General features: G+C 36.8%; 1 protein-coding gene and 2 long non-coding RNA genes across 3 annotated transcripts; all 3 read right to left on the reverse strand.

Moving 5' to 3' along the window:
• Nucleotides 1-5,559: 5,559 nt before the first annotated feature.
• On the reverse strand, nucleotides 5,560-13,741 carry LOC127102449 (uncharacterized). The gene is made up of 6 exons (XM_051039820.1): nucleotides 13,643-13,741; nucleotides 13,187-13,369; nucleotides 8,093-8,602; nucleotides 7,480-7,606; nucleotides 6,537-7,115; nucleotides 5,560-5,699 (listed from the first exon to the last, which is right to left on the reverse strand). Exons 1-6 carry the CDS (start codon nucleotides 13,739-13,741, stop codon nucleotides 5,560-5,562), a joined length of 1,638 nt encoding a protein of 545 aa, XP_050895777.1.
• A 7,265-nt stretch (nucleotides 13,742-21,006) lies between these two features.
• Nucleotides 21,007-27,636, reverse strand: LOC127107371 (uncharacterized). Its single transcript, XR_007795707.1, has 2 exons — nucleotides 26,844-27,636; nucleotides 21,007-26,753 (listed from the first exon to the last, which is right to left on the reverse strand). It is a non-coding gene; the product is annotated as an uncharacterized LOC127107371 (long non-coding RNA).
• A 799-nt stretch (nucleotides 27,637-28,435) lies between these two features.
• Nucleotides 28,436-32,220, reverse strand: LOC127108338 (uncharacterized). The gene is made up of 3 exons (XR_007796004.1): nucleotides 31,929-32,220; nucleotides 30,387-31,841; nucleotides 28,436-28,773 (listed from the first exon to the last, which is right to left on the reverse strand). It is a non-coding gene; the product is annotated as an uncharacterized LOC127108338 (long non-coding RNA).
• Nucleotides 32,221-72,089: the final 39,869 nt, after the last annotated feature.

The raw sequence follows: 72,089 nt of genomic DNA on the forward strand, positions 1-72,089 counted from the left end.
TTGTAACACTTGTTCTTAAGGATCTTTAGTTTGTTCTTCGTGAATTACAAAATCATCTTGAGTGGGAGGAAATTCAACAATTTTTTGTGGAGGTTATGTACTTTCTTGATCCAAAGCAACTATATGAATCGGTTCTTGAATTGCTATCGATTCTTCCTCCCATATTCAATATCCTTGAAGAATGTGGTTGTTCCCGTGTCAAAATTTTAACTTGATTTGGGATCGTAAAATTCGTAGCCCCTAGATCTTTCAGAATAACCAATAAAGTAGTTGTTCACTATTCGGGAGTCTAGTTTCTTTTCATTTTGCCTATAAGGCCTTGCCTTAAGTAGACATCCCCATGCGTGAAAATGTTTCAAACTAGGTTTTTGCCTAGTCCTAAGCTCATAAGATGTTTTGGAAGTTGCCTTGGTTGGCATTCATTTAGAATGTAAGTTGTAGTCTTTAGTGTCTCTCCCCATAGTGACTCTAGCAAGATAGAATGACAAATCAAACTTCTTACCATGTCCTTAAGAATTTGGTTTCGTCTTTCATCTACACCATTCATGCAAGGTGACCCTGTCATGGTTATTGTGGGACGATTCCACATTCCTCTAGGTATTTGGCAAAAGGCCATGGATGTTGTTCACCCGAACCATCATATATGTCGTAATATTCACTATCACGATCATATTTTACACTCTTAATGATTCGTACACATCCATGAATCGGACTTTTTATCTATAAGAAATATGTATGGATATCTAGAATAATCATCTATGAATGATATAAAATATTGTTGACCATTCCAAGAAGGTGCGGGAAATGGTCCGCAAATTTCTATATGTATCAATTCTAAGACATTTGTAGTTCTATATGCACTAAATTTCTTTGTTTTGGTTTGTTTACCTTTAGCACATTCAACAAAACCTTCAAAGTTTATGAAATCAACAGAATCCAAAACTCCATCTGACACTAGTCGCTCAACTTTATTTCTAAAGATGCAACTTAGGCGTTTGTGCCATAATGCTCTTGAATTATTATTATTAATTTTATGCTTAGTACCAAGTGATTCCACATTTAAGGATTCGCCATAGATAGCTACTATATCCAGCAAATATATATTAGCATGGCCCATAAGTGAATCAGTTCCAATAATATCTGAAATAATATCTGAATTGAAGGACAACTTAAATTTATTATTTTCAAATAACATAAATAACCTTATTTGTCCAAATAAGAAACCAATATTAAATTTTGCCTACATGATGGTACCACAAAAGTGTCTCTCAAATCCAAATAAAATCCATTACACAATGATAATCTAAAATGTCATATAGCTTTCACCTCCATCGACTTTTCATCTCTAACATAGATGTGTCTTTCAAAATTATTTGGCTTCTAGTAATTTAGGCAACCTGGCATTGAAACACTAATGTCAGTAGTTACACCAGAGTCTAAACATCAAATGTTTCTAGGTACTGAAGCTAAAAAAACCTTAGAACATACCAAAGTATGAAATGTACCTTTCATTGCACGCCAAGCGTGATATTTATGACATTTCTTCTTCATATGTCCAGACATTTCACAACAACAAAAAAATAGTTATGAACTTGTTTTTGTTTCTTTTATGTTGGAACATTTGCAATTTCATTCTTGGGCTCATTAGTTTTCTTTCTTTTGCCCTTGTCTTTAGAGGTACCAACAAAATGAGCACCTTTTGTTTTATCTTCCTTCAACCTTTCCTCTTCTTTCACCCACAATGAAATGAGCTCATTAAGAGATCATTTCTACTTTTGACAGTTATAAGATATCTTAAACTGGACGAAGTGTGAAGGAAGAGAAAGTAATACTAAATGAAGGAGTAAGTCTTCTGATAGCTCAATCTTTAGCGCCTTAAGTTTTGAAACAATGTTTGACATGCCCATAAAGTATTCCCTTATATTTACTGCCTTGAAACTTCATGGAAATCAATTTCTGAAGAAGAGTACTTGTATCCGCCTTATCACTTTTTGAAAAGCACTTTTCAATCTCAACAAGGAAATCTCTGGCATTTGCTATATCTTCCAAGATAGTATCCCTAAAGACCTTGGGAATATCGCGCTTAATGATCATGAGACTCGTGTGATTGGAGCGATATCACTTCTCATAATCTTTCCTTTGTTTAGAGGTATTAGATTCCATAGGAGAATATGGTTGCTCCATCCTTAATGCAATGTCAAGATCCATTCAGTCAAGAACAATTTCCATTTTCTCCTTCAACTCCTTAAAATTTCCCCATTAAGGACCAGAACCGAATTTAGATTAGCTGATATCGAAGCAATTGTAGCTGAAAGTAAAATAAAATAAACACTATAAATATACTCACATAAAAATAAAAAATGAATCATCAATAATTTCAAATAATGGCATAACACATCCAAAGATATCTAATGCACCATCAATATCGAGTCTTTGGACATTAATACTAATTGCTAGTGGTACTCTTGTTGTAATGGTCAAACATTGATAATAAAACATATAAAATAATAAACCCCTCTTTGGATTGATCTATCATTCACATGTGAAACCTTAAAATTATCATATGTTTGCCATCAAGGTATGTGTAAAATTTGGCCAAACATCAATTGTCATTTGGGTCAATTGATACTCGCATGGATAAACACACACATAAAAGAAAAACATTTAATATTTATTATAAGTAATCTCCATAAAGAGGTTACTTTGGTGACTTTTCATTTTAATTGAATCATTGAAACTGTTAAACTATTGTATAAAATACAAACCGTAGCCAAAACTCGAACAAAATTGTACCAAAGTTAATGGGTGAAAAAACTAAGGGGAACGACCATGCAAACCAGTATCACATGTCCGTGTTCCAAACCGCGTCTGCTTTGTTATTCAAAGCACAATAACAAAACAAAATAAAAGTACAATTTTGAATTTCACAAACAATCAAAAGGCCGAAAAAGAAAATTTTCCAAAAAACAACATTGAAACAATCCAGATGACGGTTTGGGCGTCACATGCCATGACGATCGTCGCCCTTTAAGGATCGGCAGGGCATGTCCGTTCTCCAACGATGACGATTGTCATTTGGAAAAGGGTACCCATCAGCCATCGGTCATCGACAGAGATGGGGTACCCATCAACCATCATTGACGGTCATCAGCAGGCTTTAGAGCGTGACGGTCGTCATCCGCTCCCAGATCGTGATTTTTGCATAAAACAACGATAGATCTGAAAAAATTCAAAAATGCTAGTTTTTATTCAGCATCCAACACGAATTTCATGAAGACATTATCAAAAAATACCAAAAACATGATTTACAGCATATAAACATTATTTTTTACACAAATTGGAAGATCAAAGTAAATCCCAATTTTATATTTCAAAAATCCCAAAGTCAAATTAAATCAGACATGCGAGGCTCTGATACCATTATTGTGTATGTTCATCATATTAAATATCCTTACCCGTATAGAAACCGAATACAATATGAGAATGATATCGAACGTTGATCCGCTGTCGCGCGCGGGTCAAAACGAGTGTTTTTCAAAAACGTAGTACGGCGACAATTTTAACTCGGATATCGTTCTCACAAGGATTCTTGATTATTATTATCCAAACGTAAATCGAATTAAGGGGGGTTGTTTGGTTTGGTGTTCGATTAAGAAAAAGTGCTTATTAAAAGCAATTCTTGAAATAAGCTATTATGAAATAAGTGATTATGAAATAATTCAATCTACCGATTCAATTCCTACTATCGTCGATTAATATAATTTTAATATCCTAAGCGGATTGTCTATTCCTATTTGGATACAAACTCAATGACAAGCGCGGTGAAGTTTGTGAGATGTATGATCCTATTGTCCGAATTAAGCAAACGGGATAAGTTTTCATGGATTAAGCAAACATGATTGGTCAGACACAAAAACGAATTAAGCAAACGTGACGTGCCTATGTTAGGATCATACAATCAACCAAATTGAATCAATATATTTCATGCAATCGAATTAAGCATACAAGAACATAAAATATCATTGAAAGGAATTAAACTAAAATTAACATTATAATAATCTCAAGTTTTGGAACCTGAATTACGGCAGATCGAATCAGAGGGATTAGTTCTTCATGGAATTCGTACAAGCTTTCAAATTTTCATGAATAGTGATGCCGTGTACTGTTTTCGGCTGCTTATGTTATAGGAAAAGTAGAATAAACCTAATTTGGTCAAAACATAACCCAGACCCAAACTAAATAACCCAACACAAAATATAAATTTAGTGTTGAAGGCTTCAACGAATTTTTCAACCATGCTACAGTCCGAATTAGCTTTTAACTTCTTCATGAAAGTCGTAGCTCTTTCTCTTAGCTTTCCAACGACTGGTAGCACGCCTGGATCCGATACTCCTATCTCCAGTTATGAATTTATTCGTACAGACTGCTAATGTTGGAAATAAACTGCGAAAAACAAATAAGTGTAAAAATAAGATAAATTATAAAAACACATTAAAAGGGAAAATAACCAAACTAAAACATGGAAATGCATAAGTATAAATATAGAAGAATGTGCATCAAAATGCACTGATCAAATTCCCCCACACTTGAACTTTTACACTCCGAGCAACATTTAAAATAAAACAAAGAAAACACAAACACATCATTAGTTACTCATCCTAGGCTACAAGTCTTCTTCGGTTAAGTTTGCATCGATAGGTACTAATCTTGCACACTAAGGATATCATAGGAACACTAATCCACAATTTTGCAGTCATAAACCTCCTGAATACACAAATCAACTCGAATCATATTATTATGTTAAAGCCTAACTTACTCATCCTTCTTTTTGCTCTTTTTCATTCAGGCGCAATCACATTAAGTCTGTTATCTCCACACACCCATAGTAAGGCGACCGGTTAGTGACTCTGATCCTTTTTGCACGGAATTTTAGTACTTACGTGGCATAACCCTTTGCTTACTCAGTTGTAGTTGCGGGGGATCGGACCGTAATCCGCCCTACCAAGTTCAGCACCAGAAACCGCTGAACCAACTGACAACAAGTCTTATTTTCAATTTTTTTTAAGGTTCTACATTCGTTGGGTTAAGTGACCGGGTGAGGGTCACCAAACTTAGAAGGTGCATTCCCTTTTCTTTCTCTTTTTTTTCTTTTCCGAAACACTCACTTATATTCATCGGCTTCCCTACGTAGAGTGTGTGTGAGATGGTGCTGACTGCTGAAATAAACTACTCAAGAGCTGTCAGAGAATGAGAATTTAAGGCTAAAACATAATAAGAATCCGAATCAATTTCCATATGCAGGAGACTTACGGTGTTAAGACGATACCGATCTTGTGAATTTTTCCCAAGTCTCCGCAAACTAATCTCAAATTAGTCAGTTTATAGCCTAAAACTTTCAAGAAGATGCATTTTTTTATTTTTTTATGACTGAAAACAAACAAAACACTAACAAAAACAAGGAAAACAAACGATTTCCCTCCCCCACACTTAAAATAAGCATTGCCCTTAATGAAAAGACATTACTAATAAAGTAGAGAGAAGGAAAGAAAGACTCCCTGATCAAGTTGCAGGGTAGTTAGGTGCTTCCAAAGAAAGCTCCTCTATGCTGACATCTTCAGTCATTGAACTTTCATGGAATAGCTTCAAGCGTTGTCCATTGACTTTGAAAGTCTTGTTAGTACCTGCACTTTTTATTTCTACTGCACCATAAGGGAAAACATTAGTAATAACAAAAGGGCCAATCCATTTGGATCGAAGTTTCCCAGCCATAAGCTTAAGGTGGGAGTTAAACAGTAAAACCTGTTGGCCCACAGAAAATTCCTTCCTAGAAATCATTTTATCATGGAAGTGCTTAGTTTTCTCTTTATAAATCCTAGAGCTTTCATAAGCCTCTAGTCTAAGCTCTTTCAGCTGTTGTAATTGGAGTTTTCTTTCAATACATGCTTGTTGCATCTCCAAATTACAACTTTTCACCGCCCAATAAGCACAGTGTTCTATCTCAACAGGAAGATGACATGCCTTACCAAAAACAAGTCGATAAGGAGACATCCCAATGGGTGTCTTGAAAGCTGTTCTTTGGGCCCAAAGTGCGTCTTCTAGACAACGGCTCCAGTCCTTCCTGTTTGGCTGCACCATTTTCTCTAAAACCTGTTTGATCTCCCTGTTTGAGATCTCAGCTTGCCCATTAGTTTGTGGGTGATATGCAGTAGAGACTCTATGCACAACTCCATACTTTCGGAGCAAGGCTTCCATGGTGCGGTTACAGAAATGGGTGCCTTGGTCACTTATGATAGCTCGTGGTATTCCAAACCTGCAAAAGATATTAGACCTGACAAAATCTGCAACAACTCTAGAATCATTAGTCCTAGTGGGGATAGCTTCCACCCACTTTGAAACATAATCAATAGCAAGCAAAATGTAAAGGAAACCAAATGATACAGGAAAGGGACCCATGAAGTCGATTCCCCATACATCAAATACCTCACAGAAAAGCATAGGCTACTGAGGCATTTCACTCTTGTGAGTGATGTTTGTACCTGCTATCTGACACTCTTTACAAGTGCGGTAAGTCTCATAAGCATCCTTAAAAACAGTTGGCCAATAGAAACCTGAATCAAGGACTTTTCTTGCAGTCCTTTGCGGACCAAAGTGTCCGCCGACTTGAGATGCATGAGAAAATTTCAAAATGGATTCAATCTCATAGTCGAGGACACATCTCCTAATTATCTGGTTACTACCAAACTTCCAAAGATGTGGATCATCCCAAACATAATATTTGGCATCACTCTTGAGTTTGTGAATCTGTGATCTAGATGCACCTGTAGGAAAAACACCAGCAACAAGAAAATTTACAATGTCAGCAAACCAAGGTGTAATCCCATGCAAAAGAAAAAGTTGCTCTTCAGGAAAGTCATCCTGAATAGGAAAAGGATTTGCATCTCTCTCTATCCTGCTCAAGTGGTCACCCACTAAGTTCTCAGCTCCACTTTTGTCTTTAATCTCTACATTAAATTCTTGGAGCAACAACATCCACCGAATCAATCTCGGTTTTGCACCCGGCTTCTTCAACAAGTACTTTAGTGCTGCATGGTCAGTAAAAACAACAACCTTGGAACCTAGCAAATATGATCTGAATTTATCAAGAGCAAAAACAATAGCTAGTAGTTCTTTTTCAGTGGTAGTGTAATTTGACTGCGCAGAATCTAAAGTTCTAGAAGCATAGTAAACAACATGGGCAGCCCTGTCAACCCTTTGTGCAATGACAACCCCCAACAGACTAATTAGACGCATCACACATAATCTCAAAAGGGAGGGTCCAGTCCGGTGGCTGGATTATGGGAACGAAGGTCAATGCTTTCTTCAAGAAGTCAAACGCTTGTTTGCATTTGTCATCAAAGTTGAAAGTGACATCATTCTTCAACAAGTTTGACACCGGAAGAGCTATCTTGCTGAAATCCTTGATGAAACACCTATAAAAACCTGCATGACCAAGAAAAGAACGAATCTTGTGAACGCAAGAAGGGTAAGGCAGTGTAGAAATCACATCTATTTTAGCAGGGTCAACAGAAATTCCTTTTTCTGAAATTATGTGACCCAATACAATTCCCTGATCAACCATAAAGTGGCATTTTTCATAATTTAAAACGAGATCAGTTTCGATGCATCTTTCTAAAATCAAGCTTAAACTGCTCAAGCATGCATCAAAAGAGGAACCATAGACAGTGAAATCGTCCATAAAGACTTCCATACAATTTTCAAAGAAATCAGAAAAAATGCTAATCATGCATCGCTGGAAAGTGCCAGGAGCATTGCAAAGACCAAAAGGCATCCTCCTGTAAGCAAAAGTACTGAAGGGACAAGTAAAAGTGGTCTTCTCTTGATCTTCCGGTGCAATATGAATCTGAAAGTAACCTGAAAAACCATCAAGAAAACAATAATGTGATTTACCAGCAAGTCGTTCAAGCATTTGGTCAATGAACGGTAAAGGAAAGTGATCCTTTCTCGTAGCCTGGTTCAATCTTCTGTAATCAATACAAACTCTCCAGTTGTTCTGAACTCTAGTGGGAACAAGTTCATTCTTTTCATTTTTTACCACTGTGAGTCCTGATTTCTTAGGTACAACCTGCATTGGGCTTACCCATTTACTGTCAAAGATAGGATAAATGACACCTTCTTGCAAGAGTTTAGTTACCTCCTTCTTCACAACATCAAGAATCAAAGGATTAAGCCTCCTTTGGGGTTGCCTTACTGTTTTCGCTCCGTTCTCAAGTAATATCCTATGCATGCACATCGACGGACTAATACCTGGGAGGTTGGCTAATGTCCACCTGATTGCCTTCTTGTGCTTCTTTAAAACTTGCAAAAGCTTGTCTTCCTGATCAAAATCAAGGTTAGAAGAAATAATAACAATTAGTTTTTCATTAGTCTCCAAATAAGCGTATTTCAGGTTTTCAGGGAGCTGTTTCAGCTCTAAAGACGGGGGGTGCTCGATGGATAGAATGTTTGGGGCAGCCGGGATGTCAAGAGCATCAACTGCAAAAACAGCTTCATCGGCAACAACTTCACCTGTAGGAAATGTATCAGGCTGCAAGGCAGCATCAATCTCAGCACACACAACACAAAGGTTAGTGTCAGTACAATCAACACATGAGTAAATATCATCGAAACCAGATAAAGATGGAAAATCAAGTGAAAATAAACCAGAACAAGTGTCCTCTGTCGCATCTCGAAAAATACGATTCCTCGCGATGGTCGCGGAAATATTTATGTTCGAACAGAGTCGCCACCGAACTTTATTTATCCCAATGAAGGAATAGGAAAATATCGATAAAACCTTTTAAAAAATGGAATAATGGTCGTCGCAACCATATTCGGGTTCGGGAGTCGATTACGCAAGGGGAAGGTATTAGCACCCCTCACGTCCGTTGTACTCAACGGAAATCTTTTAGTCTAATTTGCTATTTAAATGTTAGTTAAATGTTATTTGCTTTCTTCGAGTAATTATAGTTGATAATAGAGATGGATGAAGACCTTAGAAGGGGAAAGGGGAGGTTTTTTATTAGTGTGTTCGCCAAGATCTCGCAATCTCGTGCCTACGTATCCTTATGGTGCAATAAGGAAATCAGAGCATTCGTAGTTCGGGCAACTACAATTTTGTTGGTGTATTTTAATGAACGACTGTGTAGATCGCGTCCTAAAGGCTAAACGTTGGCTTGTCTACTCTCGGCGGAGGCTTAAGCGTTGGTTTATTGTGCGTATTAGAAAGGATTAACAGTGTTCTTTCGAAAAGAGTTTTAAGTTGTTGGTCGTACGGGGCAAGGAATTAAGTTTAATATGTTCGGTATTTTGAAGAAGAACGACGAAAGATTGAGCAATATGGTGCACACCAATCATCCAATCCTTTCGAGAAATAACAAGGCGAACGCCTTCTATTCCTTTTTCGTTCGAATTATTTTGAAAGTTTGTTTGTGGATGTTGAACGTGCATGGTAGTGAGGCGTACGCCTCCTACTTGCTTATTCAAAGAATAATGAGGCGAGCGCCCCCTATTCCCTTATCCAAGTTTATTTAGAATATATTAATCAGAAGTCGATGATTTGTGCAATATGGCGAGCGCCAATTATTCAAATAATCGAGAGATGGTGAGGCGAACGCCTCCCATCTTTTATCATCCGAAGTTTAATTTATAAAAGGTATGTTTTTAGATGTTGTATTTGATTTGCAAAAATAGTTTGAATTTTGAATTGGTAGGTTTTGAAAAATCGATGATTTGAGCAATGTGGCGTACGCCAATTATTCAAATAATCAAGGAATGGCGAGGCGAACGCCTCCCATTCTCAATTGAAGTTTAAGTTAAAGTTTATTTTTTGAATTTGTGTTTGATCTAAGAGGTGATTTGAATTTATATGATTGCGGTTTTAATTGGATGACGAAAACTCGAGCAATGTGGCGTACGCCAATTATTCGAATAATCGAAAGATAGTGAGGCGAACGCCTCCCATCCTCTTTTCCATCCAAAGTTTTCATTTATAAAAAAAAATATTTTGAAGTATTATAGTAATTTAAGGAGAGAACTTGACTTTTTAAGTTTTTTAGGGTTTTGATTGAATGACGAAAATTCGAGCAATATGGCGAACGCCAATTATTCGAACAATCGAGAGATAGTGAAGCGGATGCTTACTATTCTCTTTTTCATCCAAGAATTAATTATAACAAATAAAAATTCTTAGAAGTATATTGATTTGAGAAATTATTTGAATTTTCATCAATACGGATTTAATCGAAAAAAAATCGTTTGTCCAAGATTAGCTAATTGATTAAATAAAACACAATTAGTTAATTAGTCAAATTAATCAAAAGTCAACCAACATAATTAGTCATTGAAAATAGATTTAGATTAATTAATTACCATAATTGAAATTTAATTAATAAACTCGTTAACTAGCGAAAACCTAGTTAGCTCTAAAAAAAATTTCAATCGACAAAGAGGTTACCGCCACCTCTTCACCATGCCATGCGTATGATAATGGATACTATTTGTGCACGTTAATGCATAATGGGAACCTTGGGCTGAATAGAAACTAAACAAATGAGATCCACCAAGTCATAATATAATAATAAATATTAAAAACATTAAAAGAGAAAAAGTTATGGTATCGAAAACATGCACTCTGCCAAATCCAAAGTCACGCGTTATTACGCATAGACTTAAATGATTCAAAATTATTATTTATTATTAAAAACAATAAAAGAAAATGGATACAGACTTATTCAACCACACAATTTTCAATTTAATGACACTATCATCTTATTGATACATATTAATAATTAATTTTAAAGAAAGAGAAAATGAACAGACTGAGTAATACGTTAAAGTAAAACACAATATGGCCAAAAGAAATGTTCTTTTCTTTCTCTCTCTCACTCAATATCGATCTTCCTCTCTCTCAAACTCCATTGAAGAGCTTCAAAGTTCTAAACATTAAATCTCATATCAGCAAATATAACAAATAATAATCCCTCCCTTGTTTCGTCAATACCGGTTCTCGATTTCAAGCAACAAAGCAAAGAGAACGTCATACCCAAACCGATAAGCAATGTTAAACCCGGAGAAAACACAAACCCCACAACAAAATTCGCAAGTCATAGTGAAGCTACTTCCAGATCTACAATAGTCTTATTCAATTTCAAGCAATCATGCATAAAAAAAACAATCAACAAGTTAAACAAGCAAACAACCAAGATTCGGAATTTTATCACCTTAAAACAGTGGACCAAAGGGGCAAAGGAATCCGCTGGAGCTTTCGCGACCCCAACGAGACACCGACGACGGTGTTTTACCTCAAGTAAGTGTCTTCGTGGATCTGAGTGCAAGCTTTCTCTTCCGTTCTTTGCTTAGCTTTCGGTGCCTTCTCTTTCTTACTTTGGTGTTTACTGGTTCTGTTAGGGTTCTAGCTCTGGTTACTCAAATTTCTATGATAAAACTCTGAGCACCCCTTTTATGTTTCTGAGCTTTTGGGTACAGGTTAAGGTGGGATTTCGGCAGGGTAACGGTATATTTCTTCTCTGTTAAACGCTTTGGGTTGGGGTTTATAGCTCAACCTTGCTCAAACCTTGATGATGAGTTTGAGAGGTTATCATAAAAATGAGCTTTAGGGTTGTTTTTGCTTCTATTTCTGCAGAGTAACAGTGCTGGAGAAGGGTTTTGTTATGAAATATTGCTATGTTATTCTTGATGTGTGTTCTGGGTTTTTTTAGAAAAAATCTCTTGCTGTGCATATATTGTGTCCTCGTTAACCTCTCATTTGTTGTTATTATGAAGACAGGATTAAGCCTTAAAACACTCATGTTTCTTTTTGATTTTCTCATCCCAGATTATGTGGGATTTGATCTGTTCTTGTTTAAGCCATTGTTGCAATGCCTTTTCAGATGTTCCAATTAATCCTCTGGATAAAGCTTCAAACTGAGTGATTTATTTTGTTGTTTTGCAGTTTCTTAAGTGCTTCTAAAAAGTGTTTTTTAAATAAGTTGTTTCTTCTCTTTGCATGTTATAGCTCTGAGGTGGCTTTGATGGAATGGGAAGAAAAAATAGGCTGTAAGACAGTACACTTGGAGGCGCGCTAGTCTTGGCCATTAGAATTAGGGACCTTTTTTTTGCAGCAGATTCCACTTAGTTAAAATGTAACTATTTAGTTTAGTTTTTTTTTAAGAACAAAATGTGTATTTGGACTTATGTAACTTATTGAATAAAAAGTCTAATGACCATTAATAATTATGTATTCAACCTTTTAAACTTTTCAAAATTTAATTTAATATTTATTTATGCTAATCAATTTCCACTTTTAAAAACAACATATTTCTAACTTAAGTATAATGACTTAATTTTAAAAACAACATATTTCTAACTTAAGTACAAAGAAACTAAGTATAGTGGTATAATTTAAAAACAACACAATTCTATTTTAAATACAAAAATCTAAATATGGGACTTTTAATTTAAAAACAACACAATTCTATTTTAAATACAAAAATCTAAATATGGGACCTCTTAATTTAAAAAAAAAACACAATTCTATTTTAAATACAAAAATCTAAATATGGAACTTTTAATTTAAAAAACAACACACATTCTAATCTAAACACAAAAATCTAAATATGGGACTTTTGAAACAAAGAAATCTCATGGATTAAACCAAAATGGTCGGACAAAATTGGGGTATGACATCCTCAACCAGCTCAGATATCAATTCCATATGAAAAATGGAATGCTCTTCCAAGGGGTGTTTCATGGCATCGAAAATGTTAAATTTTGCGACAATGTCACCAAATTCCATGGACATGGTTCCATCGTCAACATCAATTTTTGTCTTCGCCATTTTCATGAACGGTCTGCCTAAAATGATGGGAGCTCTGCTTGTCTTAGTCTCTCCTTCCATGTCCAGAATGTAAAAATCTGCAGGAAAAATTAAATCGTTAACTTGGACAAGGACATCTTCCACTACGCTAGTCGGGCGTGCATTGCTCTTGTTCGCCAATTGGACGATCAAACTTGTATGTTGCAAAGGACCAAGATTAAGGTTATTATAAATAGAAGTAGGCATAACATTAATGCCCGCTCCCAAATCAAGCATGCAATTCTCGAATTTACTATCCCCGGTGGTACAAGGGACAGTAAAAGTTCCCGGAACCTTCTGCTTTTGTGGCAAGAGCTGAGTGATGGTTGAAACATTTTTCTCGCCTGTAACTTTTTCAGATGAATGCTTGGGCTGAATAAAAGCAGAAATATTTTTTCCCAAGTTAACTCTCTCACTTCCTTTAATCCTCCTCTTATTTGTACACAAATCCTTCAGAAAATTTGCATACTTAGGAACCTGTTTAATTACATCAAGAAGCGGAATATTTACCGTAACTTTTCTAAAAACATCCAATATCTCTCTTTCCTTGTTTCCCTCCTCAATTCTTTTATTTTTCAGAACTCTATGTGGGAAGGGGACTGGTGGCACATACTCCTTTTCTTTAATTTTTTCAGATGAAACAGGTTCAGATGGAGTAGGTTCAGGTTCAGATGTTACCTCAATAATTTTTTTATTTTTTTCAGGGGCTGTTTCTGTAACCTTTCCAGATCTCAATGAAATCGCACTCACATTAGCATTAGAATCCCTTGGACTGACAACTGTTTGGGCTGGAAGCTGGTTCGACCCTTGGGCTTGCATGTTATCTATTTGAGTAGCAAGTTGTCCCATTTGCGTGTTCAAGGTCTGAATGCTAGAATCGGTCCTTTGTTGGAATTGGATATTGTTGGTGGCCATTTGTTTGACCAGATCTTCTAAGGATGGCCCGGAAGGTGCATGAGCAGCCACTTAAGGTGAGTTCTGTTATGGGTTTCCATATCGAAGGTTGGGATGGTTCCTCCAATTGGGATGGTATTTGTTGGTGGACAGGTCAGGAGTATTATTGTACCTGTTTTAATTGTAAAGGTTGGCGGCATAAGCTTGAGGCAGCTCAGTAATGGACTCGTCTCTCAGAATAGGACAAGTATCGATCGGGTGCTCATGAGAAGTACAAATACCACACACTATTGTTGTTTGAGGTTTTGCTACTGCCAGCTGTTTGACTAAGGCAGTGAGCTCGTCAATTCTGGTCTCTAAAACTTTGTTGGAACAAACCTGAATTTGATTCACGCCTTTGCTTTGCACAGAATTGTCTCTAGTAGTGAACTGTTGGGAATTAAGGGACATATTTTCGATAAGGGCTTTGGCAGCAGCTGAAGTCTTATCAACAAGTGCTCCACCACTAGCAGCATCAAGAATGTTCCTATCCATCGGTCTCAAACTCTCATAAAAGTACTGGATGAGTAGTTGCTCGGTGATCTGGTGCTGAGGGCAGCTGGATACCAAGTGTCTGAAACTCTCCCAATACTCAGTCAATGACTCATTACTCTGTCTAATACCACAAATCTCCTTTCTTATCGAGGCAGCTCTGGAGGCAGGAAAATATCTCTCTAAGAACACTTTTTTCAGGGCGTTCCAGCTTGTAATTGAATTTGGCTCGAGATAATATATTCAATCCTTTGCTGCACCCTGTAATGAAAAAGGAAAAGCTCTAAGTTTGATGTGATCTTCAGTAATCCCTTCAGGCTTCAATGGTGTAGAACACACCACCTGGAATTCTTTCAAATATTTGTGCGGATCCTCACCTGCAAGACCACTAAACTTGGGCAACAAGTGTATTAAACCCGATTTTAATTCAAAAGGAACAGCAACAACATCATATTCAATACACAAGCCATTATAATTCACATCATGTGCAGCTAATTGCCTTAAGGTTCTATTGTCAGCCATTTCAAAAACAAGTTCAAAATCAGAAGCAAACAAGTTATGCAAATAGTCGGACTCAGAATCAGACTCAATTGTGGGTGATGAACTAGCCTGGACTACTCTACATTGTGTGTGCAAAGTTCTCTCTACTTGAGGATCAAAAGCAACAAGTTCAGAACAGCGAGACCTAGTAGCCAGGAGTAACGCACAGCAATGCAGCAACTATATTCAAAATGCCGACATTGTCCCTAAAAGTCAAAAACAATTGAAATACGAAAAAAAATGATTAAAATAAAATACAAAAAATACAAAAACACGAAAATTAATCTAATAACGTCAATTAAGAATTTTGAGAATTTTTTTCAGATTTTTTTGAAACTACCAAAACAGAAAATAAATCATAAAAAATAGAAAAATAGGGAATTTCGATTTTTTTAGGGTGGCGTCCATTATTTAGTCTCTAAATAGAGGCTTTTAATCCTTGATTTTTTCCTAATAAATCGACAAATAATCGGAATAATCTGAGACGATTTTCTTAAAAACAGAATTTTTTTCCTAAACCGCAAAAACACTAGAACACAAGAAAGTTAGGGCAAAAAAAATGTTAAAACACATGACTATAATAATAGTTAGACTATAATAATGGTTAAAATCTACAAGAATCTCCGGCAACGACGCTAATTTGATCCGTTGTCGCGCGCGGGTCAAAACGAGTGTTTTTCAAAAACGTAGTACGGCGACAATTTTAACTCGGATATCGTTCTCACAAGGATTCTTGATTATTATTATCCAAAGGTAAATCGAATTCAGGGGGGGTTGTTTGGTTTGGTGTTCGATTAAGAAAAGTGATTATTAAAAGCAATTCTTAAAATAAGCTGTTATGAAATAAGTGATTATGAAATAATTCAATCTACCGATTCAGTTCCTACTATCATCGATTAATATAATTTTAATATCCTAAGCGGATTGTCTATTCCTATTTGGATACAAACTCAATGACAAGCGCGGTGAAGTTTGTGAGATGTATGATCCTATTGTCTGAATTAAGCAAACGGGATAAGTTTTCATGGATTAAGCAAACATGATTGATCAGACACAAAAACGAATTAAGCAAACGTGATGTGCCTATGTTAGGATCATACAATCAACCAAATTGAATCAATATATTTCATGCAATAGAATTAAGCATACAAGAATACAAAATATTATTGAAAGGAATTAAACTAAAATTAACATTATAATAATCTCAAGTTTTGGAACTTGAATTACGGCAGATCGAATCAGAGGGATTAGTTCTCCATGGAATTCGTACAAGCTTTCAAATTTTCATGAATAGTGATGCCATGTACTGTTTTCGACTGCTTAGGTTATAGGAAAAGTAGAATAAACCTAATTTGGTCAAAACATAACTCGGGCTCAAACTAAATAACCCAACACAAAATATAAATCTAGTTTTGAAGGCTTCAACAGATTTTTCAACCATTCTACGATCCGAATTAGCTTCTGACTTCTTCATGAAAGTCGTAGCTCTTTCTCTTAGATTTCCAACGACTGGTAGCACGCCTCGATCCGATACTCCTAGCTCCAGTTATGAATTTATTTATGCAGACTGCTAATGCTGGAAATAAACTGTGGAAAACAAATAAGTGTAAAAATAAGATAAATTATAAAAACACATTAAAAGGGAAAAATAACCAAACTAAAACATGGAAATGCATAAGTATAAATATATAAGAATGTGCATCAAAATGCACTGATCAAATGCATACTTGAATTCGCCATTGGAATCGTTGAAGGTTTGCGAGTATGTGGTCTTCTGATTTGTAGAGTGCCTTAGGGCCTCTTGATTATATTATGATGGTGATGAAGAGAGAATACTTGATAAATTCTATTGTCGTTTTCTAAGAATAGGTACCATAACCAATATAAATAACTTCCTTAGGGTTACTACTCAATTTTCAATATTCTAATTTGGTCCTTCATCAAATTAGAATATTAACTTATGGTATCTACACAATAACCTTTCATTACATATATGCCCTTAGCCATAGACTCAATATCAATTAGACCACTTTAGTTTTAGGTAATTAAACAATGGCCCTAAAACATGTAATATCATATTTGTGACCCAAAATTCTAACAATGATATGTAGGTAGAGGCCACCCTTACAAGTTGCATTTGCATTTAGTGCCACGAAAAGTAGAAGGGCTATGAAAGTTTAACTTATGGTGATCGAGAGAAAATTTGTATGCAATTGTATACTCAGACAGACAACTTTGGGTAATTTATGTGCAATATCATAATAGTTCAAATAAATCTAAAGTATCACACCAGTACGGACGATGTTTCTGTAACTAAATTTTATTTAGAAGTGTTTAGTACTTGTTTTATTGAGTTATTGTATAATTGTAAAGAATCCAAGGATGCCACAATTTTAGAAATCACAGTCATATATTTGATCAATTTGGACGCATATTTAGAGCCAAGATCCATTGGCGATGATGATGATGACAATGAAGCACTTCACTTAAAGTCATAGAGGAAGGTTCAATGTTTGAAGCCAAATGAAGGCTTCATCAAGTTCCCTATAAGGAACGATTCTTTGAATTTCATCAAAGTAGGGAGTGGCTTACTCGAGGAGATAAAGAATCGGCTCATGAGGTGTTTACAGGATAACACCAATCTATCTTCCTAGTTCGTAGAAGAGATGGATAAGATGTATCCTGGAGTAGCATGTCACTCCATGGCTATATGGAAAAACACCAAGTAGGTAGCCCAACATTACCAGAAGCAGTCACTTGAGAAACATTAATCAACCAAGAAAGTAGTGGGAGATCTTTTGAGAGTCGGATTCTTGACCATGAGAGGTATACCACATGGATGGTTGTCAAACATTATGCTTATCAAGAAGTCAAAAATCAAAGGGAATATGTGTATTGATTAATCCGACCTCAATAGGTGTACTCCAAAGACGCTTACTTTTTTTCCCAACATCGATAAATTGGTAGATAACTCGTGTAACTTCAAACTCTTCTCTCTTATGGATGCATACTCAGGGTACAATCAAATACCCGTGGATCTTAAAGATTGATCAATAACGGCCTTCATAACCAATAAAGGTGTTTTTTTCTTCAAAGTGGTGCCATTTTGGCTTAAAAACGCTGAAGCAACGTATTAGTGGATGATGAATAGAGTTTTCAAAAGCCAAATCAAATACATGTTAGAAGTGTACTTGGACGGCATAATGGTAAAAAAAATTTAAGGAATAAGCCCATAATGACCATCTAGAGTCCATGTTTAAATGGGAAGAAATTTATGTTTAGAGTTAGAACATAGAAATTTTTAGGATACCACCATAAAAACAAAGGGATCGAGGTCAACTATAATAAGTGAAACACCATTATATACATGGTACCACCCACCCTCCTAAAAAAATAAGGAATGCAACTACTAAACGAGATGTTGATATTCTTTTTTAGGCTCATCTCTAAGTTGGTCCGCCTTCTAGTGTCATTTTATAAATTGATGTGGAAAAAGTAACTTTTGAGTGGGCCCATGAGTGCAAGGATGCATTCACCAAACTAGGCCTAAGGTCGGGGAAACTCTATTTGTTTATCTATCTATATTGGTAAAATCCATTGGGACAATCCACGTGCATGAAGACAAAAAATCTCAGGGATTAGACTATTTTGTTGGAAATGCAATGTAGTGACCTGAAATAAGATACACAAAGTTAGAAAATATTGTGTGAGCCCTTATAAGAATGAAACACAATCTATGATAATACTTTATAGCACACAAAATCATGAATAATATTGACCATCTGATCAGGCATGTATTATTAGGCTAGGTCTTGCTGGAAGAATGAAAAATGGGTTGTGGAGTTGTCTTAGATTCACCACCTACAAGCCTTGGAAAGATCCCAAAGCCTAACCTCTAACATATTTCATAGTGGAGACTACGTTAGAAACACCATATGTGTTGTCCAAATGGATGTTATTCGCGGACTGGTCATCCAACATCAAAGGAACTAGGGCATGTAGTATGTTGGAAAGCGGCAATGGGCTTACCATCAAGATAGATGTGGGGATCAAATTCTCATCATCCAACAATCGGAAGAATATGAGGCATGTGTTGGTCTGTCTTTGAATGGATCTATAAATTAAATGTGAGGACATAGTTCTCAACTTTGATTCCCATATAGTAACTGATGACACTTTGTCATCATGTAACTTATATAAGCATTTGCATGTGTTTATGATCGTTTTATGGTGATCTTGGTCAAGTTTAACCAAAAAATAGAAAATAAATGAAGGAGTGGAGGAATTAGGAAGGAAAAAGAAAAGCAACCAAAATATGAATAAAAGACGCAATTAGCCCTTGGAAAACTCGCTACCACATCGTGGCGCGATTTGAGCCTTATAGTTGCACGATAAAAATGCATTGCAGTGTGATGTCTGCCTTTTTCTCCCATGCAGTTTTTGTTATTTATAGGGGAAAGAGAAGATAAAAAGGGGTGGACTGTTTGGAATACGAATTTATTACAATAAGGTTTGAAGCTCTGGAATGAAGTTTTTTATCACCGGAAGTCAATTTCTAACCAGAGATTCATGTATTGCCTCTTTATTTCTTCAACTATGATTACTATTTATAGGAGTGGCTAATTTTCTATTGATTAGATATTGCTAGATGTACCTGTATGAATCCATTGGTTCATATTTTTTAGTTATATACTATTTGCACTTTTACTTAATTCGGCTATTTATTCAGTTAATTTTGCGTTCATTATTTTATATATGTTGATGAACTCGTATAATGAACTTAGAAATCATAGTGATTATTAACCTTGACTTTATGAATATGATATAAATTATCTGTTCAACTTAGTAATTAATAAGAGATAAGAAATTATAAGTTGTAATTTAAGGGTTAACGAACCGAATATTGCATGTTTTAACCAGTCAATTGACCTAAGAGATAATGGAACATAACGTAGAATATTGAGTTATACACCAAGATATTGGGTATAAAGGCTATGTTGAACCATCGTAATAATTGTGGAATCAACATAGGGAAATTAGACACCAACATCAATAGGGACACACGGGGGGATTCGAAGCAAATCCTAATCGTCGTTATTCTTATTTAACTTCTAACAAGCTTTTATTTATGAAATTTTTATTTCAAACTCGTCATTTGAAAACCCCCAATTTATTTTCAATAGCACATGAATCACTTTGTTAAAATAGCATAATTCGTGCGGATACGATCTTATAAATGTTATTACTTTTATACATTTGGTACACTTGCTAAATTGTCATCAAGTTTTTAGCGTCGTTGTCGGATGATAGGTCACAAGTATACGGTTATATCAATGTAGTATAAAAATTTATAGTATCCATAGAGACCAAATGTCAAATACCGTTATCTATTGCTTCTATGTGTATCTAAGGTTATGCGAAAAACTTGTTTTTTGTGCAAAAAAAAGTGAATAATGAATTTAATATGATAATAAAATAAAGAGGCTAAAACAATGATTTTCATCCACCTACGTCACTCATACAAATTACAACACTTATCAAAATGAGAATTCTTTTCTTGTAGAAAATACTAAAATTAGAGGTAACACCCACATTCGTCGATACGTTATCAAACTTTAAACTCGCAACTGCCTACTTTTGCAGCGCAAACTTGCGAGTTTAAATGCTCCTTTTTAAAATAAAACAATCTCTTAATTAATTTAAATATTGCTTCCACAGTCTAGAAATTAAAAATCTAAATTTCTAAGTCAAATACAGTTTTCGCTCTTTCTGCGTGTAAACGGTATTTCGGCACTTCTAAGTCAAAACATAAATTTCAGAAAAATATTTTCATTCTCGTTACAATTAAATAATTATGTAATTCGTATGAGTTTTACCGGTATGACAGTCATCATGTTTCGTACTCAAAAGAAATTACACATGCATCGTAAACATATAATGAATTAATAATTAAAACAATGAAAGATTAAACATAGAAATAAAGTGAATAACTTCTAGAATTAAATATGCTTCAAAATATATACCTTAATCCAAGAGGTGCAGCGGTAAAGAATGAAATAGTAGCAGGAAAACACTTGAAAAGTTGAAACTTGCATAAAACTAAAATGCTGAATTTTAACGTAAAATCTAGTGCAAATAAAGCTTCGTCCTTTAAAATCAATTGCAATCCCCTTTTAATATGTTTCCTAGCACTAAGTAGCAGTTGGAATCCCTAAAATTCATGTTGGAACCGATGAAAACATCCTAGAGAAAATGTTGCAACTGCTGCCGAAAAACCAAGAAATTGCAGATCTGGACGTCATGATGGGATGCCCGTTATGATGCGTGGGTCTGGATTCTGGAAGTTGGGCCCATGAAGGGAATCATGATGCATGAAGGCATGCTTGTCATGGGTTTTTCACTTGGATTATTTTGTTTTTACATTGAGACCGTGATGGTTTGGAAGATTGAGGGCATGACGGGCGTCATCCTACTCGTCATGGTTCCTAAACCTTTATTTTTCTTATTTTTTTCGTAGTTACTCTCTGCAACCGATAAACATCGTTCATTACCTGCAATATAATGAAAAAGTCAGCTTATCTCAATAAAAAGAATGCCAAACGTCATTGAAAGTGTTAAATCAAACTAAATAATACGGTGAAAATAGTTGTTCTCAAACTCCCACACACTTGAACGACTGTTTGTCTTCAAGCAACTTAGATTGCATAAAAGAAATGAAAATGCAGCAACACATATGAAAAGAGCTTATAAAAAGTACTAACACCAATACTCATACGTGATCCCAAATTCGGATCGGCTAAAGGTTAATTCTTTTGGTACTCAAATTAACACCAAGGGTATTGTAGAAACACAAACTACGAATTTCTGATTAAAGACTCCCGCCTAAAATATTAACTCAAACCATGGCCTTGTACCTAATGCTACTTATCCAATATTTTCATCTCCTTTCATTCGGGACAATCACATTAAGCCAATAAATATAAAGATAACCATCACACACACGTAAGGAAAAACCAACGAATTTTTGTTTCTTCATTTATTAATGCTTGCAAATTAATTTTTTATCATAAGCATACATTAAGCACGATTTTCTTATTTTATTTTTTTGTGAACATTAGGGTTCAACCACCATTGGATTAAGTAATCGAGTGAGGGTTACCAAACTTAGTGGATACAGTTGCCTTTTACTGCCCTTTTTTATTTTTTTCAAATTTGTATTTGCTAACCAAACTTAATGTGTGAATCAAAAGTATGTATGATTGTATCAATAAACTACTTGGAGATTACTTCAAAAAGTTGTAGAGACTATGATACAAGGCAGATTTAAATCGATATCAAATTTGGGAGGCTAGGTGTTGGGACAATACCAATCATGAGCTTTTTCAAAAAAAAAAAGTTCAAAAAATGGATAAGCAAACAACACAAGCAGAATTTGCACGCATGAATAACTCGATAACACAAGCAAACGACTCAAACCAGTAACAATTAAACTAGAAAATAAGCATAAATCTCTAAACTAGAAAGCGGGGAGATCCTAAACTAGAAAACAATAAATCTAAACTAGAAAAAAACCAGAAATTTCTCCCCCACACTTAAAGCCTACATTATCCTCAATGTTAAAAGATAAAAGCAAGGGAAAGGAAAGATAGTACATGGTGCGAGATCAATTGCTATCGGAGTTGGCCGATGGCATACTGGAGTTTATGATCAACCATAAATGCATATGCCGAACCAAGGAATAGGTAAGTTTATCCTTGTGGTCCCATTCGTTCTCCCTATCGTAGCAAGCTTGCTCCTTATCCCGCATGTCCTTTACTTTGTGTCAAAGAGCATTAAGCTCATACTCGACACTAACCTGGCAATCATACTAGGTACACGAAGGAAAATTATAATGCATATGGGGAAAGGGTTGGGGTTAGGGTTGTTGTGGAAGAGGAAATTGGGGTTGGTCTTACTGAGGACATCAGTACCCACTATATAAAGCCAATTTTCCTCATCTTGTATGTTGGTTATTGTGGGTTTGGCAGCACCATGTGTTTGCATGCTTTTATTTCTAAACATTAGGATATATGAGTGTAGATCTCTCAGCCTAATAGGCTTCTGGGCAAGACATGAATGCAAGTCTAGCACAGCTCTGCCAATAATAAGATACAACTGGCTAATCTCAGCACAGAGGCCTAAGGCTACATCTATGGAGGTAATCAAGCCTCCAACCACAATATTTACTTTCTTCGCCATGGCCATTTTTCCATGTGCGTGAGCATAAATGCCAAAGTGTGGATAGGGAGATAATGAAGAGAGAAGTAAGTAATGTAAAGTTCTTTCATCTTAACATTACTAGTGTTATCACCCTTGCCAAATACGGTATGCGCAAGGACTTTCTAAAAGTACCTTATGGTCGGGTTGTGAATGTGGGAAGATTTCTTCCCTTCCATGTTATAGGAAATTTTCCCAGTCAACCGCTGCCAAAATGTGTCAAACTCAATTTTCCAGGGTCCCTCTTTGAAAACCCATTGGGCGGCGCTAGAAGATGTAGAGAACTGCAGCAAGTCCCTTATTTCATTCTAGTTATACTTAAACTTTTGGTTAAACAACCGAAAGGTGGTTGTTCCGAAACATCTCCTAGTTCTTATAGCATATTGATACTTAAAGGAACTCACAAATTCAAGTGTGAGACTCTCGTATGTTGGATGTTGAAAAGTCAAAAAATGACTTCAACCAATCTGGTTGAACATCCAATTAACACTATCAAACCGATCCAGAGTTCCAAGACAAGATTCGTCAGCATACCTGGTAAGCGTTATATGCCTCTGAGCAAACTTTTCAATCACATCATTGCTCTCATTCTTTAACTTTATTCCCATGTAGTCAACAATTTCTCTTCTCCTTGGAGACATGATGACTTTCAGTTTTGGTGGCTAGAGGTGATAATTTTCAATTTTTGAAATTGTGCAGGTGAAGGATGATATTTTCGGATTTTGAGAAAAATGGGTACTTTTATGGATGTTTATTAATGAACTATGATGGTTTTGTTTATGGTTTTGAAATGGGAGGTAGAGGTTTAATGTTATTGGAGTTTTTATTTATATGAGGAAGGTGAAGTGAGTGGTTTTAAATGGAAGAAGAAGGAGAAATTTATTGTTTACATGGTTTTGTAAGTGAGGAGAGAGAATAGTTTTCGATTTTGAGGAAAAGGCATTGATTTTAATTGATGAGAGGGCTTATGACCGGCTTTTTACGTTTTTGAGACTTAGGGTTTCGGTCCCAGGTTGTTGATGGGCGTCAGTGTGGCTAACGGGCTGATTGTTAGCAACTCAAGGGTCACGTGTATGTTCTAGCATGGAATTTCAAACTGTGACAACCGTTAGGACAATGACAGACGTCATTCCTTTACTTATTTGTCACCATACTCTCTTCGCTTATCGGATGCCTGGTTTTTTGACCTTTTCACAGCGAATAGTCTATTTTATTTTCCTAAGTAAATAATAAATAAAAAATGAAAAACATGTGGGTTGTCTCCCATACAATGCTTTGTTTATAGTCGTTTAGCTCGAATTTTTCACTTCTCAGTCTCTAGAGGGTGCCTTTAGAGTGAAGCAAATGCTCCTTTCAACGTCCTCTCTAGTCACATAGTGCTTGAGCCTCTGCCCATTCACTGCAAATGATGTAGTGGATGTACTACATACTTCCACCGCTCCCAACGACATTACTTTTTTCACATGAAATGGTCCCGACCACCACGAGCGGAGTTTCCCTAGGAATAACTTCAACCCGGAGTTAAATAGTAATACAAGTTCTCATTCATGAAATTCTCTCCTAATGATGCAGTTATCATTCCAAAGTGTTGTCCTCTTAGTATAATCTGGCATTTTCATAAGCGTCGAGCCTATGTTCTTCTAGCTCATGCAATTGCAACTTCTTTTGTTTGTCGGCGACTTTAAAATCGATATTAAGGGCCTTGATAGCCCAATATGATTTGTGTTCTAGTTCAACCGGAAAATGACAGGACTTCACATAGACAAGTTGGAATGGGGTGGTCCCAATGGGTGTCTTATAGGTGGTCCTATAGGCCCATAGTGCATCGTCAAGCTTAGCAGCCCAATCCTTTCTTGAGGTGGAGACGGTCTTTTCTAAGATTTTCTTGATTTCTCTATTAGAGACTTCAATTCGACCGCTTATTTGCGGAGGGTAAGAGGTTGCAACTCTGTGCGCCACCCCATATTTATTCAATAGATTTTTAAACTGTCTTGAGATAAAATGGGATTTGTCATCGATTATAACAAGCATAGGGACTCTGAACCATTGGAAGATGATTTTCTTGAACAACTTGATAACTACTCATGTCTCATTTGTCGATAAGGCGGTGGTCTTGATCCATTTCGATATGTAATCGACAACAATGAGTATGAAATGGTTACACATTGAGGAAGGGAAAGTTCCCATGAAGTTCATGCCACATACATCATATATTCCAACCTCTAAGATATTTTTCAATGATATTTCATTCCTTTTAGAAGTGTTCCCAATGCTTTGGCACTAGCCACACTTTGCAATAAACATGTGGACATCCTAAAAGAGGATTGGTCAATAGAGGCCAACTTGGAGAATCTTCGAAACAATCTTTGATGTACTTGCATGTCTGCCATAGACGAAGGCATGACAATGGGTTATCACACTTTCCAGTTCCTCTTCGCGGACACACCGTCGAAAATACCGTTTGCGCCTCTGTTGAACAATGGAGATTCATCTCAGTAGTACTGTTTCAGATCATGAATGAACTTCTTATTGCGCTGGTAGTTATATCTAGAGGCAAGACTCCAACTGTGAGGTAGTTAACGAAGTCAGTATACCATGGCACTTTAGATTATACTAGCGCAATCAACCTATCATCGGGAAAAGAGTCATCCTAAGTCAACTCTTCCTTTTTCAAATCACAAAATCTTGATAAATGATCTGTCACCACGTTCTCCGTTCCCTTCTTATCTCGGATCTCTAAACCAAACTCTTGCAACAGCAAAATCCACCGAATCAACTTGGGCTTCACATCCTTCTTGCTCAACAGGTATATGATGGATCCATGGTCAGTGTAAACGATAATTTTCTATCCTACTAAGTAAGAACAAAATTTATCAATGACATAGACTATAGTCAGAAGCTCCTTCTCAATAGTGGCATAATTTATATGAGCTTCATCCATATTTATGTTTGCATAATAGATGGTGTGCATCTTCTTGTCCTTCTGTTGTCCTAGTAACTTCATAATCGCTTGCATCACACATAATTTCGAATAAAAGACTCCAATCCAAAGGTTGCATTATTAGTGTAGAGATTAGTGCATGCTTTAGTTTTTGGAAGGACTGAAGGCACTGTTCATCGAAGTTGAATTTGGCGTCCTTCATAAGCAGGTCGGTCATGGGTTTTGAATATTTTGAGAAGTCTCTAATGAATCACCGATAAAAACTAGTATGTCCTACGAAACTTCGGACTTCTCTCACCGTGGTGGGAGGCATTAACTTTTCTATCACCTAAATCTTGGCTTTGTCAACCTCTATCCTTTGTTCAGACACCAGATGTCCGAGGATTATGCCCTCCTTCACCATAAAGCGACATTTTTCCCGATTCAGTATCGAGTTTCACTCATCTCTTCTCCAAATTAGCTAAACAATCCTTAAAGCTCGACCCACACACCAAAAAAAATCGTCTGTAAAGACCTTTATGATATCCTCCAGGAAGTCAGAGAAGATCGACATCATCCACAGCTGAAAAGTCGCATGCATATTGCACAGCCTAAATGTCATTCGTCACTGTATGGATCACCTCATATGATTTCCAATTTAATCTAAAGATGCATCTTCGGACCCACCACATATACACCGCAAACACTCCTCACTAAAGCCTGAAAATGGTACATATGAATCATTAGTAACGATGTAGCAAAGGTGTTATAAAAATGACACACAAACACCAAAATTTGCATAAATATTACCCGTCAACAGTGTCATGCTACCTATCATATGTTTGGTCGAAACCTGGCATGAGCCCTCGGGTGGCTTATAACTCCTACGGGCATCCCATGAATCAGCTCCTAGATAGTCTACTATCATCTCCATTGCACCATCTTTGTCAATCCTGTGTTAGTATAACATCTCACCTAGATCGAAAGATAAGCATGAGACATCGTTCAATGTGATTGACATCTCAGAATGTGAAAGGTGAAAAATGATGTCTCTGAGTGTCATCTTCCTATAAATGTGGACAACATATCATGATTAACTGTAACATAATTGATCATGCACAAGTCTCCTAATCCAAAGTCTCCAAATCCAGATAATTGTGTTACATCTTCAAACCACTACCCAGGTTGTGGCAAACACATAATCTTTCGGCCATGGTTGATGCATTTTAAAGTATCACGGTCTTGAAGATTAAATCATCGTCAGAAACTTCAAATATTATCACAAACATATTTTTCAAAGAATGAATACAACTAAGTTTTTTCTCTCCGTCCCAAAAAATAACATGTGTCTGCAATGATTGATTTTTTCCCTTTGAATTGATGCATGTTGCACATCTCTATCGTACCTCAATCTATCTTGTTTATAAAAAATAATGCCTATACATAAATCACACAAACAAAAATGCATCTCTAGATTCTAGAAATCAGATCATTGAAAAATTTTATTAATGCATCTTTGTAATATTCTACAGATGAACGACAATTACAAAAATGCATTTCATTCCAACATCCAAAATAATGCAATAATCTTTTAAATTATCTATCAAACAACATATATTGTTGGGTTAATTACGAATATTAAAATTCTTCTAAAATATTCATATATTGTTGGGTTAATCATTAATATTAAAGTTCTTCTAAAATATTCAATAGACACTATGGTTAAAATACTGTTGAATTTTTAAAATAGTAAAAAGGCTTTCATAGGGTTTTCTTAAAAAATTTAAAAAGTGAAATACCAAAGGAAAATGATTTAAAAAGTATTAACTTAATCATCATATTTCTTCACAAAAGTGAAATATATGAATTAAGGAAATTTTAATAAAATGAAAAATTAAAGACTTAAAGAAAGAAAAGAAAATATTCATGATAGGAATCTTTTTACATTTTTAGTATATTTCAATTAATATTTATTTTGATGAATAATTACTACTCTTGTTTTAAAAGATTAGTACAAAATATGAGAAATACTATAAAAAAACTAAATACTACTATTATTATATTACTAAAACTATGAATTAATACATCTGCCTCAAATACTGGTTTGTTTAAGTAAATAATAGAACAAGTAATAAAGTCCTAAAGTCATGAAATCCTACTTGTTCGTATAAATAATAGTATAATTACAGGTAAAAAAATTTAAGAAAATACGTCAGTTCTAAAACAATTAGACCTACCTTAAAATTAAACTATACCAATAATACTATTCAGTATCAATTAGATAGGATCTTACCATGAATGAATGATTCTATGAAAATTAAATTTTTATAATATTTATATTTAAAAACAAAAATAGGTAGTACGTTTGTTGGAAAACAAAATAAATAAATTGCAGATCTGGATGGATTTGAACCAACACATCTCAGAGATTTATATACAAAATACTCAGAGCGCTCTACCGAATTGAGCTACAGATCTTTCGTGTACATAAGGAAATATACCAAAAGAGGCACATAACATAAATAAGAAGTCACCACGCTCAAATGTATAAAACAAATGAAATGTATTTAACAAATTGTAGGAAAGCCATGGCTAAGTGTACAATATTTTACCTGGTCAGTGCACAACTGTTAGATTCATTCAAAGTAATACGCCTCGAAATAAGACGGTTGGTATTCGTTCAAAGTAGTACTCCTCGGGATGAGCCTTTGTTTAGAATTCTCATTCTGCTGGTGCAACACTGAAATATCACCGTTCTGATAAGTTGATTTCAATTGATTTTGAAAATTTATTCATTTACAAATCAAGTCAGATAACTCAGCAGAATGAGAAACATTCAAAAGTTGACAAAAAAATATTATATTATGAAGTATAAAAAGTTGGGTAAACAATGGAAACAAGTTATACATATAAACATTTCAGCAACCATGGTTGGTATCGTATTTATTTGAGAGTTAGATGGGAAAAAAGATAAAAGGGCTTTGAACATAATGTTTTTTAAAGTAAACTCCACGGAATTCTATTGAAAGCAAAAAACAAAATTGCAAGACGAGGGTTTAAAATTTTCTGTAGACCCCTAGTGCGAGATAGCATATCACTAGTCACACTAGTAATTCACAGCAACTATTCTAATCCTGACGTAGAGAATTAAGGTGAAACAAAAACATAACAAGACACAGTTCGGTTAGAGAGAAAAGTCACTTAAACTTTATTGAAATTAAAATCAACAATAAATTTTAGAATTCATACTACATATTTAGACTTGAAACTTAAAAAACACAACCTTGATATTGTTGATTTTGTATGATGAATAATAGGGTAAAGGGAATTGGCTGACATATTTACAAGCACCACACATTTTCAGTCACAATTAGCTCAAACAATACTAAATTGAACAAAAATAGCACGAGTATAAATATTGAAAAACAAATCTAAAACAATCAAAGGTCCGGACTCTAACTACATAAATGATAAAAACAATGATTTTTACTCGTTTGAAATATTTCCATCAATTAGCTCAAACAATACTAAATTGAATAAAATTAAGTTTTGCAAAACTATCAAATTTTAGGAGCGCGCAGAGTATACACCAAATTATTCGAAGAATGATGATTGAAATTAAAACAAATATTATACATATCAAATTTAAATGAAATGCATTTTACAACATCAGTTTGATATAGTTAAGTATATACATCAAATTAATCAAATCACACTAAAAATATTAAACAAATAATATGTTTGAAAATTAAATTTTAAATGATTTCGCAAAAAGTCACTTGAAAACAAATCTCATATAAAATTTATCATACAGTAAATGAAATCCATCTAAATATATTAGATTGTATAGTAGAGTATATAGATGATTTAATCAAAAAATCTACTTACAATATTCAAAAACATAATATTAAAAAATAGTAATTAGATGATTTAGCAAAAAAGTTGTCACATAAGCACAGCTTATTTATTAAAAAACATTTGCGAATTTTAACAAAACAAAATTCAAAAATTATTAGTATTGCTACACCACCTATTAAATAATAATAAAAATTACGTGCAAACGAAAAATAATTCTAATTCTAGACATGTTATTTCTTTTGACACGCAGTAGAGAGCAATTAAAACATAAAGGATCGAGTTAGGAAGGAGTGACTTTGGCTAATGATAATTTCAACTCCATCTCCTCTAATATTCTCCATGATTAAATATAGAAATACAAACATAGCTAAACTCCATTTAAAGCTACTGATGCGCGAATGATTCCACATTTCAATAATAAGAATGGATTGAATAAAATATACTATGAAAATGCATAACAACGAAAAACAATTAAATAATCAATCGAATCTTCACCTTACAGATTGACGAGTATGCATGCTTCAATGAATAAAGGTATTGAATGCTTCATCAAATTTCACCAACAGCTTTAACAGCCTCCCTCTTCTAGAATTTCATATTTTGTAATTGCTAAAAGTTCATATGAAGCCTTGTCTTCATCTTCAAAGTAGGAGATGCAATGCCATGAGGCATTAATAAAGATATTCTCCGGATAACAAATACTGCAAATTTCTGGAAAAGGAGATATGGCAACTCTTACAACATTCTAAAACTATATATGTAAATATTTTATGTGAAACGGATATATATATATATATATATATATATATATATATATATATATATATATATAACACAGTAGCAATTAGAATTGTACAGAATAGAAATATGTGAATGACAATTAAGAATTTGTACAACCGAGCGAACCATATACAATACTTTGAATCAGTTGGAAAAGAGTTGAATTTGGTGACGAATCTAAATGGATGGAATTTGGTAGTTCTAAATTGATAGAATTTAGTAACGAATCATATACAATAAAAATTGGTTCTAAATTGATGGAATTTAGTAATGAATCATATACTGTAAAAATTGGTTCCAAATTGACTGAATTTAGTGATGAATCATATACAACAAAAATTGATTGAGGTTAACCGTGGCATGCATGATCTATGCATAATCGGATAAATAAAGTTTAATATTCACATTAAACCTATAGAGCAATAATGATTAACACGCCATTCCAAATTCATTTTACCTGTTGTACTTTAACTGGACAGAAATCCATATCGACAAACTGATTAGACTGAAATTGTGGATAATAATACCTCGATATATGATTGGATAATAATACCTCGATATGTGATTGGTTATGAAGCGTGAGAAATCCTCCGATTAATCCATTCCTCGTAGAGACGTTATAACGTGTCAAACAAATCGAAACAATAGAGATAAGGAAAGAGAGCAAAGCAGACACCACACGAGAGAAGATCCCGGGCAAAAATCCCGTGCGATCTCTCTCAAAAACCAACCAAACTTTTTTATTATATTTTTTGACCTGCCAAGCAAGCGCACCTGACATGGCAAAGGCCGGATGACAAGATCAATCAGGATTCAATCCTCAAAACGGTTACCGAATCGAGACATACAATCCTGAAACAACCTACATACATCCATTAAACTTCTCCTCATAAAACTCACAACGAAATACATAATTACAAGATCCGAGATCTATACATGTACGAATCTGGAAGACGTGAATATTGATCCATTGATCATAGCAGCTTCTAGATATTCAACACTGGATCTACGATCTGGCCATCGATCTAACACCGTACCTGCAAGAAAAATATCTCGAAATCCTGGATTTAAGAAAGAACAAAGGACTTCTTGACGATTAGATTCCAAACACCAAGATAAACGTGAATATCACACCTCTGCACCGTAGATCTTATGGACGAAGATTCAGATCTATGATAAAATAAAATTACTGAATAAATAACAGATAACGAAAAAGAGCCTAGGGAAACAATAAAAACGACAGAAAACAGTTAATACCTGATAAAAACTACCGTCTGCGAAAAGGTTTCCATCGGAACCTCACAGATCTGGTATCGATGGAATCTAGACGAAGAAGTTACAATCAATCGAGATCTGAAATCAAAACCACCGTCGCCGTGAAGGTCTCCATCGGACTACACAGATCTGGTATCTATCGAAGCTAGACTAAGAATTCACAACCGATCGAGATCTAGAATTGAAGAATAGGACGTGGCGAAAGAAAGGCAAACCCTATCGACTATTGAACGATAATAATTAGGGGTCACAACCCTACCTTTATAAAGAATTTTTGTGGAATGGACGGCTGAGATTGCTTGGGTTGACGGTGTAGATTTAACGTGACGTGTAACGTTACGTGCGGCATATTTAAAGGGAGGGGAAATATCGTTTATTATCTGTCCCGTTAAAAAAATAAGGAGGGACATTTTTGTCAAATTGTAATTGCGGTTAGACGTGTAGCAATACAAATACGGCATTGGTGTAGTGTCATAGAAGGTCGGTTTGATTTTTTTGATAATTTTTATATAGTTGGATATTCTTAGATTTAATTTATCTTTTAATCCTTCAAGTTAATTTATGAATTTTATTTACTCTCTCAATTCAAAAATGTTATAATATAATTCTTTAAAACATTTCCATTTGATTTATATGTCCTTTCTGTTAAATTATAGTGGAAAAACGTTAAAAAACACCAATGTGACATAGTAAATTAGTGACATGGCATATTGTTATTGTTGTTTCAATTATTAATACGCATGTTGGTACTGTTGTTTCAATTAGTTCATACTTTCAGAAACATAATGCCTAAATACTATGCATACTTCACATTGTCTGAAACTCTAGTTGTTGCAAAGAAGAAGAAGAAGAAATTATCTGAAACCATAGCTGTTGCGAAGAAGAAGAAATTGAAGACACAACTCATCAACTTTCACCTTTGTTCATTTCCAGTCTAAGGTACGTTTATGTCTTACTATTTTAAAAACCAAACCTTTAACATTGTTTCCTACTTCAAAGACTCATTTCTACATTTTCTTTTGCATTATTAGGTCATGAGTGATAGGTTTAACAGATTAGGTTACGACAGGTCTGTAAGACCCCAATTTTGACCCTAAGATCCCTCATGCAATTTCATCATAAGTATTAGCATTAGGATCATATCTTGGCATCCTCATTACCCCTCTTTCATTGGGTTTGTTTTGGGAGAGATCACCAAGTACTTTGTGATTGTATCATACTTGTATATTATCATTTTACTAACCAAAATACCAAAAACATGTCTTTGCATTTGCCTAACTCTTTTGTAGGTAGGACATGATCTCCATTGATCTATCAAGTTCATATCTAGGGTTTGAGACCCTCATAACAAAGAGCACAACCATGAATTGATCCAAGAATGGCTATGGGCATCATATATGAGTTCCATTGATTCCTACATGTTATATTGATCAAGTTTTCTTCAAGAGTTTTAGGGTGATTTGCCTTGGAAACCCTAGTTTAATTAGGTATCTTGAGTAACTTCTCCAATAAGCTTTCTCATCAATTGATCAAATTTCTCAAGGGGAACTTCAAATTTCATCATACTATACATATATGATCTACCATGAGCTTAGAAAGTCAAGATAACTGAAGGTTAGCAAGTTGGTTGATGGTGGTTGGCCAGATGAATTCATCTGATCAAAATTGGGTCTCCCTAGACCCTATCTCCTACAATTTTCACCATATGAAAATGATTCCAAGAGCAAAGTTACTCTAAATGACATTACAAACAACTTTCATGTTGATTCCTAGATCTAGTTTTTCTTTGAAAATCATTTTCTATGTTGAAACATTATAGGTCATTTTGTGTAAACCCTAATTTGTAAGTCAACTTCCCAAGGTCATAACTTGCTCAATTTTTATGAGATGAAATATTTCCAAGTTTCACAATCAAATTCAAGATGTTTACTTCAACTTTTATGTTTGGAGTGAGATCTAATTCAACTTTTATGAGCATGTGATATGAGGCTACATTATAGGTCACTTTTGACATATACCATTGAACAAGTGATTTTTTCAAACTTCAAAAATGCATAACTCTATCATTTCAAATCCAAATGACATGAAATTGGTGACCATTTTAAGGCCTTTGAAATAGATGCAACTTTGATGAAGACACTTTTCTCATTTCAAGCTCGCATAAAAAGTTAAGCAAGGTGGAATATTGAGATATATGGCTTGACACTTAGAAAAAATTTCAACATGTTGAAATTTCTAAACTTCCATCTCAAAATTCATCATGATAAAAGCTCCAAATGGAAAGGTGTTGAACATGAAAGTTGTTCCTCTTGATCTAACATTTCCAAAAAGTCCAAGTTCATCCATTTTGGACAAGAATTGCTAGGGATGCGCATGGCATGAACATGGTATCATCATTTGGCAAAGATCAAACTTCAAATCTTCACACACACTTGTCTTGCAATCCAAGTTGATTTCAGACTCTCTCATACTCATTTGTGGACCTTAAGAAATGATCTCATGGGCCTGTACACGCACATGCATCCATGCATCATCAATTGACAATTTTGGAAAGTGATTTGGAAGGTGCAATTATCACTTGATTCAGCTATAAATAAAGCCCACTGGCATCAGAATTGGACAAACATTCGCGCCAGCTTTGATCCTAAACCCCTAACCCTTCCATTTGAGATGATAAACCTGAGAATTTCATCTTGAAATTAAGTTTGAATCTCACTGTTTTGAGATTCAAAACTCCAAGGATCCAAGACCTTTTGTGCATTTCATTTTACTCCTGCAAGCATTCTGAGTGAGATCAAGCACGAGCCAATGCAAGAACAGTTGAATCCAGACCTGCATTGAAGGTATTTTCCAGAAAATTTCATCTCTTCGATTCTCTCTCAATCTTACTCAATTCTCTTGATTCTTTGGTTGTCTGAAGTCCTACCAATGTAGGCAAGAAGATTGAGTTGCTTAAAGGTCAAATCGAAGCAACTCAGTTGACATACCTCAAAATTCAACTCCTCATATCTTTCTATATGTGAGGAGTTAGTTAAAATTGAGGTGATATTCGTGATCTACACCATTTTTCCTTTCAGATCATGTCCTCCTTTTTTATTCTGGTGATGGCACGTGTGTTGGCACGTCTCTAACCATATGATCCATTTAAAATGATTTAATCTTGAGCGTACGTTTTAATTACCAAGCGTGTGGACGTTTGACTCAGGCGCACCATGGAACGCGCGCTGGTGGCCACGTGATCTACGACCTCTATTAATGAGGGAGATCAAGTGGTCCACGTTTTTTCTGATTATTTGAATTTCATTTTAATTGCTTTATTTTCATTAATTCATATTAATTTTAATATTGATCCAAAAAATATGAGAGTTTCACCACAAAATTTCAAATATTTTCCTATTTCATATTCTGAATTAAAATTATTCTTTGGATCATTATTAATATTTTTCATGATTTAATTGATTTTTCATTTGTTTTTAATTGTTTAAAAATACTTTTAAGTCTTTAAAAATTCTGAAATTTTATCTCCAAGGTCCTTTGACCTTGTTTTACCTATGATAAATCTCATGGCCATTTATTTGGTGTTTTGATGAGGTTTTAGGAATTTGAGAAACCATATTTAATTTAAATGTATTATTTTAGTATTTTTAATTGGAATAAATGCCAAATAAATTTGTGGACCAATTGTGATGACTTGTTGGTGTTTGACTCTTGTTGTTGGGTCTTGGTCAAGGTTGATTTTACTTTGTCAAATTAATATCATTGGATTTAGAGGATTGATGGAATGTACATTCCATCTCCCAAAATGAATGATATTAATTTGGTAAAAGTCCTCCTTTGATCAATTTGAGATTTCATATTGTTGGTTCTATGTGTTGGCAGCAATTTTGGTAAAATAAAGAGTGTTCACAAGATGTTATGTGTGATGTCTTAACATGAGATGTCCTATGTACCTGCTGGAGCTTAAGAAACATAATCATGCAGGATTGTTTCAGAATGACATGCACAAGGTCATGGCATCTGATATGTGTGTACCTGCTGGAGTTTAAATGAAAGACATGATCATGCAGGATTGTTTCAAGATGTCATACACAATGTCATGGCATCTGATATGTTTGTACCTGCTGGAAGTTATAAATGGAATTATGGAATTATGCAAGATTGTTCCAGGATGTCAGACCCGATGTCATGACATCCTGTACACAGAATATTCAGTATGAATGTCTGATGTTTTGTGATTGCACAATTAATGGCAATCGATGTATGATTGAAGACCTGATTTGCAGGCGCATTCAATCATGGATTACAACCTGATTTACTTATTTTCCAAGGAGATCTAACCAGCTGTTATGAAAAGATTCAATTGGAAAATAGATTTAGGGTTTTCAAGATGTCCAAGCCCAACTGAAAGCTTCTATAAAAAGGGACTTAGAAAACCTGTTTTATAACATAACCAATACTGAGCGAAATATAGAGAGAGAGCTAGGGTTTGTGTTTGTTTAGTCGTGAGACTTGTAAACCATTCAAGTCATCTTTTGATGATTGAATTGGACTGATTTGTGGTTGTAATTTGTCACTCTAAAGTTGTTAAGCAAGAGTGTGTGTCTACTTGATCAAAGTTGTGAAGCAAGATCAAGTGTGTGTCTACTTGATCAAAGCTGTGAAGCAAGATCAAGTGTGTGTCTTCTTGATTGGAACTGTGAAGTAAAATCAAGAGTGTGTTATTGAAAAGTGTTTTCTTTTCTCAAGGGATTGTTGTTTAAGATCACAAGTGTGATTGTAGGGAAGTGAGTGGGTTCTCATATCTAAGAGTGCTTAGGTAGAGATTAGGTGAGAAAGACTGTAACTTGTTGAAGTGTACGGATAGTCTTTGAACTGATTCTATTTTAGTGAATTTCCTTCCTGGCTTGGTAGCCCCCAGACGTAGGTGAGTTGCACCGAACTGGGTTATCAATTGCTTGTGTCATTTGCTTTACCATTCTGTATCTTTATCCTGTTTGTGTTAACAGATATTAGTGTCGTGACATTACCTTCGACATCTTATATCTGATACCAGAATTTCAATTGGTATCAGAGCAGGCATCCTGCTCTGATTCTGGGTGATATCTAGGGACAATACTTTCTGGTACAATGGAGAGAGATAGAGGATTTGTTCACAAGCCACCAATTTTGGATGGTTCTAACTATGACTATTGGAAACCTCAAATGGTAGCTTTTCTAAAGTCTCTTGATAACAAGGCTTGGAAGGTTGTGTTAACAGACTGGGTACATCCTATAATTACTAAAGAAGGAGAAGCCACAACTGATAAGAAACCTGAAGAACAATGGTCCAAGGAGGAGGATGATCTAGCCCTTGGAAATTCTAAAGCATTGAATGCAATATTCAATGGGGTATACAAGAATATTTTCAGGTTGGTAAACAACTGTTAAGTGGCCAAAGATGCTTGGGACATTCTCAAGACCACTCATGAAGGCACCTATAGGGTAAAGATGTCTAGACTTCAGCTGCTCACCTCCAAGTTTGAAAATTTAAGGATGAAAGAAGATGAAAATATTCATGAATTTCAAATGAGTATCCTTGAAATTGCTAATGCCTCATGAGCCCTGGGAGAGAAGATGGCAGATGAAAAACTGGTAAGAAAAATACTCAGGTCACTCCCTAAGAGATTTGCTATGAAGGTGACTGCCATAGAAGAGTTTCAAGACATTTCCAACATGAGGATTGATGAGCTAATTGGTTCCCTCCAAACATTTGAGATGGGATTGAATGATGGTTTTGAAAAGAAAACCAAAAGCATGGCCTTTATGTCAAACACAGAAGAGGAAAAAAGTTAGGAGGTTAATGAAGATTTGGCCAATGAAGTAGCAATGTTGGGAAGACAGTTCAATAAACTGTTGAAAAAGATGGATGTAAGATCTAAGGCAAATGTCAAGAACATCTCATCTGACATCAGTAAATCCAACAATGCTGGAAGAAGAGCAAGATTAGATGAGAAGCCCAAAGAAGGAAAAGAGGTACAGTGCTATGAATGTGATGGGTATGGACACATCAGAACTGAATGTGGAACCTACCTCAAGAAGCAGAAAATGAGTCTTGCTGCCACTTGGTCTGATGAGAGTGAAACAGAGGAAGCTGTAAATCTTGTGACTGCTTTGACAGGAAGATGGGGATCTGACGAAGACTCAAGTGATGATGAAGTAACCTTTGAAGAATTGGCCTCTACCTACATAAAGTTGTGTCACAAAAGTGTAGAGCTGTGCAAACAGGTTGAAAGCCAGAAGAAGGAAATAACTTAACTTGAGAATGAGAAGGTAAAATACTTGGAAACCATCTCCAAATTACAAACAGAAGCAGTGGTTCTGAATGCCAAGCTAGATGAAAATAAACAAGCTGAAAGTCAGAAGATAGCACAACTGGAGAGTGAGAAGGCAGACCATGTGAAAACCATCTCTAAGTTGAAAACTGAAGCTATGTTCCTAAATTCTAAACTAGGAGAGATGACCAAGTATGTAAGGATGTTGAGCAATGAATATGACTCCTTAGACAAGATTCTCCAAACTGGACAAATAACAGGAGATAAATTTGGCATTGGGTATAATGATTCAAAGCCTAAGAGCAGTTACACTGGTGCCAAACCTCAAGTCAAACCTAAGTGCATCCGTAATAAAAGTAAACATGTAATGTCACATCATATGTCACAACACCAGAGGAGAAAACAGCAGAAGGGGAAACACCAAAGATGGAGATGCCATTATTGTGGGAAATTTGGTCATCTGAAGCCTTTCTGCTATAAGTTGTATGGTTATCCTAGCCCTGTTCATCATCAGAATCACTATCGACCCAAACCCAAACAGCACAGGCCTGTCATCAAGAAGCAATGGGTTCCTAAGACTAATAATACTATGTCTCTGACATGCATTAACACCAAAATTCTATTGCCCGACCTCAAATAGTTGTGACTTCTACATAAGTCCAATTACGATTGCTTAATATAGCGTTAAATTTGTGACATAAAAGGCATAACATTCTAGTTAGTGAGATTGTAAGTCTCCCATCTTTCATGGTATTGTGTGGAAACTTGGCCTTTTTTCCTTCCTTTGGAAGATGTCTTGGTTCAAGGATCCATGCTTGTGATAAGTGTGTTGAGTGTTCTCCAAAGAATGTCTAAGAATGAAAAGCAAAAACAAAACAATACTAACTTCTAATCTATTAACTACTAACTTTTAATTTCAAGCCATTTACTTTAATGTCATTTAATTCTAGCTTTTATACATTTTCCATTGTCCATATCATTCTAATTGTTTATGTTAATGCAATTTTCACTTTGTCCACTTGGACCATAATGTGTGATATTTTGTTTGTGTATACTTTGCTTGTTTGTGTGGTCTTTGACCATTAATGTACATAATAACAACAAAAACCCTAAAAAAAACTTTTGTGTGGACTGTTGGCTTGATCTTGGACAAATAGACTTGGAATTTTGGCAACATTCCTATGCTAAAGGAATTGGCCAATGCCAACTTATTGAGAAACCAAGTGCTTGCAATTTGAAACTTCATCTGATACATCATTCAAGATCTCTCTAAGTTCATCTGCAACATGATCATTATGAAGCTGTTATTTTGAACCTGTGACTTGTGAAGATCATGGAATGGATAAGCTTGGATGTGGCCATCTTTATTTGATGCCTTTGATCTTCAAGATAATATAATTATGCATTTGTGTGTTGCTTGATTCTAAAAAGTCCAAGGGAATTTTAGGTTTCTATTGACATTCTTGTCTATTGGATTGCTACCCATTTGGTCAGATCTTTTCAACTCTAAGCTTTTAATTTTGTACATAGGATAGTCTCTTCATCTTCTCCTCATTTCTTTAATTTCAAAAACATCTCCCTCCTTTTTCAAAACCTTCTTTGTTTGAACTTATTTTGTTCTAAACTTTGACCACTTTTGCAAAAAAAGATAGAAACTTTGGCCTTATGCCATTGCATTTTCAAACTTCTTTTCTAAATCAAACTTGTAAATAAACTTAACTATACTAGACTTAAACTTTCAAAAAAAAGCCAAAAAGAACTAACTCATTCAAACCATCTTTAGGCCTTTGTGCCTTTCAAACTTAATTTTTATTAAAAGCAATGCATCCACTTTAAAATTTGTATCACGAACTACGAGGTTTTGATCCCTCATTTTTATATTGGTACGTAGGCACAAGACTGAAGGTCTTGCCAAACACAAAAATATAATTAATGAATTCTTTTCTCATCCCCCTATTCTATTTGTTTGTAAACATCATTTTTGTACCAAATACATATGCACACAAAAAGGGCTCCCTAGGAGTACCTAGGACACTTTGGATGCTAACACCTTCTCTCTGTGTAACCAACCCCCTTACCTGTAATCTCTGACATTTTATTAGTTTTGATTTGAAAACTTCTTACTCTTTTGGATTTTGTTCGTACTTTTTCCCTTTTCCATTGGAAACAATAAAAGCGCGGTGGCAACTCTTGTTATTTGATCTCTAGTTTGTCAATAGCTTGATGATCATGAATTTACCGCTACAAGGTTAGAGGAGGTTTGACAAGTTGACCCTGATTCCTGGAGTTATTTTTAGTTGTTGGATGGGTTAAAGGATTTAGGATACTCAAGAGTGGAGAATTTGTGGTATTATGATGCAATGGATGATAATGAGCTAGTGTTGCTGAAAGATGGTGCATGAACAAATAGAATGAAAATGATTGCACTAATCAATGGGAATGTACATTTATATGCCATGCATCCCGTTAATGGGAAAGAGCAAATATCATCTCTAGAAAACAGTATAGGACTCAATGGTGTAAAATAAGATAAATTGGTAGATGACGCCTTGGATGATTTGAATAATGGTGTAAACGAAACTTTTGATAATTTAAGGACTTTTGAAGATTTGAATAATCTAGGTGACAAGTTTGATTAATGAGGGATCACTGGTATAGAAGATACAATTGTAGTTGACCAAGAAGATTCGTTTAGAATGTTAATTTGGATGGGACCACCGAGGGCATTGACCAAAAAGATTCATGTCAGAATGTTAGTTTAAAGGGGGGCCACTATGTCTGAGGATGCAATAATATATATTACTTTAGAGGGGACCACTGATTATATGTTATGTGATCAAGAAGCTGATATATTGGATGGCACACCGTATCTGGTACGTGCTCCAAAAGATTTAGTAGTTGAGGGACTTATTTGTAACCAAACTGAAGATGAGGGTCTGGAGTGTAATGAAGAAGATGAAGATGGTGGTAGTGAAAATGACAGTGATTTGAATGCGAACTTTGAGGATTCTAATGAGGATGTTATAGGAGTTAGTGAAGAAATTGATGTGGATAAAGAGGATGACAAAGGAGATGGGAATGGCAGAGGAAAAAGGAGTGGTAAAGGAAAAGTTAAAGGAAATGGGAAGGGCAAAGGAAAAGTTAAAGGAATGGGGAAGGGCAGGGGAAAAGTTAAAAGGAAAGGGAAAGCCAAGGTTGGGAGACCAAGGAAATAAAGGGAGGTGGAAAAAGTAGTTGAAAGTAGTGGTTCAATTGATATTGAAGATGAAGAGGTTCCAAAGGAAAGCTTTAGAGGTTTGAGTGACATTGAGGAATATGATAGTGACGAGTTACCCCAAGAATACGATAGTGAAGATGAAGAGCTGTTAAACTGTGATTTTTCAACATTTAAGCTTCCAAAAAGAATGGAGGATACAAGTAGGAGTTAGGGACTTATTTTTCTACTAAGGAGGAATTTAAAGAGGCAGTTAGAACATATGTTATTCATTCAGGTAGAAACATAAAATTTAAGAAAAATGATAACAAGAGGATGAGAGTCATATGTAAGAAAGGTTGTTCATGGGAGTCATATTGTGAAAAATTACAAGATGAAAAGGCTTGGCAATTGAGAAAAATTATGGACAAGCACACATGCAATATGGATTATAAGGTTAGGTTCCTTAATTCCAAATGGTTGGGCAAAAAGATTCAAAGTAGTGTAAGAGAGAATCCTAGTTTGAAGTTGATTGATATAATGGACAAAACTAAACAAAAGTGAAATATAGGAATAAATAAGACACTTGCATACAGAGCAAAGTCCCTTGCTATTAACTTTTTTAATGGTTCATTTAAGGAGCAATATACACGAATCCATGATTATGGTCATGGGCTGTTAAGGGCAAACCCCAGATCGATTGTAAAAATTATAAGTCAACTGGTTCAAGGTGGAGAGGAAAGTAGTGAGAATCCTAAGAAGTCTTTGAATCCATATTTCCAAAGAATTTATATATGACTTAAAGCTTTCAAGTATAGTTTCTTTAAGTGCATACCTATCATAGGTTTGGATGGGTGTTTTTTAAAGGGTTATTATGGTGGAGAAATACTTACAGCCATTGGGAGGGATCCAAATGACCAAATGTTGCCAATGGAATTTGTTGTAGTTGAGGGAGAAACCAAAGATTCATGGAGTTGGTTTTTGGAGCTATTGACATCTTATTTGGGAGGTGTTAAATTATGAAAGACTTATACATTTATAAGTGATCAACAAAAGGTATTGACATCTGACTGGTCTGTTTTAATTATTGCTTACATATTCTGATTGGTCTGTTTTAATTATTACTTACATATTTTGACTGGTCTTTTTTAATTATTGATTACATATTCTGACTGGTCTGTTTTAATTATTGCTTACATATTCATGATTGTAATGCAAGGTTTGTTGCATGTACTTAATGAGTTGCTACCAAAGGTTGACCAAAGGTTTTGTGTTAGGTATTCATTATTGTTAAGTCATATTTGATGTGGATACCTTTGAGACATGAGTTATTCTTGTTTGGTGCTGATGTGGATACCTTTGATATGTGATATTCTTGTTAGGCACTTATATAGCAATTTCAAGAAGAAGTTTTCAGGTGTTAAATTAAAAGAACTGGTGTGGAAGGTTGCAACTGCCAGTCATGCAAATGCTTGGGAAAAATAATGCGTGAAATGAAAAGTGTTAATGAAGAGGCATTCAAGCACCTATGGAAGATTCCAGTGAGGTTTTGGAGCAAATCAGGATTTAAAACTAGTCCAAGGTGTGATACTTTGGTGAATAACATGTCATAGGCATTCAACTCAGTATTTATAGCAGCAAGAGCCAAGCCTATTATGACTATGATTGAAGAGATACGAGTGTACCTGATGCAAAGGTAGGAGTCCAACAGACAAAAGATTGTCAAACTTGATGATAACATTCTACCAAATATAAAAAAGAAGTTGGAAAAGGAATCACAAAGAACAAACAATTGGATTGTTAGGTAATGCTTCATATTTGTTTGAGACATTAACAATTGACTTGATATAACATTGACTTCATAATTGTTTTCTACATTTGTAATAAGCGTGCAGGTAAATTGGACTATGAGGTTATGCATATATCATTCAATGGAGAAAACTTTGTTGTTAATTTATCAAAGCAAGAATGTTCATGTAGAATGTGGATGTTGACAGGGCTGCCATGATGTCATGCAATTTCATGTATGAAAAATCAGCATTTACAAGTTGATGATTTTGTGCCTGAATATTACAAAAAGGAATGTTATGAGGCTTGTTATGCACCCGTGATTTATCCAGTCAATGTGGAATCTCTTTGGACAAAAATAGATGTTGTTGACCTGCAGCCACCCCTCATAAAATGGCAACCTGGTATACCCAAGAAGAAAAGGAACAAGGAGGTTGAAGAACAAGTGAGAAATGAGTCACAGCTCAAACGAGCAAAGTTTGGTATTAAATGCAGTTGATGCCGTAAGGATGGTCACAATAAGGCCACATGCAAGCTACCTACAACTTCAACTCATCCTACCATAAATGTTGTTGTTATTGAGCCTAGTCCAACTGCCGCTACTATTGAGCCTAGCTCAACTGTTGCTGCTACTCAGCCTACTCTAACTATTGTTATTGCTACTCAACCTACTCCAACTGCTGCTTTGAGTCAACCATCATTGCCCGCTACTTTAAGTCAATCATCATTGCTTGCTTCTTCAAGTCAGCTATCACTGCTTGCTGCTTCAAGTCAGCCAACACCAATTGGAGGTTCGACTCAACAACCATCCAAAAAGAAAATAAGACTTCAAAAAGGCCTAAAACTTATTCTTAGCCAACCCTAATACTTATGCTTTGTTCTTAACCACTTTTATTGGTTTTGTTATGTAAAATATGGTTTGCAATGCCTATTTTGTTGTTTATGACTTATGTCTTGTAATGCCACATTTGTTGGTTGTGTTCTATAACATATGGCTAAGAGTGCATATTTTGTAGTTTCTGACTTATGACTTATAATGCCACTTTTGTAATGACTTCTAATGCAACCTTTTGTTATGATTTATAAAGCAACCTTTTGTTATGGCTTATGGTTATATGGCTCACAGAGGTGTTCATTGGAAACAAAATTATGTATCTGTCAACATTGTTATGACTTATGGTTATGTTCTGATACGCTCTGAGTGTTCATTTGTAATGACTTATAATGCAACCTTATGTTCTATCAACAAAATTATGGTTATGTTAACATTGTCACTACTAACATAATGACAAATTCATTTAATTCATAAACTCATTACACAAAATTACATTAGTTTTGAAATGTTCATTGGAAACAAAAGTAACATTTCACTAATAACATCATGACAATTTTATTTCATTCATAAACTCATTACACATAGATACATTTCATGACAGATACACATAAAAAAATAGGGATTTCATATATTGATAAAATCAAAATCTAAAAATACATTGTTACAAATACAACATTCAACACTAAGCTCAATATTCCAACCACAATGGACACTTTCAACAATCCTCTAGTCTGACTGATTTCATTCTTCAATTTGTACACTTTCTTCTTCTGCCTTTGAATCTTCAGATCCCTTTCATCAATAATGTCGCCATATAACCATTTGAAATAATTGCGTCCTTATGCATATGATTCCTGTAATTTCTACAACCCCTAAATTTTTTCCCAAAACTTACACTGTTCATGTCACCCACAATACGAATGACACTTTCTTCTTTGCAAAAACACTCTCTCATCTTGCTTATACGGATTATCGACCCAGTTGTTCCAATAGAAGCACTGCTTGACAAATTTGACATTAGAGAAGATGAAGTTTAAAACCCTAGAAACGGATTAAGGAAGAAGGTAAATACAAGAGGAGGTTTTTTTTTTCAAAATGGAATTGAGGAAGAAAGTAAACACAAAAGGAGTTTTTTTTTTACACAATGGGATTGAGGAAGACAATAAACACAAGAATGTTCAACATAACCTATACTCTAACGCAAACAACCTTAAATAATATTTTTTAAAAAATAATTTTGATGCGTCATTATACAGTTGGCACGCCACGTTGGCAGAATCTAACGTTTTCACAGCTAAACTAACGGAAGGGACCAACATTGTTAACGAAACTAATACTACAGAACCAAACTGTAACGACTTTTTACTAAGGGACTAAAGTGGTACTTAAAATTAACTTGTGGGACCTGTGGACTAATTATGTCTTCTTTTTAGCTTCTATTGTGATTATTTTATTACAAAAACTTTACCATATAATCCAACAACTAGTATAATACGGGTAAAGTAATTTTGTTATTGTATAAATAAATTTTTTAGATATATAAGAAAAGTTAAATTTAATTAAGAAAGTACAATATGTTAATTCCTTGTATTTTTTATTGACAATAATTTTAGTCAAACTAACTTAGCTGCAACATGTTGAACAAGATGTCCTAACCTATGGATTCGATATCTTGTTTGAAACAGGGTTTAATCTTGGCAATGTTTGATTGTTTAACTGATTTTAGAATATCCTAAGAATATTAAGTAGTCGATGTAGCGGGAAATTCATGATAATCAAGATATCGACAAGCTAGAGATCAATTAACAAGAGTCGCCACCACGCTTTTATTGTTTCCAAGAGAAAAGGGGAAAAGTACGAACAAAACTCAATTAGTAAGAAGTTTTCAAATAAAAACTAATAAAAATCAGAGATCACAGGTAAGGGGGTTGGTTACACAGAGGGAAGGTGTTAGCACCTAAAGTGTCCTAGGTACTCCTAGGGAGCCCTTTTTGTGTGCATATGTATTTTATACAAAGTGATGTTTAAAAAACAAACAGAATGGGGGGATGAGAAAAGAATTCATTAATTATATTTTTGTGTTTGACAAGACCTTCGGTCTTGTGCCTATGTACCAACATATAAATGAGGGATCAAAACCTCGTAGTTCGTGCTATAAATTTCAAAATGGGTGTGTTGGTTTTTGACAAAATTTAAGTTTGAAAGACACAAAGGCCTAAAATGATTTGAATGAGTTAGTTCTTTTTGGTTTTTTGTAAGTTTAAGTCAAGTATAGTTAAGTTCATTTACAAGTTTAATTTAAGAAAATAAGTTTGAAATGCAATGGCATAAGGCCAAAGTTTCTATCTTTTGCAAAAATGGTCTAAGTTTAGAACAAAAGTAGTTCACACAAAGAAGGTTTTTAAAATGGAAGGGGAGATTTTGAAATTAAAGAAATGGGAAGAAGATGAAGAGACTACCCTATGCACAAAAATTTAAAAGTTTAAAGTTGAAAAGATCTGACCAATTGGGAGCAATCCAATAGACAAGTATGTCAATAGAAACCCAGAATTCCCTTGGACTTTTAGAATCAAGCAACACACAACTGCACAATTATATCAATCTTGAAGAGCAAAGGCATCAAATAAAGATGGCCTCATCCAAGCTTATCCACTTCATGATCTTCTTCAAAATGGCCTATGTAGCTGATGAATTCCACAAGTCACAGGTTCAACATAACAGCTTAACAATGATCAATGTTGCAGATGAACTGGAGAGATCTTGAATGATATATCAGATGAATTCAAATTTCAAGTACTTGGTTCTTCAACAAATTGGCATTGGCCAAGTCCATTAGCAAAGGAATGTTGCCTAAATTCTAAGTCCAATTGGGCAAGATCAAACTAACAGTCCACTCAAAAGTCTTTTAGGGTTTTTTGTTATTATTGAGTGTATTCATGGTCAAGGACCAAACAAGCAAACAAGGTATACACAAACAAAATAATATCACACAATATGGTCCAAGTGGACAAAGTTAAAATTACATCAACATAAACAATTAGAATGATATGTATAATGACAAATGATAATAGAATACTAAAGTAAATTGCATTAAAAGTAAAAGCTTGAAAGTAAAAGTTAATAGTTAGTTTTGTTTTGCTTTTGATTTCAAGACATTCTTTGGAGAACACTCAACCCACTTGCCACAAACATGGATCCTTGAACCAAAACATCTTCCAAAGGAAGGAAAGAAGGCCAAGTTTCCACACAATACCATGGAAGAGGGGAGACTTACAATCTCACTAACTAGAATGCTTATGCCTTTTGTGTCACAAATTTAGCGTTATGTTAAGCAATCGTAATTGGACTTATGTAGAAGTCACAACTATTTGAGACCGGGCAATAGACTTTTGGTGTTAATGCATGTTAGAGACATAGTATTATGACCTATGCTCATTAAACATACCACACACACAAAATATGCAAAGGTGTGGCCTAATCTCATTCATACTCATGTTAATCTTTCAATCAACTAGCATTAGGATTTTGAGATGTCATTGGCCAATTGAAAATGAATGAATAAAGAAGGGGAATTAGAGAAGAGAGAAGGGGATGGATGAGATCACAAATTGGTCAAAGGAGGACTTTTACCAAATTAATATTATTCATTCATTTTGGGAGATGGGATGTACATTCCATCAATCCCCTAAATCCAATAATATTAACTTGACAAAGTCAAATCAACTTTGGCCAAGGCCCAACAACAAATAAGAAACTCAAATAAGTCAATCCAAATGGTCAACACAATTAAAATGGCATTTATTCAATTAAAAATAGTAAAATGATGCATTAAATTTAAATATGTTTTGTTCAAATCCTAAAATCTCATCAAAACACCAAATAAATGGCCATGAGATTTATCATAGGTCAATCAAGGTCAAAGGACCTTGGAGAAAAATTTTCATGATTTTTGGACATTTAAAAATATTTTTTAAACAATTAAAAACAAATGAAAAATCAATTAATTCATGAAAAATATTAATAATGATCCAAAAAATAATTTTAATTCAAAATATGAAAGCGAAAAATATTTGAATTTTTTTGGTAAAAGTCTCATATTTTTTGGATCAATATTAAATTTATCATGAGTTATTGAAGAAAATGGAATTAAATGGAAATTCAGAAAATGCTAAAATACGTGGACCATCAGATCTCCCTCATTAATTGAGGTGACAAATCTGATGATCCAAAATGCGCGTTCCATGTACACCTTAGTCAAACGCGCTGTAACATGAGTAATCACAAGGAACGGCTAAGATTAAAACGTGGAGCTTATATCACATGGTCCAGATGCAAGCCACATCATCGCCGGAGCCAGAGCTCCGGTCATCTTCCCCAGTGAGCTCCACCGGACTGGTCAAGATGAACCATCACTAAAACTCAAAACAGGGACATGATTTTAAATAGAAACATCACTGAGCACAAATATCACCTCTAATTCATCCAATTCCAACTATATTGAGAGATATGTGGAATTGAAAAATGAGGTTCATGATCTGAGTTGCTTCAATTTGGCCTTAAAGCAACTCAATCTTCTTGCCTACATTAGTAGGACTCCAGACAACTCAAGAATTAATGGAATTGAGCAAGAATCAAGGAGAATCGAAGAGTTTAAAATTTCTGCAAATTACCTTCAATGGAGGTCTGAGCTTGCTAGATCTTGATCTGAATTGTGCTTGGCTTCACTTCAGTTGTTTGCAAGAGAGGAGTGGAAAGGCTTAAAAGAAATGGATTCCTGGAGAATTGAATTCCAAAACAGTGGAGATTCAATCTCAAATTCAAATGAATTTATCAGGGTTATCCTCTTAGAATGAAGGGTTTTCAATGGGGATTCAAAGTTGGCGCAAGGTGTGTGTTAATTCTAAGCAAATGCAGTTGTATTTATAGCCAAATCCATGTGATATTTGCACACTCTTCTCACTTTCCAATTTTGGCAAAATGATGAAAGCATGGTGCATGGGCGCACGTAGGCCCATGGAATGATAGTTTGAAAGTCCCATGAATGATCAGATGCTTTGGAGATGGATTGGATTGCAAGGTACATGTGCATTGTCACTTGAAGAATGACCCATGCCAAATGATATCAGTCTGTTTAAGCCATGCGCAACCTATGCATTTCTTATCCAAAATGCATGAACTTTATCTATTTGGAGAGGTGAGATCAAGAGGAACAAGTTTTATGTTTAACATTTTTTCATTTGGAGCTTGGAACTTGGAGATATTTGAGGTGGAAGTTTGGAAAAATTTGACATATCAAAAAATTTCTAAGTGTCAAGCCATATGTCTCAATATTCCACCTTGCTTAACTTTTTATAGGAGCTTCAAATGAGAAAAGTGTCTTCATCAAAGTTGTAGATCTATCAAATACCTTAAAAATGGTAACCAATTTAATGTCATTTGGGTTTGAAATGATAGAGTTATGCATTTTTGAAGTTTAGAAAAATCACTTGATCAATGGTATAGGTCAAAAGTGACATATAATGTAGCCTCACATCACATGTTCAAAGAAGTTGAATTTTCTCCCACTCCAAACATCAAAGTTAAATTAGACACATTGAATTTGATTGTACAACTTGGAAATCTTTAAAATCATAAAAATTGAGCAAATTATGGCTTTGGGAAGTTGACTCTCAAATTAGGGTTTAGACAAAATGACCTATAATGTTTCAACATAGAAAATGATTTTCCAAGCAAAACTAGATCTAGGTATCAACATGAAAGTTGTTTGGAATGGTATTTAGAGTAATTTTTATCTTAGAATAATTTTCATATGGTGGAAATTGTAGGAGATAGGGTCTAGGGAGACCCAGTTTTGATCAGATGAATCCATCTGGCCAACCACCATCAACCAACTTGCTAATTTCCAATTCTCTTGACTTTCTTGGATCATGGTATATCATATATGCATAATATGATGAATTTTTAAGTGTCCCTTGATAAATTTGATCAATTGGTGAGATAGCTTGTTGGAGAAGTTATTTAAGATACCTAGTCAAACTAGGGTTTCCAAGGCAAATCTCTTTCAAACTCTTGAAGAAAACTTGATCAATATAACATTGAGAAGAAATTGGGACTCATATATGATGCTCATAACCACTCTTGTATCAATTCATAGTTGTGCTTTTTGTTCATGAGGGTCTCAAACCCTAGATGTGATCAATGAATCAATGAGATCACGCCCTACCTACAAAAGAGTTAGGCAAATACAAAGACATATTTTTTTGGTATTTTGGTTAGTGAAATGATATAATACAAGTATGATATAATCACAAAGTGCTTGGTGATCTCTCCCAAAACAAACCCAATGAAAGAGGGGTATGGAGGATGCCAAGGTATGATCCCAATGCTAATGCTTATGTGTCGCATCCGCGAAAAATCAACCGGCGGGACTCAAATAAAAACACAACTTAGAGCCGCCACTGCGCGTTATTTATCCCAAAATAGGGAAAGGAAACGCTCAGAGAAACCTGGAAAGGAAATGGTCTTGCGACCAAAGAGAAAGGGTAAGGGAGTCGGTTACGCGAGGGGAAGGTATTAGCACCCCTCACGTCCGTCGTACTCGACGGGATCCACGTTCTAAGAAAAGAAAAGGTTGCTAAAACATCACACACACACAGGGAACGCAGGTGGGGTTAAGAGAAGGGAGCTCGATAGGACGTCGCATCCTATGCCTACATATCTCGTCTGGAACGAGAATCAGAGCCGCTGTAGTTCGGCTTACGCACGCCAAACAACACAAAACGCACAAACAGATGGCAAACCTGGAGCCCGACAACCACTCGATGGAATTACGTCAGCATCCGAACCAAAACACGCACAAAACGGCAAACGTGGAGCCCGACTGCCAATCACTGGACTTAAGTCGGCATCCGAACCAAACACACAATCAGAAGGGCAAACGTGGAGCCCGACGGCCAATCACTGGACTTACGTCGGCATCCGAACCAAACACACAATCAGATAACAAGTAAACACACACAAAAAAGAAAAAGGTTGCCCGGAGTGGTCTCGCACGACCACCTGCCTACATACCTCGTCTGGAACAAGGATCAGGGCGATGTAGTTCCCCCTCAAGGGAAAGAAAAACTAGCCAGAAACCAGGGGAAGACACACTACCAGGGAGCTGTACTCGAGCCTAGTGTTGTCATGCATCATTACCCTACGTTCAGGTTTCTATCCTACTTGCATAAGCAAACTACTCCTATCCAGGAAATAGGCAAGCATACAAGCATACATCAAATGAGAACAAGCATCTCAAACAGATATCCACATAGCACACACTATAACCAAACAAGTGAGGCTCAAACAATGGGTTTGACTGCCGAAGCAAGTCATCTGTACATGGGTATTATTCGCTCTTAACCTTGCCATTACGAGGCTAAGGTGAAGCAGATGAAAAGGTGAAGTGAGGATGAGACCTCACAGCTCTTATCCCTAACCAGGGAGAGCTTCAGACAAAGGAGCGTGGGTCCAGAATGGAGGGACCCTTCTACGCTTAAAGACTCTGACTCGATTGTGCAACAGCACAAGATCTTGGGTTTGTGTCCCAATGCATCAACACACAGGCGTGTGAGCAGAGGGACGACTTACAGAATAGTGGGGGATAGATTGCATATCCCTTGGCTTCCACCAATTGCCTCATAGAGGACTTCACCTGCTTAGGCTCAATATTAAACAATCACAATCATCGCCTCTTAAGGAGGACTTCAGACAGTTTGCCCGGCCAAATAACAGGCCGGGTCTCCAGACTACATGAAGAATAGAAGTCCTACCTCAAGTGGTTTAAAAACCAAGCAGCAGCAAGCAAGTTCTTAAAGAACTGTAAGCAACTAAAGGTACCTGAAAACAATCAAGTATCATCAGTACTCAGACAGACAACAATAAACAGCAAATGTTAATCAGTCAGACTATACAGATAACACACAACAAGGCAAGCTATGAGCTCAAGCTCAAGCTTCACAACCTACAAAACAAATTCATGTTAGTTCTCAACATCAAACACATCCAATTTAATCAACTTGGCTCAATCCCTTTAGGCATTATGCATTTCATCCTGAAAAATCAAGCAAATGTGAGAAACTGGACCTCTAGGCCAAGCCTAGGGTCCAAAAGGGAGAAAAAAGTCTAAACAGCAAAGGATTCTCAACCAAACTTAAATTAACACAAATAGAAAACCAAAGCAATTGATCCCATGATTATATCATTTACCATATTCATTTCATGACCAAAACAAGCCAAACTAGGTCAAATGTAACACCAAACATCCAAACAGAATGACTTCAACCAAATCCATATCAAAACAATTCCAAAAATCCTCAAATAATTCACACCTAAACAGGACATATTCAAGGTACAGCATGTCAATTTTCAGCTCAATTGGACAAAAGGAACTATGTCAATGAAAATCAAGAAAAACAGACACAAATATATGAGCCAAACCATAACATCAACACATGCATTCACTTCAAAAAATCATAAGTCAATGAAAACAATTAAGAAATGAATGGGACCAAAACAGGGATGTCCTACAATGTGTCTACAACCATCATACCAAATTTCATGTTCATTCAATACCATATGAGCATTTCACAAAGATAATACCAACATATGTCACACAAGCTTGCATATTTGACCAACAGAGATGAAAAATACCAATCAAATTGAAAATGCCACATAAAAATCCAGAAAAATTCACATAGCATCTCAACATATTCATCAACATCCATGCAAAATTTCAATTCATTTCAACATCTCTAAGTCATGAAAATAAATCCAGAAAGTTGACCTAACTAGGTGTGACACAAATTGTCACACCTAGATTCAAAAATTCATAACTCAATCATCAGGTATCCAAAATTCACAAAATTTACATGTAAATCACCATTGGCATGTCTACAATCACCACAAAATTTTTCAAGAATTTCTTTTAAGGCATGAGAATTTCACAATAGAAATGGAAAAACATGTCAAAATTACACACAAGTCAAACAACCCTAGGTCAAACCTAATTTTTACCATGCACAATTTCTAAAAATATGTCCATAAAATTCTACAGGGAATTTGGAAACCATAGAAAAAATCCTCACATTTTCTGATTAACCATTATTTTTTTATGATTTTCCTAAGGTTCATGTGATTTTTAAATAATTATTTAGATGTTATTATTAATTAAATTAAATGAGTGGCAAAGTGGTAATTATGCGCCACCGGTCTCAAAACGCAGCGCTCCACTAATGGAGTGGCATGCGCTGATTGGTCCATAAACGGAGGGAAACAAAATTCAAAATTGGCACAGCAATTTCGTGGATCAAACGGTGAAATTTCCAGCAACTCGTCTTCTTCCCCGCGCGGTACACACTCATCCACCTCCAGCTTCGGCTTCAAGCTTTTCTCAACCAAAACTCACAAGTCTATAACCGTTGGAAAGGTCTCAATGCGTAGATCTCAAATATGCAAACGATTTCTCCTAATTGTTCCTAAATTCTTTGGATCGAACGTTTTAGGTTTTGGTATCCTACCTAAAATTCAACATAACTTCCTCTATGTTTATCCGTTTTACAAACCACTCACATCATTGAACTCTACATCAAACAAGCTATACAACGCATATGACCAATTGAAAAAACATGAAACTCGAATTCTGACCTTAATTTTGAAGACAGTGTTGATTTTGATGTTTCAAGGCCTGTAGGTCCAAAACAGATACAGAACAAGCTTCAAGAAGGTGAATGATATGATCAGGTTCGAGTGAATCAGCTTCTAATGCACGAAATCTTGATTCACCATTGATGGAGCTCACATGAACAGTTGCGATTTGAAGCTCTTTTCAATCCACTTTCCAAAAACAGTTGAAGATGATGATGAATGGAGATCAACACAAAAAGAATCTTCGAATTTGATCAAGAATTGAGAGAGATTTGGTGAATTTGGCTTTGATGTGTTCTTGAAGAATTTGAGAGAATTTGAAGAATTTGAGATTGATTTTGGGGAATTGTGATTTTCTGTTATGATTTAGTGATGATTAGGATTATATACTCTTGCTTAATCCATGCTTAATCACACTAATTAACCAAATGCCAAGTGATTACCAAAAATGTCATTTTCACACCAAGGGCAAAAATGTAACTTCTCATGCCAACTCATTGCCAGCTCATGGACAGCTCACACACTCTCAAAATGACATGTGTGAGCTGTTGCAACTTGGCTTATGTTGATTGGATGCATATTTCTCACTTTCACTATGTGATGGCTTATGTGTTCATTTTCAAGTCCATTTCAAAAGCCAATTTCCAAACCATGAAGCCTTGGCATGTTATGAATATTCCAACAAGTTTCAAATGCCATTTGTGAAGTGTTGCAAAAATCCCCATCCAAAAATTCCCATTATTTCTCAAGTTGGACAATTTTGCCCCTGGTTCTTTTAACTGTCCAGTTGAAATTTGACTTTTTGCCTTGACCATTTCTGACGAAATCCAATTATGCACCATGAAAGTACATGTCAGATGGAGTTTGTGCATATAAAGAACATCCAATTTGGACAATCCATGTGGAAGTTATGCCCTCCTGATTATGGGTCATTTTTGAAATTCACTGGGCCATAACTTGACAACCATACATGGGATTTTCAAGTTCTTGGACTTTTTGGAAAGGTGAGAACAAGATCTACAACTTTCATGTTGAACAAATTTTCATTTGAAGCTTCCTTGGACATTTAATTTTGAGGTCAAAAACTTTCCATTTTTGGAAACTTCTATTACAAGTCACTTTCTATTTTTGGCAGTTTTTGTTCTGACTTGATTTTCTCCATTCTTAAGCTTTGAGATGTCATACAACACTTGTTCCAACATGATTGAAGGGTATCCAACTCATTTCCACCTCCAAATCCATCAGATCATGTACAATTGACCACAGTTGACTTTTCAGCTGATAGATGAATCTGGCAATGCATAGATCAAGTTAAGCCCCAATCTCCAGATGAAATGGCTCAAGGGTGAAACCCTAGCCTCAATAAGCACAATAAAATCATAGAATGAACCCCATAGCCATCATAAACCCCATCTCCTGATCATGCCCTGACTGGCCCAATGCAACTGATTAGGGTTTACCAGTGGTCAAAACCCTAATCTCAAGGAATCTGCTTCAACACTTGATGAAATCAAACCATGATGATGATGATGTATCACTTCAATCAAGATGAAGACCAATATCCTTTGAGAATCATGAAACCCTAATTCATAGCCCAATCCTCAGATGGCCAATGATCAATCAATAAAACCCTAGCTTGCACTTTGACTTCCTCATCTTCTGATCAAAACTTGGGAGTATGACTTGCACAATGTAACCACATGATATGCAATATGCAATGCCTAATGACCTAAAAATGATATGTAATATGTTAAGCTAGTCCCCAGAGAGGAGGGCAAATTTTGAGGTGTTACAGCTGCCCCTATTCAATCCACTGTGAACCTGTCGATATGAACAGCCTCGGCTTTCAGATGATCAGGATGAAGAGTGATTGAATACCAAGAACAGACGAACAATTTGCACTCTGATGGGATAATAATTAACAATGCCCGTCAGAATCGGCGAAGAACACAATCTCTGAAAAATCCGTCTGGAACGGAGAAAACTCGGCTTGAACCCCAAAACAACGCCGACCTGGATACCAAAATAAATGGTAACGCAGGGATAACCATGGCCTGAACACCACTCATCCGCTCGGGATTATCATTATTTCTTCTTTTTTTTCTGTTTCTTTTCTTGAACCCCGAAATTTTCTCTTCTTTTTCATTTTCTTGGCCTGAACACCACTTTGGTCTGAACACCTCTTCGGTCTGGATACCACTTCGGTCTGGATACCACTTCGGTCTGGATACCGGGAAACTGGCCGGATTGCCGCAAGCTGCATCGATCTAATCATCGTGAGCTTCTTCGATCTGGAAATCGGAACTGGCCGGAGTGCCACAAGTTCTTCGTCCTGACTGTTGAGAACCTCTTCGATCTGGAAATCGGAAACTGGCCGGAATGCCACAAGTTCTTCGTCCTGACTGTTGAGAACCTCTTCGATCTGGAAATCGGAAACTGGCCGGAGTGCCACAAGTTCTTCGTCCTGACTGTTGAGAACCTCTTCGATCTGGAAATCGGAAACTGGCCGGATTGCCACAAGTTCTTCGTCCTGATTGTTGAGAACCTCTTCGATCTGGAAATCGGAAACTGGCCGGAATGCCACAAGTTCTTCGTCCTGATGGTTGAGAACTTCTTCGATCTGGAAATCGGAAACTGGCCGGAGTGCCACAACAACCCATGCTGAGGATGACAAGCCCTGAGCCGACTGCTCTCTATTCAACCCTGGCAGACAAACACTTCGCGTTTAGCTGGGGATTATCTTCTTTCTTGTTTTTATTTTTGGACCCCGAAACTTTCTTGATTAACATTCCCATCTCTGCTCGACAGAAACTTACCCTCCAGTATCGTACTACTGGGGAATATCCTTGATTAAAACCATGATGCTAGACTCCTCGGAGTAACACCTTCACTGTCTGATAAAACCAATCCTCAAGCGGTAACCACGGCTTGAATCGCGCTGATCGCGTAACGTCCTCTGATTTTATTTCCATCTCTGTCCGACGGAAACATTTCCTCCAATATCGCACTACTGGGGAACATCGCTGATCTGACGTCATGATGCTAAACTCCACAGAGTAACATCTTCGCTTTTTGGCACAACCACCTCTCAAACGGTAACCACGGCTTGAGACTAGCTCTATGCCTGCAACAATGATGCATGATCTTTTTCTGCGTAATGCTCCATAATTATGGAAATGCTACGCGATTTATTATTTTTTCTATGCAATATGCTATGCTTATCTACATGATGAATGCATAAAAAGCATCCCCCTCAAGGGACTCTCCTGAGGAGCACGAGACACTTTGCTGAGGAACTCGTCAATACTCCGATTCCACCCTGCTGGGGGATAATACTGCTGCTGGGACATAGGCAACCCTTGCTGGGAAAAACCTCCTTTGCACCCAATCCTCTCGGGAATTGCTGGGGATAAGAACCACCAACACTCTGTGGGGATACAACAATCTTTGACTTGCTGAGGATATCAATCCCGACTCTGCTTTGGGAAACCCTCACAGATACCTGACGACTTTACTGGGGAAGTGCTTCACAAACACTCTGCTGGGAAAAAGCAACCTCCAGACCTGGCGTCTGGGGAAGCATTGATCTGACACCTGCTGGGGATAACCATCCAAACCCTGCTAGGGAAACGAGTGCTACTCCGCTGGGGATTACCATTACCCATGCAATCCACACGTAGGATCAACTCAACTGGGGATGCAAAAGTCCGTCTGCTACGGAAACTCGTCCAATCCACTGGTAGGATGAACACTGCTGGAGATATATTTCATTGAAACCCGCTCCACTCGGGGAATAGCAACCTTCAGACCTGGCTGCTGAGGAAACACCGTTCTGAACCTGCCGGGGATAACCATCCTGACTCGGCTAGGAACCACAGACCTCGGATCTGCAGGGGATTTGGTCCTCTAATCCTGTTTGGGGATATAGCTAGGGAAATGAGAAAAGTTGGTACAGAACACCCGTCGACTCATCGAACCATGGTATCAACCTCCCAATCTCGTATCAGCTTTCCACTTTTGAGAATTCCCAGACTCGTCTGGACCTTTTCTGCTCCATCATCTTGTATTCCGAATCGCTCCGCGCCCGACGGAAAGCGTACTCCTGGGATTTATACATACTTTTCAACTTTCCGACTTTGAAGAGTCTTCTTGGTTAATTTCAAAGGTCGTCGGACGTCTCAACGTCGTCTCTTCCTACCGTCCTTCATGCACTCGTCCCTGGTCAGACTCTGCGGGGAATTACATACTTTCAAGTCTTCCGACTTTGAAGAGTCTTCTTGATTAACATCAAGGATCGTCGTACGTCTCAACATCTTCGTCATCCCTTCATACATTCGTTCCTGAGCGAACTCTCTGGGGATTTGTTACAAAGCTTCCACATCACAACCTGCAAGTGAGTGAAAATACCTAACAGTTCCTGCAAAACAGATCGTTAGATAAAATCGTGCCCCAGGCGTGTCAAGATTTCAACACTTGGGTCACTCAACCTTCCAAATAAGATTTCAAGTTTTCAATCTTATAAACATGCATTGGAAGGGACCTGTATGTCTTAAAATGCAAGATTCTTTATCAAAAATATCTGGATGTTTTTGCAATCAAAGCGGTAATAAAAAACAAAAAACAAAATTATTTGACTGAATATGCATTTTATTGATTGGAAAAGTGTGGCTCAAATTGAGCAATTCAAAGGAAGCAATTCCTGAAAAGAGGTAATTGCGCACAAAAGGAAAAATCTATCCTAATGGCAATATGAAACCCGTGATCTCATCGAGTTCCAACTCGGTTACACCCCATATGTCCTCAGACTCTCCGTGCGTTCTGCCTTCTGAACAAGACGCTTCTGATTGATCCCTACCGGGTATTATCCATGATGCCTTAACCAAAGCGCAAACGATCATGCCAGACGCAGTTGTTCGTTTCAATCCCTCTTTTGCCTGGACCGCCCTTTCGGGTTTTCAGTCCACCGAGATACCCATTTTTGCCCAAGTCGCCTTTTCAGGTTTTCGACTTGCCGGGTGTACAGTTTTCTTTTTTATCCCTAATTTTTGCCCGAACCTTTCTTTCTGTTTTTGGTTCGCCGGGATGCCCATTTTTGCCTGGACTATTTTATTCTTTTCGTCCAGCGGGTCAATTATACGAAGTATTTTTTAACTGCGTCCGCATTCACAGGGGATGGAAAATCCTCGCCATCCATGGTCGTTAACAATAAGGCTCCGCCAAAGAAAACCTTATTGACCACGAATGGACCTTCATAATTGTATGTCCACTTGCCCCTTCGATCGTTTTGAGGAGGAAAGATCCTTTTCAGCACCATATCACTCACGTGATACACCCGAGGTCGTACCTTTCTGTCAAAAGCACGTTTCATCCTCTGCTGATACAACTACTCATGACAGATGACTGCCAGCCTCTTTTCTTCAATCAGGCTCAACTCTTCGTACCGGGTCCTTACCCATTCAGCCTCTTGCAACTTGACATCCATCAGGACTCTCAAAGAGGGAATCTGAACCTCAACAGGTAATACAACCTCCATTCCATATACTAATGAGAAAGGAGTTGCCCCGGTAGGCACACCGAGGTTCGATACCCATGTAATGCAAACGGCAGCATCTCATGCCAATCTTTGTAGGTTACCACCATTTTCTGCACAATCGCACCGTCGGTGCATTCAAACGTTATCCGGGCAACAAAAGCTCATTCACCTTAACCTCCCCATCAGACATCAGAATCCGTTCGGATTCAAGGTCAGGCCCCTCCTCCGGGATCGGTTACTCTCAATCTTTCGATTGGAGCACCTCGAGATGTCCTCATCAGGGAACTCAAACTTCATCGGTTGATAACCCTCAACGGGTTGCTGGGCGATGTAATCAGGCACTACACCCCTTGATTGCTTTCTGAGAGGTATATCGAATATCGTGTTCAATCAATAATCATTGGCCCTTTCGCAACCCGTCCGGTCATTGCTGGCTCTTTCAAAAATCTACCTGATCAGCTCCATCTCGAAATCCACAAAGTGATATGAACCAGCATATACTGTCTCAGTCGGCGAGCAGCCTATGCCAAAGTACATCAAGTTCCCCGAGCAGTGAATGTATTGTTTCACAGTCGGTAAACTTTTTGCTTAGGTAAATTGCATGCTCTTTTCGACAAGACTCGTCATGCTGACCCAATACACCTCGTAGACCCCTCGAGGGCTGTCAAGTATAGATTAACAATTGCTCCTTCCACAGGAGACATCGGAATCAGAGGTTCCTGCAACTTTTCTTTTATCTTTCAATGCCCCTTGGCAATCATTATTTCACCTGACCGTTTGATCTTTTTTTTTCAACATCTTGAATATAGGTTCGCACGTGGCTGTTAGATGAGATGTGAACCATGACAGGTAGTTCAATCTTTCTAAGAAACCACAAACCTCTTTTTCTGTTTTTCCTCGGTTCAGGCATTCTTATTGTTCTTTTCTCTTCTTTTTTTTTATTTTTTTTTTTAGCAGGATGAACCTCGACTCCTCTCTGACAACGAACCCCACAGCTTACCGGATCGCACTCTGGTAGTGCACTTACTTGAATTCAACCTCAGTTTGAATTGTCTCAACCAGTCAACCGACTTGGCCAGATCTGCCAGATGCCCCACTTCCGTATGGGACTTTGCTATCATGTCATCAACATAGCAATTGATTCCACGATGAATCATATCATGAAACAAAGTCACCATGGCTCTCTGATAAGTAGCACCGGCGTTTCGCCTCCATGGCAGCTTGTGCACAACGACATTGGTATCCGACCCTGGCATATCCTGACACGACCAGGTGAAGGTATCCACATGTCCCTTCAACCGGACTACCATTCTGCTCTCGACTTGCCTCTGAAGCGGCTCTAATTTTCACTTCCTTCCTGACCTCGGCGGTGCTCGGAATAACAATCTCAACCCGCTCCTCATGCGACTGAATCACCTTCTCCTCTTGTTTTAACAACCTGGCTAATTCCAGCAGATCACCATCTTCTTCGCCTTCTTCTTCAGCCTGATTGCTCGGATTGTCGAAGTCATATGAGGGGTAACCAAATTGTTATCAACGAGATCCGGAGAATTATTTTTTTGAATTCGGAACGAGACAAAATCAAAAAAGAGAAAAATGAAAATAAACATTGCCATTTTTATTTGTTTTTAAACTGCAAAAATAAATGAAAAACAGGGAACACCGCTTTTTAACTGAAAAACATCCATTTATTAATGATGCAGAAAATGCAAATTTAAACATGAGGTGGCCCTTACAATGAACCATTACGTGTCGGGCAACACGTATGGCTTTCATGCAAATAAAACTGAAAACAAGAAAGTACTACTCTTCCGGATGAGTGACCGTGCAGATCTTTTCAAGCCTTCCAGTTTCCTGGTACGCACGCTTTTATCCACGACTCCAGCTCACAGTCACTGTCAGTCTCTTCCCCCATCGCACAGACGCGATCTGAATTTTCAGCAATTGCACCCACCATCGCCTGTCCATGCGCCGGCATGGGATTGGCATCAGCATTCAATGACAATGTAAAATTGAGGGCCTTGGAATCCACCAGATCTTGGACAGTATGCTTGAAGGCTCTACAGCCCTCAATGTTATGCCCAGGCGCACCAGAATGGAATTCACACCTAGCGTTCTCATTATAGTTAGGTGGCCTCTGATCTGATCTTAATGGAGCTAACATCCTTGGCTGAACCATCCCCCGATCCATCAACTTCTTAAACAGAACAACATATGTCACGGGCGGCTTGTCAAAATGACGATCAACCCCCTTTCCTTTCACTTGACTCCCAACTCCCTGTATCTTCTGTGGAGTTGTCTGAGGTTGCTGTCGGACTGACTGTTTACCAGCAGGGATGGTTACTGCAGCAGTGTGCTGGTAGTAACGACCCCTACTGTGTCCTCTCTGGGCGTACACAGCACTCGATTCACCCTCATCCTTGTGCTGGTCATTACCAAAGGATTTCTTCGGTCCAGATGACGAAGCGTTTCCTTGCATGTTCCCCATCTTCAGCCAGTCTTCAATCCTCCCCACCTTTTCGGCAATTACTTTCTGCCCCAAGGCGAACTCTTGCATGACATGAATCAGCTCTCCCATCTTCTCTTTCAGCTCGAGAACGTCGGCGTTGGACGGATTCATCATTCCTGTGTCAATCAAACAGGTTAGAAACTGACACCTGCAAAATAGAAAACAAGTTATTATGCATGAATGCAATGTCCATCCATATGAGGAAGACTCTGTCCTTTGATTCTGGTTTCATCGAGACAGACAACATTTTGACATCCACATTCTGAAATTCAAGATGTCTCTCAACCAGATTCTCAATCAATAATGCTCCCCATATGGCTAAACGTAGTTTAGGTGCAGATGAATGCAAAATGAGAATGATGTATGAATGCAATGCACTGTGCCATCCTCCAAGTCATCTGATCATCTATTGCTCTGAATCACAGCCCTGATTTCTGAACCGATCACAACCATCTGAGGAAACTGTAACCACAAATCTGACCCACGGGTTCCGAAATAAACGGAAGAAAGATACATCGTCATCATCATCATCACCAAACCATCTCTGAGCAGATACCCAAAAACCATCTGAATCGGCCCGGGGAATCCTGAAATAAACGGATCCCCACTGATAAATATCTCGGCCCAGGGAATCCTGAAATAAACGGATCCCCACTGATAAATACCACGGACAGCATTTCGGCGTCTCAGAAATAAATGACCATAAATCCGACTTATAAATAGGACTCTGATCCACGGAACCAAAAGTCACCATCTGAATCACCAACAGAACATGCATCTGAAAGAATCACCCTCCCCTCACAGGTAAATTCTAATCAGGTCATCCTAAGGCGGATAATAGTCTCGACAATCGGGCAAAGATACTCAATGGGTTTGCCCTTTCGGGTGTGCCATTGTAGCTCTCCTGAGATCGTCTAAACCAAAGATCCAGGAAATGATCGGTCACCAGAGTCAACAGTTCAGATGAAGTAACTCAACCAAAGCGGAATATCCGCAGAGGCAAGCACTATCAAATGAACCCCGTCCGGCTTGTGGTACATCATGCTGCCAGGCACATGTTGACTTAACATGAAAGAGGCAACATGAGACCACACTAATCCTAGGTGTATACTCGGGCCTGGGTTTTAGCCCCACTCAGAACACCCACCCCAAACAGAGGAACCACCTGCACAGAGGACGGCAACATGATAGTATGATGCATGCAAATATTTATGCAAATATATACACTGTTAGAATAATAAATGCAATAAATAAAGCAAAACAAGCAACCTAAACTATCCTAGAACGCTAGGAGAGACTCGCTTAGGGAAGATGGACCAGCACAGGTCTACACCTCGAACTCCCCAGCAGAGTCGCCAGCTGTCGCATCCGCGAAAAATCAACCGGCGGGACTCAAATAAAAACACAACTCAGAGCCGCCACTGCGTGTTATTTATCCCAAAATAGGGAAAGGAAACGCTCAGAGAAACCTGGAAAGGAAATGGTCTTGCGACCAAAGAGAAAGGGTAAGGGAGTCGGTTACGCGAGGGGAAGGTATTAGCACCCCTCACGTCCGTCGTACTCGACGGGATCCACGTTCTAAGAAAAGAAAAGGTTGCTAAAACATCACACACACACAGGGAACGCAGGCGGGGTTAAGAGAAGGGAGCTCGATAGGACGTCGCATCCTATGCCTACATATCTCGTCTGGAACGAGAATCAGAGCCGCTGTAGTTCGGCTTACGCACGCCAAACAACACAAAACGCACAAACAGATGGCAAACCTGGAGCCCGACAACCACTCGATGGAATTACGTCAGCATCCGAACCAAAACACGCACAAAACGGCAAACGTGGAGCCCGACTGCCAATCACTGGACTTAAGTCGGCATCCGAACCAAACACACAATCAGAAGGGCAAACGTGGAGCCCGACGGCCAATCACTGGACTTACGTCGGCATCCGAACCAAACACACAATCAGATAACAAGTAAACACACACAAAAAAGAAAAAGGTTGCCCGGAGTGGTCTCGCACGACCACCTGCCTACATACCTCGTCTGGAACAAGGATCAGGGCGATGTAGTTCCCCCTCAAGGGAAAGAAAAACTAGCCAGAAACCAGGGGAAGACACACTACCAGGGAGCTGTACTCGAGCCTAGTGTTGTCATGCATCATTACCCTACGTTCAGGTTTCTATCCTACTTGCATAAGCAAACTACTCCTATCCAGGAAATAGGCAAGCATACAAGCATACATCAAATGAGAACAAGCATCTCAAACAGATATCCACATAGCACACACTATAACCAAACAAGTGAGGCTCAAACAATGGGTTTGACTGCCGAAGCAAGTCATCTGTACATGGGTATTATTCGCTCTTAACCTTGCCATTACGAGGCTAAGGTGAAGCAGATGAAAAGGTGAAGTGAGGATGAGACCTCACAGCTCTTATCCCTAACCAGGGAGAGCTTCAGACAAAGGAGCGTGGGTCCAGAATGGAGGGACCCTTCTACGCTTAAAGACTCTGACTCGATTGTGCAACAGCACAAGATCTTGGGTTTGTGTCCCAATGCATCAACACACAGGCGTGTGAGCAGAGGGACGACTTACAGAATAGTGGGGGATAGATTGCATATCCCTTGGCTTCCACCAATTGCCTCATAGAGGACTTCACCTGCTTAGGCTCAATATTAAACAATCACAATCATCGCCTCTTAAGGAGGACTTCAGACAGTTTGCCCGGCCAAATAACAGGCCGGGTCTCCAGACTACATGAAGAATAGAAGTCCTACCTCAAGTGGTTTAAAAACCAAGCAGCAGCAAGCAAGTTCTTAAAGAACTGTAAGCAACTAAAGGTACCTGAAAACAATCAAGTATCATCAGTACTCAGACAGACAACAATAAACAGCAAATGTTAATCAGTCAGACTATACAGATAACACACAACAAGGCAAGCTATGAGCTCAAGCTCAAGCTTCACAACCTACAAAACAAATTCATGTTAGTTCTCAACATCAAACACATCCAATTTAATCAACTTGGCTCAATCCCTTTAGGCATTATGCATTTCATCCTGAAAAATCAAGCAAATGTGAGAAACTGGACCTCTAGGCCAAGCCTAGGGTCCAAAAGGGAGAAAAAAGTCTAAACAGCAAAGGATTCTCAACCAAACTTAAATTAACACAAATAGAAAACCAAAGCAATTGATCCCATGATTATATCATTTACCATATTCATTTCATGACCAAAACAAGCCAAACTAGGTCAAATGTAACACCAAACATCCAAACAGAATGACTTCAACCAAATCCATATCAAAACAATTCCAAAAATCCTCAAATAATTCACACCTAAACAGGACATATTCAAGGTACAGCATGTCAATTTTCAGCTCAATTGGACAAAAGGAACTATGTCAATGAAAATCAAGAAAAACAGACACAAATATATGAGCCAAACCATAACATCAACACATGCATTCACTTCAAAAAATCATAAGTCAATGAAAACAATTAAGAAATGAATGGGACCAAAACAGGGATGTCCTACAATGTGTCTACAACCATCATACCAAATTTCATGTTCATTCAATACCATATGAGCATTTCACAAAGATAATACCAACATATGTCACACAAGCTTGCATATTTGACCAACAGAGATGAAAAATACCAATCAAATTGAAAATGCCACATAAAAATCCAGAAAAATTCACATAGCATCTCAACATATTCATCAACATCCATGCAAAATTTCAATTCATTTCAACATCTCTAAGTCATGAAAATAAATCCAGAAAGTTGACCTAACTAGGTGTGACACAAATTGTCACACCTAGATTCAAAAATTCATAACTCAATCATCAGGTATCCAAAATTCACAAAATTTACATGTAAATCACCATTGGCATGTCTACAATCACCACAAAATTTTTCAAGAATTTCTTTTAAGGCATGAGAATTTCACAATAGAAATGGAAAAACATGTCAAAATTACACACAAGTCAAACAACCCTAGGTCAAACCTAATTTTTACCATGCACAATTTCTAAAAATATGTCCATAAAATTCTACAGGGAATTTGGAAACCATAGAAAAAATCCTCACATTTTCTGATTAACCATTATTTTTTATGATTTTCCTAAGGTTCATGTGATTTTTAAATAATTATTTAGATGTTATTATTAATTAAATTAAATGAGTGGCAAAGTGGTAATTATGCGCCACCGGTCTCAAAACGCAGCGCTCCACTAATGGAGTGGCATGCGCTGATTGGTCCATAAACGGAGGGAAACAAAATTCAAAATTGGCACAGCAATTTCGTGGATCAAACGGTGAAATTTCCAGCAACTCGTCTTCTTCCCCGCGCGGTACACACTCATCCACCTCCAGCTTCGGCTTCAAGCTTTTCTCAACCAAAACTCACAAGTCTATAACCGTTGGAAAGGTCTCAATGCGTAGATCTCAAATATGCAAACGATTTCTCCTAATTGTTCCTAAATTCTTTGGATCGAACGTTTTAGGTTTTGGTATCCTACCTAAAATTCAACATAACTTCCTCTATGTTTATCCGTTTTACAAACCACTCACATCATTGAACTCTACATCAAACAAGCTATACAACGCATATGACCAATTGAAAAAACATGAAACTCGAATTCTGACCTTAATTTTGAAGACAGTGTTGATTTTGATGTTTCAAGGCCTGTAGGTCCAAAACAGATACAGAACAAGCTTCAAGAAGGTGAATGATATGATCAGGTTCGAGTGAATCAGCTTCTAATGCACGAAATCTTGATTCACCATTGATGGATCTCACATGAACAGTTGCGATTTGAAGCTCTTTTCAATCCACTTTCCAAAAACAGTTGAAGATGATGATGAATGGAGATCAACACAAAAAGAATCTTCGAATTTGATCAAGAATTGAGAGAGATTTGGTGAATTTGGCTTTGATGTGTTCTTGAAGAATTTGAGAGAATTTGAAGAATTTGAGATTGATTTTGGGGAATTGTGATTTTCTGTTATGATTTAGTGATGATTAGGATTATATACTCTTGCTTAATCCATGCTTAATCACACTAATTAACCAAATGCCAAGTGATTACCAAAAATGTCATTTTCACACCAAGGGCAAAAATGTAACTTCTCATGCCAACTCATTGCCAGCTCATGGACAGCTCACACACTCTCAAAATGACATGTGTGAGCTGTTGCAACTTGGCTTATGTTGATTGGATGCATATTTCTCACTTTCACTATGTGATGGCTTATGTGTTCATTTTCAAGTCCATTTCAAAAGCCAATTTCCAAACCATGAAGCCTTGGCATGTTATGAATATTCCAACAAGTTTCAAATGCCATTTGTGAAGTGTTGCAAAAATCCCCATCCAAAAATTCCCATTATTTCTCAAGTTGGACAATTTTGCCCCTGGTTCTTTTAACTGTCCAGTTGAAATTTGACTTTTTGCCTTGACCATTTCTGACGAAATCCAATTATGCACCATGAAAGTACATGTCAGATGGAGTTTGTGCATATAAAGAACATCCAATTTGGACAATCCATGTGGAAGTTATGCCCTCCTGATTATGGGTCATTTTTGAAATTCACTGGGCCATAACTTGACAACCATACATGGGATTTTCAAGTTCTTGGACTTTTTGGAAAGGTGAGAACAAGATCTACAACTTTCATGTTGAACAAATTTTCATTTGAAGCTTCCTTGGACATTTAATTTTGAGGTCAAAAACTTTCCATTTTTGGAAACTTCTATTACAAGTCACTTTCTATTTTTGGCAATTTTTGTTCTGACTTGATTTTCTCCATTCTTAAGCTTTGAGATGTCATACAACACTTGTTCCAACATGATTGAAGTGTATCCAACTCATTTCCACCTCCAAATCCATCAGATCATGTACAATTGACCACAGTTGACTTTTCAGCTGATAGATGAATCTGGCAATGCATAGATCAAGTTAAGCCCCAATCTCCAGATGAAATGGCTCAAGGGTGAAACCCTAGCCTCAATAAGCACAATAAAATCATAGAATGAACCCCATAGCCATCATAAACCCCATCTCCTGATCATGCCCTGACTGGCCCAATGCAACTGATTAGGGTTTACCAGTGGTCAAAACCCTAATCTCAAGGAATCTGCTTCAACACTTGATGAAATCAAACCATGATGATGATGATGTATCACTTCAATCAAGATGAAGACCAATATCCTTTGAGAATCATGAAACCCTAATTCATAGCCCAATCCTCAGATGGCCAATTGATCGCTCGACTGGGTGAGTCGAGAATGGGATACAAACTGCAAGTGCACAGTTCTATCGCGTAGTTTTAAAAGATATCGATCCCACAGGGACTTATGAATCGATATACCGTTATCTAAAGTTACTACGTAAATCTAAGGTGAAGATGTTTGATTGTTTGGGGAAAAACTAAGAGCTAAACTAATGTCTAGATTAAATATTAATAAAACGGATATCGGTATGTAATTCGTCAAAACTAGGGAATCAAGTCTTTGTCGGTTTCTTGGTTTTAAAATGAATCGTTTCGGTTAACTTTATTGGTTAAAGGTTCTATCTCAAACTCTCGCTCTGTTGAATAAACCATGATTTTATATTAATGTTGCTGTCACTTATAATTAAGTCAAAAACCATATTTTGAAAACAATAAAGTTGCAGAAACTCTTTTTAAGAAAATACTGACCGTTTTAAACACCCTTATCTCAAACTCTCGCTCTGTTGACTTAGGTTATATAATTAAATCCAAATGCTTGACTCTCGTCCTCACATTCAATCTTTAAAAATACTTTTTGGAAAAGGTCAGAATTTAATTAACTCTAAAACTTGCTCTCGCCCTGATCTAGAATTAATGCCTAACTTACACTGTCCAGTTAAAATCTCAAACTCTCGCTCTATTGATTTTAACTTCTTTATGTCTTTTACTTTTGTAAAAAATCTTGTTATTAAACCTGTAAGTTGAGACCATAAAAAGATTGATTTTGATTTTAAGTTTAGATAGACCGACTCAGTCTCGATCCCTTATTCTGCTTACTTTACATACCGATACCTAGGCAAATTAGCCAGACATGCTAAATAAACAAGAATTTATATCATGCATAAACAGACTCATTCCAGGCAGGCAATATGAATAAACAATAGAATAAAACATTAAAAATTAAATAACAATTAAAGAACCTGAATGCGTAATACAATGGTCTTGAACACTCCACCACAAGCCGGTAGGATTTGTTCTTCGATTCTTCAATTAAGCAGTAAAATAAATCAAGAAAATAAAACTGGAATATAACGTAAGGTTAAATCCAGTATAAAGTTGCACAATAGTTTCCGGTGTAGAAACTATTATGCGGAAAAAAATATCTAAAAGTTAAAAACGGGAAAGATAAATTGCAAGGGAAAAGAGAAAGTAAAGCTTGCAAAAGAAATAAATAAAATGAACAATGCTGGAAAGGAAGAAAAATAAGCAAAGGCGTGAAAGGAAAATTTGGCAGAGCTTCCGCAAAACTGAGCGTGCAAAAACTCTCTCCACGGCAAAGAGAGGAGATGGCTATTTATAATAGCCTTGGTAACTGCATTCCGTTCCCTACGAGTCTTCAGCATGGCTAAATACACGGCTTGGGGATAGGACACGAAGTCCTCAACGTTATTTCCATTCTTCTGAGAGCGTAACTTGCGCCAAAAAGCTAGTGGACTGGTGTGACGCTCGTCACACCATGTGTGACGTCCGTCACAAGGCTACTTCGCGTGACGCTCGTCACAACCCTTGTGACGCCCGTCACAGGGGCAACGTGCGCTTTCTTTTGGGCTGGGCTTGGTCTTGGTTATTTGTTTCCTTTTTATTGCTTTTTACACCTCCTTTTCTTCCCTTTTTCACTTTTGCTTCAAAATGGGTACCTGATGTAAATAGAAAAGAAATACTGCATAATATCTGATAAAATGGGATAAATTAAAGTAAATGATAATATAATCTAATTAAATTAAGTCTTAAAATGTGATATAGTTTCATGTTATCAAACTCCCCCATACTTAAATCTTTGCTTGTCCTCAAGCAAAATTCAGTATAGAACTTGTTAAAAGTTTTAGCCAGATGAAATTTCAAAGCACACATCAATTCGTACTAGGTTGCGAATGGATTTTTGTTTAGGAGGACTTGAGTTTAATCTTGACATCAACAACCACCGTTACAACTTAGATAACCCTATTTTTATGCCAATCAGTTTCAAGTACCCTATGATAGCTATCCTGGTTCCTTTAGTCTTATTTTACCCGTTTTCATTCTAGCGAAATCACATTAAGCCCTTTATCTTTTCGCGCACATAGTGGAGTAACCGGTTAGTGATTATGATCCGCTTTTAGCTAGAAGTTCTGGTATATAAGTCGGATAACTTCATTATTCAGTCCATTGCAAATTGCGGGGGATCGAACCGTAGTCCGCCCTACCAAGTTCAGTACCAGATTCCTACTGAACCAACTCATAATGGATCTTTCGTATTGTGCTTTTGCATGATCTGCAACCTTTAGATTAAATGATCTGGTAAGGATCACCTAATTTAATTAGTGCGTTTCTTGATATATTTATATATTTTAGGTTACTTTGGGGATCATTCACTTATATTCATCGGCTCTCCACGTAGTTTGCTATTAAGATGATGCTGACTTCTGTATAAACTACTTGGGGTTGCCATAGAACTAAAAGTTCAAGGAATTGGTATAATAGGTACTTTATCCTGATCTAACATATTGGGGTTCTCAGAGCGTTGTTATTGTAATAATTTTGTTTTGATCTCACTCAAGTTTTATAAAGTAAGCAACCTTTATACTTATTGGGTGTGTTAAAATTTTTGTTATGGCTCAGGAAATTGAGGGGAATAGATAATAGAAAATTTTCACACTTAGGAACTTAACTTAAAATAAATATATATATATTTATTTATTATTATTATTATTATTATTTTTTTATATAGGAAAAAAAAGGGAAATAACAATGAAAGGGAGAGTACATAACTTAAAAAATGAGAATGGAAAGAATATTGTTTCCCCCCATACTTAAACTAAACATTGTCCTCAATGTTTTAAGGAAATGAAATACAAGATGGAAAGGAAAAAGAAAATAACAACTAAGGCTGCCTTCCGCCTCTGGTTCTTGGACCTGGTGATCTTTGACGTATGTCTAAGTTGTCGAACCTGCTAAACAACTCAGTAAATCGCTGGTCGGTTATGGCATTCCGAGCATCCTGTTGCTGTTGCATTTGACGCATCATCTGCATCATCTCTGTATTCTGTGCCTGCATTCCATCGATAGCATCCATAATGTCATCGTTGGTCGCAGGCCTTCTTCGTCGACGACGTTGGGAGGATGGGCCGGCTGCATTACTGGAAGGGTTTAGCGGGACTGATTGTTGTGTTGGCGGATGATCACCTTGTTCCATTTCTTCAAACTCATCTGTTTGCTGGTTTGTTTGTGAAGGCTCGGTGGTTTCAGGAGCGCTAAGATCGTAGAGGTGGCGGTCGGGGTTTGTGACATCAGTTAGGGTGGTATTGGGTAGCACAACACTCGGGACTGCTTGGTTGTTCACCATAAGATAATAGCCTCCGCCTACTCTGTTTTTAATCAGGCGGCTGGAGCGGCAATAGCTGATATCCATAGACAGGGGAGGTAGGGATTCTAAAGTTTGGAGTTTATCCCCTAGGTTCAGGCCAAGTGCTATGGAGGTTATTAATCCACCAACTATAAAGGGTTGCCGGCCTCTAGCACATAAGGTGCGGATATGATGAAAGAGAAAAGAGGCGGCGTTTACCTGAGCATCCGGTTCGAAAACGCACTGGAGGAAAAATAACTCCTTTGAGTTGACCTTACTGTTGTTTGGTCTTCCAAAAAGTGTGTTTTGCAGGATACGGAGAAAATAACGGATGGTGGGGTTATGGATGTGGGAGAGAAGGAGTTCTTCCCAGTTGTAGGTATTTATACCGGAAATTTTCTTAAAAAGGTCGAAAACTAGAACTGTGTTCCAGTTTGAGGTTGGAGGGATTCTGGCATGCAGCAGACCTTCTGTGGGAAATTGTAGCATGGCACTCAATTGGCGTTGGGTTAGAGAGTACTCGGTGTTAAACATACGGAAGGTTGCGGTGCCGGTCAGAAATTCACCTTCACCGGCGGGAGTGGTGTAGTCGTAAGAACTTAGGAATTCTAAGGTTAGGGAAGGGTAGGTGGGTTGGTTATGGGTGCAAAGGAAGGTTAAATCGGCTTTACGGAGCATCCACTCGATACCTTGGAGTA

Source organism: Lathyrus oleraceus, chromosome 7, assembly GCF_024323335.1.
Source record: "Lathyrus oleraceus cultivar Zhongwan6 chromosome 7, CAAS_Psat_ZW6_1.0, whole genome shotgun sequence".
Classification (NCBI taxonomy): Eukaryota; Viridiplantae; Streptophyta; class Magnoliopsida; order Fabales; family Fabaceae; genus Lathyrus; species Lathyrus oleraceus.

Excerpts from the sequence above, each read along its gene's own strand:
- LOC127102449 (XM_051039820.1), bottom strand. The coding sequence starts at position 13,741 with ATGGGACAACTTGCTACTCAAATAGATAACATGCAAGCCCAAGGGTCG. Across the intron at positions 13,370-13,642 it reads CAAGGGATTCTAATGCTAAT|GTTCCTAAGTATGCAAATTT; the intron begins GTGAGTGCGATT and ends GTAATTAAACAG. Across the intron at positions 7,607-8,092 it reads AGAAATCAGGACTCACAGTG|GGAATTGTATTGGGTCACAT; the intron begins GTAAAAAATGAA and ends ATGGTTGATCAG.